Below are 72,089 nucleotides of genomic sequence, written 5' to 3'. Positions count from 1 at the left end.
CCAATCTGGCTTCAGAACATCCCACTCCACTGACACATGCCTTCTCTATTTAAACGACCACATCAAACAAGAGGTGGACGCGGCCAAATACTGCGGCATGGTCATGCTGGACCTACAAAAGGCCTTCGACACTGTCAATCACACCATTCTGATTGACAAACTAAAAGCAATTGGTTTTGATAGCTTATCAGTGAGCTGGATGCAATCCTACCTGGAGGGGAGAGAACAGATGGTGGAGGTAAACGGTACCCTATCCCCCCCCTCACAGTGAGCTGTGGTGTTCCACAAGGAAGCATACTAGGACCGCTACTGTTCCTAATTTATGCAAATTACATGTCGTCAGCTTGTGACTGCAACATGTTCCTGTTTGCGGACGACTCAGCCCTGCTGGTCTCTGACAAGAACAAGTTACAGGTTGAAAAAAACCCTCCGCTCAGAACTAGGCAAAATCTGCATATGGCTCGCTGATAACAAACTATCATTACACATGGGCAAAACAGAGTCCATTCTCTTCGGTTCAAATAACAAACTCAGTAAGACCGACGGCTTCTCAGTTACAGTGGGTGTTGTGAAGGATCAGATTAAACCGAATATATATATTTATTTATGGATATATATTTAATAGTATTTGTATATCGTTTGATATCCCTTGTATATTCCTTGTACATATACACTGAATATCCCTTTAGTCTACTAACAGCCCATAATAGTTTCATTCTCTCATTGGACAAGAACTTGGCGCCAGCAGCCAACCCCCTTGGTTCAAGTTCAATCGTGCCGACGAACATGTCGTTACTAGCCCGGTTCCGCGTAGGAATACGTCTACCGAAATACGAATGGTACTATTTGTTCACAGCGCATATATATATGGCGCAAGTAAAGTAGAACTTCCTCTTTTAGTCCATTAGTTCTTTACCCTCCAACCTAGTGGCAAGACGTTAAGCCTCACCCACGATCCACGTGTGGTGCAGTATGGTCAACTTGGCCTCAGAATGGCATTGAGACATCGTGTGGATTAATAGTTGAATTGTCATAGTTTGGCACTATACCGTCGAGTGGGACGTATTTCTATTAAGTTAATAATAGTCTATTATGTATGGTGCATCGTTCGGTTAGAGTTATACAGTGAGTAGTACCCCCATCGTTTTCCTCACGTTATCTAGAGTCTTAACCAGGCTGGGCAGACCACGTGTGGTGCTTTCATCCGAGGAGTTCTGGGCTAGGACGAGTGGACCTGCACATTGGATTACCTTACCCGGACGACGGCGAGCCCTACACGGCTTGGATTATCTACTTGCTTTGGGTGCTTTGATTTATGTCATGGATAACAGCCAACACTGGTGAGTGTTGGAACTACCCCCCGAGAGGAGTACAGGTGAGACGGCGCTCTACCCCGAGTGAGGTCGCCTCACGTCTCTTCGTTGTGGACCGGCAGCTACCGTCTACAAGAGGGCCCAACTGTATTCATCTGTGGACCAAGGTTCTGTGGGCACCGTGTTCAGCACTCTGAATTCTCCCAAGAAATCGTTGGCCAGATGGGATATCGCCGGCGGCTCTCCTAACCGCCCCCCCTACTGACTTACAACCAGCAGGACCCCCCTTTAGTATATCCAGTTATAATCATTAAGTACCATCGCTATAGTTCCCTAAAGAACCAGGTTGTATACTTGCTTCCTGCGTAACCAGAGATTGGACATTCAATGTTGATTTGCCTACGAATACTCATTTGCCTTACAAGTGCATTCAAATCATAAATGTCATTAAGTGAACGTTGTATATACCCTTTGCTATATATTAAATATTCGACTTATACATTTGTGTGGACTTGGTTTCATGGTGGGAAAGTGTTCATCATATCTATATCATGTACTGTGTGGCCAGTAGTTAAAGTACATAAAGCGGTAGTGGTTTAATGATACCATACTTATCAATACAGTCAGGGAATTGTACCCCTCAGTTACAATTGGTCCTTCGAGCCGGAGGGTAACTAGTGTAATATTAATATAGTGTTATTAATATTGAAATGGCCTATGATGAACACTCCACGAAACGGTCCTCCTAACGTAGAACGCCCGCGGCGCAGACGACAGACACCTCAGTACTTAGAGGATTACGCTGTCAGTCAACTACCTAGCCTTCGACAAACGGTAAACGCGGTAAAAGTAGAAAGTAAAATTATGTCTGACCTTAACGACCAGGTTACCCCGACCACAGAGGCCCTAGTGGGTTCTAATGTAACTGACCAAGCTCACGGTGGGGACCAGGAGGGAGCTGACATGCCTTTACCCCCCGCCAATACCGAAGAAGTAGTCCCCGACCAGCCCCGGGAGGAAGACAACCCTACAGAGAGAGAACTCTGCACGGAACAAGATGAGGAGAGCGCCGAGGAGATAGAGCTCCAGGACTCCCCAACGAGTACAGCCAGGAGCGGCTCACCTCTACAACCGTCTTCCCCCAGCGAAGCGGAGATGCTATCACAGGCGTTCCTCGTCAGCCTGACAGCCTCTACCGAACGCGATCGACTCCAGGGTGAACGCGATCGACTTCAGGGTGAACGCGATCGACTCCAGACACAGCAACGGAGCGAAGAAGAGCGCATACGCCTGGAGATGAGACGCCTTCAGACGGAAGAGAATATGGCAAGAGACCGAGCAGACACCCAGCGCGCCGCTGACGGTGCCCAAAGAGAGGCAGAGCGCGACCTCGCTCTCATCCAGCGCGAAACCGAGCGCGACAGACTACAGGGCGAGCGCGACAGACTACAAGCGCAGCTAATGGAGCAGCTGATCACCAAGGCAACACCCTCTCCCTCCGCCAGGGGTTCAAGGAACTCGTCGAGACAACAGTCAAGGGCAGCATCCCCTAACCGAGCAAGCGACCCTGAACTTGACCAACAGACCAAGCCTATACCCCCCGCAGACCCCCTTCCCCGACCGGTCCAAGCGAGACCCAGCTACAAGGAAGGAGCGGCATACACTGCGGAGAAGCTAAATAAACGACTACAGGATCTAGAGGACCTGATAGAAGAAGAAGAGGGAGAGGAGGAGAACCAAGCCCGACGACAGCACAGTACTCCACCGGACCAGGAGGTCCAGTACAGCCCAGGCTATACCCCCGCGGCGCTGCGCTACGCTACAGACCCCCGACTCTATTCACGGGTGAGCATGACGCACGACCAGCCCCGAGGAATAGCACCTGGACCAGCGGGCCATGGTACCCTGCCGGTACCAGCCCACAGAGAGGCGCAAGAGGAGACTCGCCTAGGAGGCCTCTCCCCCAACGCTCGCCGATTTATCAGCCATCCACGGCGTCATACATTGGCACACCGACGTTTCCAGACTTCACCTATGAGAATCGAGCACAGTACACGGAGCTCCGGATGTGCTTAGAGACAATGATGGTGGATGTCGCTGATGAACGCCACAAGTATGCAATATTACTGAAGCACCTGAAAGTACCCCGAGCGCACAATATAGCGCTAGCCTATGCCACCTCTACGACCCCATACACCGCGGCTCTAGCAGCGCTGGACCAGAGATATGGACGTATATGGGATTACGTAATCCAAGAGATAAGGCATATTGACCGCCTACCCCCAGCAACAGACAATCGCTCATTAGACGACCTGTCTATAAAAGTGCAGTCCCTGGTAGGGATGCTGGGAGCGCAACGAGAAAAGGGTATGCACGAGCTATACGCCAACTCTAACGTCGAGAGGATTTTAGAGAAGCTGCCACCCGCCAGACAAGAGCGCTTCAGGCGGCAGAGAGACCACCGTGATCCTAACGGTCCCGAACCATCCCTCCTCGATCTAGCCGACTTCCTGGCGAGAGAAGTCAGCAGCCTACGACTGGATACGTTTGTGCGGAGCACACCAAGCTCCAGAGAGGGACCCAGGAGAATAAACGATGGAAGAAGATCGGTGACTGTCATGCACCAATCAGAATCAGTACCGAGCAGTAAGAACCACAGTGCCCCCTCGAGAAAAGAGAAGTGGAAGATGGTGTGCCCGTACTGCGAGAAGGAACACTGGCTGTCACAATGTGACCTGTTCACAAAGATGAATGCAGAAGAAGTGAGTCAATGGATAAAGTCCAACAGGCGCTGTTACCGATGTGCGCGCAGTCACATGGCAGCCGAGTGCCGCCTAAAGAAGAGGTGCAGTCGGTGTGACGGAGCCCACCTAGATGTCCTACACGACAGTAACAGAAGAAAGCCTGCACCTGCACCATCGAGCAGCACAAAGGCAAGTGTCATGTACATTGACCCCGCCAGCAGCAGCGGCGCCCAAGTGCTCTTAAAGGTAGTCCGTGTAACATTGAGCTACCAAGATAAAGTCATGGACACTTACGCCGTCCTTGATGACGGGTCAGAGAAGACCCTTCTGCTCGCGTCCGCTGCGGCCCAGCTGGGACTGCGGGGGAGCGAGAACCAAATGACGATTCGGACAATAAGAAGAGATTTAAAGACGATAAAAGGCGAGAATGTCTCCTTCACTATCGCAGCAAGCGGGCAGCCAGAGAGACGGTATAGGATTACAAATGCTTTCACCAGCCAAGAAATAGGACTATCACAGTACACCTACCCCATCGCCAAGCTGATGGATAAATATGTGCACCTGCGTCAACTACCTATCCCGCTCATAGACGGCGCCACCCCGACCCTGCTGATAGGCTCCGACCATGCAGACCTCATAGTCCCGATAGACCGGGTCCATACAGGACCCAGAGGCTGTCCTGCAGCAGTCGAGACCCGCCTAGGATGGACACAAGGCCCCCTCGCTAAATCTCTCAACCGAACAGCAGCCACTAGCTGCCTCCACTCCAGAGTGACAGAAGAAGACACCACTCTCCTGCAGCATGTCGAGAGGCTATGGACACTAGAGACAATGCCCTTTAAGAACGAAAAGAAAGACATTCGTTCTAAAGAAGACATTTACGCCATAAACCTCCTCGAGCAAGGGACAAAGAGAGTCACAGTCGGCGGAGTGATGAGATACGCAACTCCACTCCTGAGGCGAGAGGGAATGCCCACCTTTCACGCCACGAAAGAAGCTACAGAGCGGTATCTATTGAACACAGAGCGGCGCCTAGCCAAAGACCCCGCTCAAGAGAGTGCGTACCGCGCTGAGATTGAGAAGCTAATCACAGCGAGACACGTAATGAAGATTGACATTAAAGAGGCCGATCAGACGACCGAATCATGGTACGTGCCGCACCACAAGGTCCACCACAACGGCAAGGATCGCATTGTGTTTAACTGCAGCTACCAGATCGGATCCCAGAATCTGAATAAAGAGCTCTTGCCCGGCCCCACACTCGGCCCCTCTCTACTAGGCGTGCTACTACGCTTCCGCCAGGACAAGGTGGCTATCAGCGGGGATATCAAAGGGATGTTCCTGCAGGTGAGACTAGTGGAGGAGGATAAGCCCCTGCTGCGGTTCCTATGGAGAGAGAGGATCGGAGATGAGCACCCAGCCATCTACCAGTGGGAAGTCCTCCCCTTCGGAACCACATGCAGCCCGTGCTGTGCTACATTTGCACTACAGAAACACGTCGCAGAGGACCCAGCAGCAGATGAAGAGGTCCGACACAGTGTGAAGAACAGTTTCTACGTGGACAACTGTTTACAAAGCGTTTCGACTCAAGAAGAAGCCGAGGCTCTCCTACTCAAGCTACGCGCCTCCCTGATCAAAGGCGGCTTTGATCTCAGGCAGTGGGCCAGCAGCGACCCGCACGTATTGCGCAGCCTCTCCCCCGCGGACAAGGCTGCCAGCAGCGAGACCTGGATGGCGACCATCCCAGGAGAAGCCCAAGAAATGACACTAGGATTAGTCTGGCGCTTCAAAACAGACTCGCTCCACTATAGACACAAACCCCTGACCACGGAGCAGGGAAGGTCGACGGCGATACCGACCACCAGGCGGAGTGTGTACAGAACACTCGCCAGACAATATGACCCGTTGGGATGTATTCTACCTTACACCACCAGGGCAAAGATGATTGTACGAGCACTATGGGACAAGGACCAGGGCTGGGACGACCCAATACCCGCACCCCTTGCCTCCACATGGAGAGAGTGGGAGACGGAACTCCGCTCACTCCCAGGCGTCAATATACGCCGCAGCTACTTCCCACCCACAGTGAGGCCAGAGACATGCAAGATGGATCTACACGTCTTCAGCGACGCCTCCGAAGTAGCCTATGGATCAGTGGCCTACTTGCGTGCCCAAGAGAAGGGAGGAGAGATACACACCGCTTTCATCCTGGCTCGCTCAAGAATAGCCCCACGAAAGCAACAATCTATCCCGCGTCTAGAGCTCTGCGCAGCCCTAGCAGGAGCGCATCTAGCCACGTTAATCCAACGTGAACTCACCATTCCGGTGCACAGAACAATCTTGTGGTCAGATTCCACGACAGTACTCACATGAATCAAGTCTGATTCATGCAGATACAAAGTCTTCGTGGGAGTCAGAGTCACCGAGATTCAAGAGTTAACAGAAACAGCGAGCTGGCGGTATGTGGACACCAAACACAACCCAGCTGACGTCATCACCCGGGGAATGTCCCTAGATGACCTCACCCGTCACAACATCTACAGTGACGGACCAGAGTTCCTCAAGCTCCCGGAAGAAGAGTGGCCTACGCCCACCCCACGGGAAGCGAGTAAAGAGGAGGCTGAGAACAAGAAACCTATGTTCTGTGGACTGAGCACAGTCGCCTCCACAGACCCCAACATAGATGATTGCATTACCCTACAGAGTGCGCAGCTAAAGACATTCCTGTGGCACCACCCAGAGATTCAGCCCACTGCCGACATTTCAATAATGGATTGGATTTATATAGCGCTCTTCTCTGACTGACTGTTGCTCTGACTCAGAGCGCTTCACAGAGTCCATTATTCGTTCATATACAGTCATACCGGTGGTGGTAAGCTACAATTGCAGCCAGAGCTGCCCTGAGGCAGACTCACGGAAGCGTGGCGAATAATCAACGCCTACGGCCCCTCCGACCACCACCAACATTCATTCACATGCATACACATTCATACGAGGCAAGTAGGTTAAGTGTCTTGCCCAAGGACACAACGGCAAGCAGCTCTTCTACTACAACGAGCCCAGAGAGACTCGTTCCCCGACGAGCTAGACTGTCTACAGGGAGGAAAGCCCGTCCCATCAGACAGCAGATTGCTCCACCTGGCACCCGAGAGCGACGCCCATAATCTCATCAGAGTGGGTGGTCGTCTGCGGAGGGCCCCCAATCTACCGGATGACGTTAAGTACCCGATAGTCTTGAACAGCCGACACAAGGTCACAGAGCTGATCATAAAGAAATACGACGAGGATGTGCATCACGCAGGAGCAGAGAGAGTCTTCGCGGAGATCAGACGTCGCTATTGGATACTTCAATCGAGAGAAGCAGTTAGACGCTTCCAGCGAACCTGTCTAGACTGCCGAAATTGGCGCGCGCATCCCTGCATACCCCGGATGGCTGACCTACCTCCCTGTCGCCTCCGACTCGGCGACAAGCCATTCCACTCCACAGGCATGGACTGTTTTGGCCCGTTGTATATAAAGAAAGGAAGAGGAACCGAGAAGCGGTGGGGTATTGTATTCAAATGCATGACCACCAGAGCGATACATATCGAACTCCTTCCAACCATGAGCACAGACTCATTCCTTATGGCCTTCCGAAGATTCACATCACGGAAAGGAAAACCGTCTACATTGTTGTCTGATCACGGGACAAACTTCAAAGGCGGAGAAAGAGAGCTGAGAGAGAGCTTCCAAGCTATGGGCCCAGAACTTAAGACCCACCTCGCTCCATCCCAGATTGACTTCCAGTTTAATCCCCCGAACGCACCCCACTTCGGTGGAACCTGGGAACGAGAAGTACGTTCTATAAAGACAGCCCTGTACGCCGTGCTTGGGGCCCAGACTGTAGCGGAAGAAGTCCTAATGACAGTCCTCACGGAGATCGAGGGAGTATTGAACTCCAAGCCCCTCGGCTACGTCTCCAGTGATATAGCAGATGTCGACCCAGTCACCCCCAACACACTCTTGATGGGGCGGCTGGACCCCGCGCTACCCCAGACAATGTACAGGCCTGAAGAAGCGAACGGCCGAAGAATGTGGAGGTACAGTCAAGTACTGGCCGACAAGTTTTGGAACAGCTTTCTACTCCACTACCTACCGTCTCTACAGACCCGCCAGAAGTGGGTAAAAGAGAGAGACAATTTGACAGAAGGAACAGTCGTCATGATTATCGACCAGTCACTACCCAGAGCTATGTGGCCGGCTGGCCGCGTAAGCAAAGTGATCACCGGTGCCGATGGAAAGGTCCGAGCAGCTGAAGTGCTCGTCCAAGGGCGAACTTACACACGACCCGTGGCGAGGCTGATAGAACTGCCTAGACTCCCAGACACTATCGATGACGACCATGACCCCATGACTTTGTGAGTTGACTGACCCTTACAGCGGACCTTGAGTGGTAGACAGTGCGGTTAATCTGTCTCTGCTTAGCTAATTAGGTGGGACAATTTGGGGGCGGCTGTTGTGATGGATCAGATTAAACCGAATATATATATTTATTTATGGATATATATTTAATAGTATTTGTATATCGTTTGATATCCCTTGTATATTCCTTGTACATATACACTGAATATCCCTTTAGTCTACTAACAGCCGATAATAGTTTTATTCTCTCATTGGACAAGAACTTGGCGCCAGCAGCCAACCCCCTTGGTTCAAGTTCAATCGTGCCGACGAACATGTCGTTACTAGCCCGGTTCCGCGTAGGAATACGTCTACCGAAATACGAATGGTACTATTTGTTCACAGCGCATATATATATGGCGCAAGTAAAGTAGAACTTCCTCTTTTAGTCCATTAGTTCTTTACCCTCCAACCTAGTGGCAAGACGTTAAGCCTCACCCACGATCCACGTGTGGTGCAGTATGGTCAACTTGGCCTCAGAATGGCATTGAGACATCGTGTGGATTAATAGTTGAATTGTCATAGTTTGGCACTATACCGTCGAGTGGGACGTATTTCTATTAAGTTAATAATAGTCTATTATGTATGGTGCATCGTTCGGTTAGAGTTATACAGTGAGTAGTACCCCCATCGTTTCCTCGCGTTATCTAGAGTCTTAACCAGGCTGGGCAGACCACGTGTGGTGCTTTCATCCGAGGAGTTCTGGGCTAGGACGAGTGGACCTGCACATTGGATTACCTTACCCGGACGACGGCGAGCCCTACACGGCTTGGATTATCTACTTGCTTTGGGTGCTTTGATTTATGTCATGGATAACAGCCAACACTGGTGAGTGTTGGAACTACCCCCCGAGAGGAGTCCAGGTGAGACGGCGCTCTACCCCGAGTGAGGTCGCCTCACGTCTCTTCGTTGTGGACCGGCAGCTACCGTCTACAAGAGGGCCCAACTGTATTCATCTGTGGACCAAGGTTCTGTGGGCACCGTGTTCAGCACTCTGAATTCTCCCAAGAAATCGTTGGCCAGATGGGATATCGCCGGCGGCTCTCCTAACCCCCCCCCCTACTGACTTACAACCAGCAGGACCCCCCTTTAGTATATCCAGCTATAATCATTAAGTACCATCGCTATAGTTCCCTAAAGAACCAGGTTGTATACTTGCTTCCTGCGTAACCAGAGATTGGACATTCAATGTTGATTTGCCTACGAATACTCATTTGCCTTACAAGTGCATTCAAATCATAAATGTCATTAAGTGAACGTTGTATATACCCTTTGCTATATATTAAATATTCGACTTATACATTTGTGTGGACTTGGTTTCATGGTGGGAAAGTGTTCATCATATCTATATCATGTACTGTGTGGCCAGTAGTTAAAGTACATAAAGCGGTAGTGGTTTAATGATACCATACTTATCAATACAGTCAGGGAATTGTACCCCTCAGTTACAGTGGGTGACAATATTGTCACAAGGAAAGAAGAAATTACCTACCTGGGTTCCATCCTAGAGGCAAATCTTTCCTGTGACAAAATGGCATCCAATGTAATAAAAAAAGTCAACCAACGAACTCAATTCTTGTACCGGATCTCCTCACTGGTAAACAAGAATACCCTGAAGACTCTGGCAGGGGCACTCATTCAAGGGTACTAAGACTATGCTTGCACCTCATGTACCAAATGGTAATGGTACCAAAGCACCTCAAAGGCGCTAAAAACAAAATTACAAACATCTCAAAACAAACTGGTCAGACTACTGCTTGACCTTACTCCTAGAACCCACCTCACCCCTGCCCACTTTGACAACCTAGGATGGCTTAGAGTAGACGACAGAGTACAGCAACTTGCAATGGGCCTGGTCTACAAGATACACTACACGACCAAGGTACCCATGTACATGTCAAAATACTTCCCAAAGGTCAGTGAATACCACGATCACAACACCAGAGGGAGCTCCACAAATCATGTTAAACCCAGATTCGGCTCAAACAAGGGACTAAACACGTTTAGCAATTATGCCACATCAATGTGGAACACCCTACCCAAAGCTGTAAAGGAATGTGAATCACTACCCACTTTCAAAAACACTCTCAAAGAACACCTACGGGAGACTGCAATTCGAAACTGGCCCCTGTAAATGTCCTAACCCAACCCCCTCCAATGTACAGTAAATGACCAAGTATGGTTGTCAATATTTCAATGTACAGTTTTGCTTGTACAGTTGTACAGTGTCCGCCACCCACCCACCCCTCCTACCCAACCCCCCCCCCCCCCCCCCCCCCCCCCCAACCACCTCCAATGTACAGTCCCCCCCACCCCCCCAACCCCACCCCACCTACCCAACCTCCTCCAATGTACAGTTTCTATGTCCAATGTATATACTCTCTTTTCTGGACTCTTTTTGTATCACAAACAGTACTGTATTTGCAAATCTGGTATGTCATAAATGTATAGATGTAGCGGTACTGTCTATCTGTATGTCGTGTATGTCATATATGTTATGATGAATTGAAAATGGGGGACCCTGATGTAAACAAGACGAAAGTCTTTCTCTGGTCTGCATCCCCTTAACAATTGTATGTAATTGAGCTGTACTGTACTGTACCCATTCTGCAATCTGTTAATAAAGTTTTCAATCAATCAATCAATCAATCAATCACACAGTCTATGTCAAACAGTCTGGAGGGACTGCAGTGTTGTTTACCCTCCCTCTCTGTTGATGGAATTGATCTGTCCGGGTCACTGATTGTCCCGTGAGAGTCTGGCGGCATCCTTTACCGAGAAGAATGAAAGGATGAAGGATGAAAACAAACAGATACTACAGAGACAAAGCATCCGATTTCACTGAGACTGGAAGGTTTGTAATGCAATCGTTTCCCACGACAGATGGAAATGGAGACTGCGGAGAATGCACATGTATTCATCTCACGGTGAAAAACAAAAACAAGCCACTGTAGAGTGATATGGCCTCAAACGACATTGCTTCTGCCCAATTCAACTTCGTCTCATGAGAAGATGGCCTTTGGGTTGTTTTCTTACCAGCTGGCAGAACTCCATCACCAGCAGAAACGGAATGTTCTCGCTGCACTGGCCTAAACACTGGAGGATGTTGGGGTGCTGGAGACTCCTGGACACACAGAGGTGGAAAACACAGAGAGAGAAATATATATATATAGAAAAAGAGAGACAACTTGATGAAATTGTTGTGTGTTTGCTTGTACAGTAAGTGAATACTGTGTGTGTGTGTGTGTGTGTGTGTGTGTGTGTGTGTGTGTGTGTGTGTGTGTGTGTGTGTGTGTGTGATGGCTTGTAAAACGAGTGGTCCTCACTCATGGAGGTGATGTGTGATTGGTGAAACTATCCCTCCCTTTATCCTGGGAGAACTGTTCTGAGATCTGATTTGGCTCAACATCTCCCCAACTGCAAAATCTGAAGATTCCTGGAAGGTCTGTCCCATATTGTCATGGTTCCTGCCTGGCTGTGCTCCTTCCTCTCTCTGTCTCTCTTCCCCCTTCTCCCGCTCTCATTATGATCAAGTAGGTGCAGGTGTGGTGTTCAGCAAGGCAGCTGATCAGAGGTCTGTGGGCATATTACATCATGGTATAACCCCGCCCCAGACGTGGAGAAGCTGTCGGATCGTAAACTCTCGTTACCAGTTAGTCGTGTTACTTTGCTCGTATTCTCTCTTCTGATGCTTCTAGTTGTTCGCCTGGATCTCATGTTCTTTGACCGTGTCTAACTTTGTACTCTCGTCGTCCTCTCTCCTCAGCCTGCTCGGCGAAGACCTGGAGACACTGGCCTGGCTCACAAGGAACTGCTCTGACACCTGCCAGGCTGACTATCCCTGTCCCTGCTCTGACCCCGTCTGTCTGACTCTCTTGCCCCCACGCACAGCCTGGACATTATGAGTATCACCCCTGTGTATCGACCCCTGCCTGGACATTGACCATTCTATTAAATATACCCATATTGGGTTTAAATTGGGTCTGCCGTTTCGCCTGGTCTGCAAATTGGGTTCCAAACACAACCGTGATACATATGTGTCTTCAGTACAGTATCTACACTGTACTTGTTACTAGGCAACAAGGACACTGCCAGCTGTTTTTGTAATTGACCTATCTCAACCCTATATCTCAAATAGACCAAAAAGGTGATCTATTGTAAACCCTATGCAATATTCATATATATTTGGATATTTGAAATCTGTCTGAAGTGAATAGTTAGAATCACAGCGCCACGGTGGTGCAGTGGTTAACACTGGTTAACACTGTTGCCTCGCAGCAAGAAGGTCCTGGGTTCGATTCCCACTTGGGGACCAGGTTGCTGGGTTGCCAGGTACCCAAGTGGGGTATCTCCCGGGCCTTTCTGTGTGGAGTTTGCATGTTCTCCCCGTGCTCGCAGGGGTTTCCCCTCCAGAAAAAGAGATAAACCAAATGGAAAAACATGCAGAACAGATCTGCAACGCTGTTGTGTCCCTGGCAAAGATGGACAGGAGCACTTGGATTGGTCCCCGGGTCTGCTCCTGGCTGCCCTTGGGGGGGAAGGACAACAGGATGGGTGAAGCGCAGAGAGGAAATTTAATCGTCAACCCCAAAAAATGCATGTGTGTGTTCCTATGTGTGTCTCCCATCTCGCATGTGTGTGTTCACTGCATGACAATGTAGCAATGTGTGCTGCAAATAAAGACATGAAGATGGAACTGATTGCATAAATAACTATGTATTTGCGGTTTTATTACCGTTTTTATCATTTTAATGTCTTATAATTTCCATCCTTAGTTATGGAGTGATTGTAATTATTTTCTTGTTTTCTTGTTATCCTTTTGTTTAGTTTTTTGTGTAAAGCACTTTGAGCTGCAATCTGTATGAATGGTGCTATATAAATAACATTATTATTTTACATTTATTTTAATTTAAATAAAAAAATACATATTTTAAGACTTCTAAAGAATGTCATGTTTTTAGACATAATATCTATATTATTCAAATGGGAGCTAAATATATTATACTTTATTATTATATTACATTATATCATACATATTATTTATATTATTCAAATTGAACTCAAATATGTTCCGTTGTGATGTCACAGTATGATGTCACAGTATGATGTTCCATTGTGATGTCACAGTATGATGTCATAATCAAACATTCTAGAACATTTGTGGTCTACAATTCAACAATTCTCTCAGAAGATCTCAGAACTCAGGTTGTTTCCGGCTACTTGTCTGTAAGCTTGAATATATACTGTAGATACAATTTTAAAATCCCCACATGGAAAAGGAAACAATGACCTGCGTCTGGAGGGAAGGTTCTGTGATGTGGTTATTAAAGTCAACAGCATTGAGTTTAACGCCCACAAGAACATCCTGTGTGGCTGCAGCGCCTATTTCAGGTATGTTTAGCTTGGTTCAGGTTAGCTTGGTTCAGGTTAACTTAGTTAGTAAAAAGATACTATACTGTACGTCTACTGTAAGAAGATACTATACATCTACTATAAAAAGATACTATACTGTATGTCTACTGTACAAATATACTATATGTCTACTGTAAAAAGATACTATACTGTACGTCTACTGTAAAAAGATACTATACTGTACGTATACTGTAAAAATATACTATACTGTACGTCTACTGTAAAAGATACTATACTGTACTTCTACTGTAAAAAGATACTATACTGTACTTCTACTGTGAAAATATATTATACTTCTACTGTGCTAAGACCCTATACTTCTACAGTGAATATATATTACTACACAGGACAGAATGTTGCTTACTGTTTACTCACTTTGAGCTGCAATCTGTATGAATGGTGCTATATAAATAACAATATTATAGGACAGAATGTTGCTTACTGTTTACTCACTTTGAGCTGCAATCTGTATGAATGGTGCTATATAAATAACAATATTATTTTACATTTATTTTAACTTAAATTTACAAAATATATTTTACGACTTCTAAAGAATGTCATGTTTTTAGACATAATATCTATATTATTCAAATGGGAGCTAAATATATTATACTTTATTATTATATTACATTATATTATAACATATAACATTACATTATATCATACATATTATTTATATTATTCAAATGGAACTCAAATTATGTTCCGTTATGACGTTACAGTATGATGTCACAGTATGATGTCACAGTATGATGTTCCGTTGTGATGTCACAGTATGATGTCATAATCAAACATTCTAGAACATTTGTGTATCTATTCAACAATTCTCTCATAAGATCTCAGATCTCAAGACAAGTGAAGATCTAACTTGTTGTTTCCAGCTACTATATACTGTAGATACAATTTTAAAATCCCCACATGGAAAAGGAAACAATGTCCTGTACAATCCTTAATGACCTGCGTCTGGAGGGAAGGTTCTGTGATGTGGTTATTAAAGTCAACAGCACTGAGTTTAACGCCCACAAGAACATCCTGTGTGGCTGCAGCACCTATTTCAGGTATGTTTAGCTTGGTTCAGGTTAGCTTGGTTCAGGTTAACTTGGTTAGTAAAAAGATACTATACTGTACGTCTACTGTAAAAAGATACTATACTGTACGTCTACTGTAAAAAATATACTATACTGTATATATACTGTAAAAATATACTATACTGTACGTCTACTGTAAAAAGATACTATACTGTATGTCTACTGTAAAAAGATACTATACTGTACTTCTACTGTGAAAATATATTATACTTCTACTGTGCTAAGACCCTATACTTCTACAGTGAAAATATATTACTACACAGGACAGAATGTTGCTTACAGTTTACTCACTTTGAGCTGCAATCTGTATGAATGGTGCTATATAAATAACGTTATTATTTTACATTTATTTTAACTTAAATTTAAAAGATATATTTTAAGACTTCTAAAGAATGTCATGTTTTTAGACATAATATCTATATTATTCAAATGGGAGCTAAATATATTATACTTTATTATTATATTACATTATATTATAACATATAACATTACATTATATTATATCATACATATTATTTATATTATTCAAATAGACTCAAATTATGTTCCATTGTGATGTTACAGTATGATGTCACAGTATGATGTTCCGTTGTGATGGCACAGTATGATGTCATAATCAAACATTCTAGAACATTTGTGTATCTATTTCAACAATTCTCCCAGAAGATCTCAGATCTCAGAAGGCAAGTGAAGATCTTAACTTGTTGTTTCCGGCTACTTGTCTGTAAGCTTGAATATATACTGTAGATACAATTTAAAAATCCCCACATGGAAAAGGAAACAATGTCCTCTACAATCCTTAATGACCTGCATCTGGAGGGAAGGTTCTGTGATGTGGTTATTAAAGTCAACAGCACTGAGTTTAATGCCCACAAGAACATCCTGTGTGGCTGCAGCGCCTATTTCAGGTATGTTTAGCTTGGTTCAGGTTAGCTTGGTTCAGGTTAACTTGGTTAGTAAAAAGATACTATACTGTAGGGATGGGACTTTCTAGCAAAAGTGATATTCGAAAATCGCTGGTTCTTAATATCGAATATAAAAATATATTGTTATTTTTTGTTTCAGTTTGAATTCAGTTAAAATGTTCAGTTTCAGTTAAATTCAGTTATTATTATTATTTTTTTGGTCCACTTTTTCTCCCATTTTCTATATTTTCTCCCATCCCAATTTCGTATCATCCAATTCAACCCTCCCCTGTCACGAACGCTGTTTCTTGCCTCCCACAAGCCGGCTGCAATGTGGACTAAGTCATACATAGCACAAGTCCCCTCCGGTACTTGAGGTAACAGCAGTCGCATCTTTTCACCTGCGCAGCTCGATCTCTCAGTGGCGAGGAGTAACGCATGGGAGGCTCACGCTGCCCCCGACACTTCCTGATTCTACTGCGCAGGCGCACCAACCGACCTGTAGGAGTCGCTGTCCACAACGCCCGATCCCCACCCATCAGTTTCCCACCCCCTAATACGGCCAATGTGTATTAGTATGAACGACCAGCTAAACTGAAAGCAATGTGGAGCGCTGGGCTCGAACAGGCAAGCCCAGCGTCTCCGTCATTCGTGGCGAGCGCCTTGCCCACTACGCCACGTAGCCGTCCAGTTAAATTCAGTTATTCTTTTTAATAGAATGGATAATTAAAATCAAAGGGTATTGCACATAAATAGGCACTTCTATCAACCGGTTTTAATAAACAAACAGAAACAGTAGCATGTGCATCTTTTAGATCAATTAGGCTATGAAAATTAGGCTGCCTCTAAATATAAAAAGGAATGAAATAAGAATGGTTTGCTTCAAAAAGAAAAGAAAAAAATGTAATCCCCCCCCCCCTTGAATATTCGGTCCCATCCCTATACTGTACGTCTACTGTAAAAAGATACTATACTGTACGTCTACTGTAAAAAGATACTATACTGTACTTCTACTGTAAAAAGATACTATACTGTACTTCTACAGTGAAAATATATTACTACACAGGACAGAATGTTGCTTACTGTTTACTCATCAGATATCTCTATACACTGCATCCCACAGAACCAACCAACTTCACTCACTGTAGCGACTCAGAGAAACCAGTCTACACTATCCCTGGGGTGTCCGCGGCTATGATGCAGCTCATCATAGAGTACGCCTACACATGCTTTGTGCCGGTGACAGCAGAGAACGTGGAAGAGCTTCTGGTGGCTGCAGATCAGCTTCTCGTCACTGGCATAATAGGAGCATGCTATGACTTCATAGAAGGCCAGCTGTCTCTGGAAAATTGTGTCGGCATCTGGAGGTTCACGGACATCTACTGCTGCCCTGACCTGAGGCGCAAGGCCCATCTCTTCATCGTGTGTCACTTTGAGGAGATGCTTGTGTCTCACAGGAGTTTGTGGAGCTGTCCCTGCAGCAACTGGTGGACATCATCGAGAGGGATGATCTAAACGTGGTACTAGGGAACGTAGGTTCCCTAGTACAGTGGTTCTCAAACATTTGGGTCCAAACTGTTCCCTAGCAACAGAATTCCAGTGAAACCGTCTACAACCGCTGTCTAAGTTGTACCCACTGTCTGCTTGTCTCTTCCCAGGTTTGCATGGGATTGATGAGGCCTGACTACTTCCATAACAACATGCAGAACAACCCTGTGGTGAGGGACAGCCACGACTGCAGGCCCGTCATCCTCAGCATCCTGAAACCCCCTGGCTCCGACAGGCTCCCAAACCCCCTGCCTGCCTGCCCCAGGAGGTCCTATTGGCCATCGGAGGCGTTGGTGGCGGCAGCATGGAGGCTTACGATATCCGAGCCGGTGGATGGATGGACGTGAGCGTTGAGGCGCAGAGTCCCCGGGCCTACCATGACAGCGCTTATCTCCACGGTCTGGTCTACTGCGTCTGCGGCAAAAACAGCGTAGAGTATTTCAGCAGTGTGCGCAGGTTCAACCCCATCACTCGTAGCTGGCTGCAGGCGGCTCCCATGCACTCACGCCGCTGTTACGTCAGCATGGTCGCGTTGGACGGCTGTATCTATGCCATGGGAGGGTTCGACAGACACGTGCGACTGAACACCGCAGAGCGCTACGAGCCTGAAACCAACCAGTGGACAGTGATTTCACCCATGCTGGAGCGCAGGAGCGATGCCGGCGCCGCAGAGCTCCACGGCAAGGTGGGTGGAACTGTGGTAGATGAACCCAAGGAACGTTCACATTAAAAACTAAGCGATTGGTATCATTCAGAATCAGAAATCATAAATGTCTTTATTGCCAAGTAAGCTTCCACATACAAGGAATTTGTCTTGGTCCTTTGGTGCATCAACATTAACAGACAATTAAAGTAGAATGAAAAAAATTTGAATATATAAACTAAATTAGAATATTCTTTCTTATTACAGGTTTACATCTGTGGTGGCTTCAACGGAGCGGAGTGTCTGCTCACAGCTGAGTGCTACAGCCCAGACACCAACCAGTGGACTCTGATCGCCCCCATGAGCAGCAGGCGTCAAGGAGTGGGAGTCGCTGCGTACGGAGGTCAAGTCTATGTGGTAGGTGCACATGGAGACAAATGCTTTATACTAGATATTTTTATAGATATGTATCATTTGACTTGCAATGCTGCTGTGATGCCCTCATTTCCCTAAGTGGATTAATAACGTGTCTGCCTGCCTGTCTACCTGAGACACACACTAAAACATTCCTCTCATGTGTCCTGTCCTCGGGTTGGAGGGTTGAACAGAGACAACCGCCTGGATAGCGAGGAGGCCTACAGCCCCTTGACTGACTCCTGGCGCGCCCTGCCCACCATGCTCACCCCCCGCAGCAACTTTGGCATTGGGGTGTTGGACGACCTGCTCTTCGTGGTCAGAGGCTTCAATGGCTTCAACACCACCTCCAACGTGGAGCGCTACGACCAGAGCAGCGACAGGTGGACTGTAGCTGAGGACATGAAGATCCAGCGCAGTGCCCTAACCTAAGCTGCTGCATAATGCATGGCCTGCCTAATATGAGCCAGTACGCCACTCCCCGTGGCACCCTGCAGTGACCCCTGGAGGAGGAGGAGGAGGAGGAGGCAGCAGGGGGATCCATCTAAGAACCGTAAACATTTATTAGACCAGTCCAAAAGAAATCCTAATAAATGAATAAATTACTATCAGCCAAAGGTGGTGACGTTTCTTTCTTCTAGTAATTCCGACAATATCTGTTTTTGGTTTGTGTAATGCACAAATATAAAATATGGGCACTTTTATCCATATGGTTGAGCCTGTTAGGAATTGCACCTCCAACCCAAGCAGATTGCAGATCACTCTCTCTATATGGAGGCTACCATCTCTCCTCACTGATACTGGACACCTGCCAAACACACACACACATACATGCAAGCACATGGTACAATAAGACAATGATTACATAGTAAACATCAATATACATATACACACATAAGCAAATACACAAAAGACGGCAAGCACACACACACACATGCAAGCGCACATGCATGCACATGAACATAGTTTGTGTAAATAATATGTACAGTATAAAATCCTCACTTCCGTATTCTTCATTTCTGTGAATAAATCACAATCAGTGTGTTGGTTTGATCAAATCAAGGTTTTCAAGGACAGTGGTTCTCAAAGTGTGGTCCGGGGACCTCCAGGGGTGGCCTATTAACTCTCAATGTGGGGTCTCAAGGAAAACTCCAACATTTTGGGAAATTAGCTTATTTAACATCTTCCCTGGAGTTAGACAAGAAGATACATACCTTTTTTGTCTATCTGCATGCATTAGGCTTAGGGAACGCCCGCACCGTTAGCGTAGCTTAGCTTCATCACTGGAAGTGGGTCATACTTTTACCCTGAAGTTCCCTACAGTCACGAAATACACTCCAAAACGTTCCTGTAAACATGTTGTGACCTGTGTATTTACCACATGGAGAAATAAAAAATAATTGAATTTGACATTTACGTTTTCTAAGCAAAAAACAATTTTTTGCCTAACCACTCCTCTCTGGGCGCAGTGATTTCACGCAACGCAGTGCTACTTTCTAACGCTAACGCCAGTGTTTGTTTACATTTTCATTTCATTCAAAGGATCTGAACCGATTGAAGTTTATGGATACCATGACTGTGGTAAGTTTTAAGGGGCTAGCGTTACACAATAAATTAGTTATAATAATAGCATGAGTGTGGATTCACTCGCCCAAACCCTGTGGCCGTGCATCGCAGTCAGGAAAGGGGCTAACTAGGTCGATAGTCCAGCAACGTTATGTCCTATTCATCAATCTCACAATATTCGCTAACGTTAGACAGATGGAATACAGCCTTCCATCTAAAAACATAAATTAAAACTTACCACAGTCATGGTATCCATAAACTTCAATCGGTTCGGATCCTTTGAATGAAATGAAAATGTAAACAAACACTGGCGTTAGCGTTAGAAAGTAGCACTGCGTTGCGTGAAATCACTGCGCCCAGAGAGGAGTGGTTAGGCAAAAAATTGTTTTTTGCTTAGAAAACGTAAATGTCAAATTCAATTATTTTTTATTTCTCCACGTGGTAAATACACAGGTCACAACATGTTTACAGGAACGTTTTGGAGTGTATTTCGTGAGAATCGTGACTGTAGGGAACTTCAGGGTAAAAGTATGACCCACTTCCAGTGATGAAGCTAAGCTACGCTAACGGTGCGGGCGTTCCCTAAGCCTAATGCATGCAGATAGACAAAAAGGTATGTATCTTCTTGTCTAACTCCAGGGAAGATGTTAAATAAGCTAATTTCCCAAAATGTTGGAGTTTTCCTTTAACATGAAAATGTTTGAGAACATGTACAGTAACATGTGAAGGGAATGTTAAGTGTGTGTCACCAGGCAGCAGTTATAACATGTACAGTAACATGTGAACGGAAAGTTAAGTGTGTGTCACCAGGCAGCAGTTATAACATGTACAGTAACATGTGAAGGGAATGTTAAGTGTGTGTCACCAGGCAGCAGTTATAACATGTACAGTAACATGTGTACAGTAACATGTGAAGGGAATGTTAAGTGTGTGTCACCAGGCAGCAGTTATAACATGTACAGTAACATGTGAAGGGAATGTTAAGTGTGTGTCACCAGGCGGCAGTTATGAATGGACTGCATTTATATAGCGCTTTTATCCAAAGTACTTTATAACCTTTTTTTTTTTATATATACACTTTTTCTCCCATTTTCTATATTTTCTCCCATCCCAATTTCGTATCATCCAATTCAACCCTCCCCTGTCACGGACGCTGTTTCTTGCCTCCCACAAGCCGGCTGCAATGTGGACTAAGTCATACATAGCACAAGTCCCCTCCGGTACTTGAGGTAACAGCAGTCGCATCTTTTCACCTGCGCAGCTCGATCTCTCAGTGGCGAGGAGTAACGCGTGGGAGGCTCACGCTGCCCCCGACACTTCCTGATTCTACTGCGCAGGCGCACCAACCGACCTGTAGGAGTCGCTGTCCACAACGCCCGATCCCCACCCATCAGTTTCCCACCCCCTAATACGGCCAATGTGTATTAGTACGGACAACCAGCTAAACTGAAAGCAACAAAGTACTTTATAACTTATGCCTCACATTCACCCATTCACTCATGTAAACACACACCGACAGCAGAGGTAACCATGCAAGGTGCAAACCTGCTCATCAGGAGCAGTTAGTTGTTAAGGGTCTTGCTCAAGGACACTTGTCTTTGACACGCTGCTGGGAGGAGCCAGAATCGGACTGGGAACCTTCCAATTACCAGACGAACACTCTGCCTCCTGATCCACTGTCGCCCCATGAAGTAATTGTCTCTCAGGTAGAGAGTGTGTGTGTGTGTGTGTGTGTGTGTGTGTGTGTGTGTGTGTGTGTGTGTGTGTGTGTGTGTGTGTGTGTGTGTGTGTGTGTGTGTGTGTGTGTGTGTGTGTGTGTGTGTGTGTGTGTGTGTGTGTGTGTGTGTGTGTGTGTGTGTGTGTGTGTGTGTGTGTGTGTGTGTGTGTGTGTGTGTGTGTGTGTGTGTGTGTGTGTGTGTGTGTGTGTGTGTGTGTGTGTGTGTGTGTGTGTGTGTGTGTGTGTGTGTGTGTGTGTGTGTGTGTGTGTGTGTGTGTGTGTGTGTGTGTGTGTGTGTGTGTGTGTGTGTGTGTGTGTGTGTGTGTGTGTGTGTGTGTGTGTGTGTGTGTGTGTGTGTGTGTGTGTGTGTGTGTGTGTGTGTGTGTGTGTGTGTGTGTGTGTGTGTGTGTGTGTGTGTGTGTGTGTGTGTGTGTGTGTGTGTGTGTGTGTGTGTGTGTGTGTGTGTGTGTGTGTGTGTGTGTGTGTGTGTGTGTGTGTGTGTGTGTGTGTGTGTGTGTGTGTGAGTGAGTGAGTGAGTGAGTGAGTGAGTGAGTGAGTGGCTGAGTGTGTTCAGTTGTGCCACAGAGGCAGTCATGAGCACCATGGGGAAAAGACCAGCACAAACAAAGACTACATGAGGTAAGAATGATTGGGTCTGAAGTACTATAGTCTGATATTTGTGTGTGTGTCTTTACTGACAAAAAGACAAACAATAAACAGATTAGGTTAAAGCCTAGCTGATTACACTTACTGGTGACAGGATTACAGTACTAACTAACACTAACAGGCAGGAAAGGGCATAGCAGGCAGACAATCAGACGAGGACTAACTGGGGCCAACAACATAAATAAATACACATGGGGGTGATGAGCAGATTATGACCAGCTGGTGAGGGACAGGGAGATAGAAATGGAACTGAGGACATCTACTGGGTCTGCAGGGGAAACCAGTCTATGGCCTGTGTGTGTGTGTGTGTGTGTGTGTGGGTGTGTGTAGGTGTGTGTGTGTGTGTGTGTGTGTGTGTGTGTGTGTGTGTGTGTGTGTGTGTGTGTGTGTGTGTGTGTGTGGAGAACCATAGTGTGATTCTAACTCTAAGTTGGTCAGTTCAGTGTTCACCCATCAGTATAACATTTTATCACAGTTTTTACCCGTAGTACCTTCATTACAGAACATATTTACATGTACATTTTAGATCTAATAGTTATCAAGCATATCAACTAGTGTTGATACAATCCAATCCAAACGTTTCATCATCTTCCTCTCATAGGACCCAAAGCGGTACGCTATGTGGCCCTCCCCCCCACCCCTCCACCCCTCCACCCGCCTCACCTGTACGGTTCAGACTCAGCCAAGAACTTCCTCTGCTCCAGAGGGCTGGCGCTCACCCGTAGCTCCTTCACCACAGCCTGGGAGGAGCTGCAGTCACACAGCACCTCTGCCAGGATCACCTTGGAGAGAGAGGGATGAATGAGGGCAAGAGGACGGGATGTAGAAACAGAGAGGGGGGGTGGGGGGAGAGATGAGAAGAGTGAGGCACAGAGATGAGGAGATTGGAAATAACGGGAATGCTTTAAGATGTTACGATGACTCATGCGATCTGGTGGGAAGCCAACGTTAAAATCTAGATGAACATGTTATATTGCGATGCTGGAGATACAACGCTGGAGTAACATTGATATTCTAAATAAAAACATGCGTTACGATGCGATACCTTTCCGAACCATCCATTTCCTATCTCCTGAAGGTAGTTGAGAGTGTGTCTTCTGAAGCACTGCAACTTGGAGTCTGTAGGAGCAAAGGAGGAAGATGAGATGACAGAGGAACAGATCAATGGTTGATCATTTTCACCAATCAACATTCCTGTCCCAATGGCGTACCAATGTCAGTAGGGGGTCAACTCCAGCTGGTTATATACTTTGTATGATATCCTTAATGGATCCATATGTTACACTGTTACAAGCTAAAAGGCAGAGTGGGAATTCAAAGACCATGTGCTGCTTGGTGCGTTTTGCTCTAGCGCCAACATATGCCTCTCGCACGCAGACAGTCTGCCTACGCTTCCAGTCTGCCTACGCTTCCAGTCTGTTTCAGGGGTTAAATACAGTCATCAGATGAATAACAAATCGTTTACTGTAGCAATAACAGCAATGAAAGCACAACACAGCATCATACACACAACTCAGTATACAGATGTTATATCTCTAAAAATAAACGTGTACAAAGCTGCGGGTGAGCCATGTCACCGTGACTGAGGGGTTCTTCTCACCTGCTCCATCCAGCAGGGCGGGGCAGGTGGGCCTGTCCCTGATGGGCAGGGTGTAGACCTCAGGGAGGGAGGGACAAGAGGACAGGCTGTCCTCCTGAACTGGGCTGGAACCAGCAGAGCACTCCTCCCCATCTGCATTATCAAACTCCTGATTGGATCGGGGACAGCACAGAAAGTGTAGAAGAGTCGCATTATATCAGGGTAAATAAAAAGCAAACCTATGATCGTTACACTTCACAAACCTCCACAGACATATATTTTAACAGTGGAGTGTCAAGGACTGGAGAGAATGAGGGCAGTCATTCTGAACTAATGACTAATGTCTGTTAGCTAAACTGCTGCATTGTCAGGTCAGAATCAAAGGGGTTATTCAATGTCAGAGAGAGAAGAGAGAAGACTCCCTATTTTCTAACTCATGAAATGACAATCACTGATTCATGTAGAGTTCAATTCATGGGGAGTCTGGCTGAATTGAATGCACCCCCTACAAACCAGATAAGGACATTCCAATCCCTTGGTGAATATTCTTGTGGATACAGAAAAGATTATAAGATATTATATAGATTATAACATAGTTTCTGCCTTCAGAATGCTTTATAAGAAACAAGTGGTTTCAGATACCATTACCTTACTCATTTTATATATACTTTTTATACTATTGTATGTTATATTGCTGCTTGTCCAGCCATACTATGGCAAATTCTCTAAATTCCTTCTAAGAATCCTATGTGTGGATTCATTCAAACCACATACAAATGGTGTAAGATTTGTATACAGTACGCCTTTTCCATATGGGTAACCTCTCCTTAGCCCTCTAGTTGGTCCACACATAATTATATGTAACACTACCATGCAATCATATATATATTATACACACACACACACACGATAGACACACAGTGCGACATGCAAGACAGGTGAATAAGTCTCTTACATGTTGAAGACTTACATTGAATCCCACCCCTCCTCTCTTACAGCACAGGCAGGTGAGAAGCAGAAGCACAAAGGAGACGAGCCCTGAGCAAGAGATGAGAATGACCACGTAGGGTGGAGGAGAGAGGGACGCAGCCCTGGATTGAGAGACTGAGAAGGAGGGAGAGAGAGAGAGAGAGAGAGAGAGAGAGAGAGAGAGAGAGAGAGAGACAAGGGAGGGGAAATAATTAGTGTTGCTATTTAAGCAACTAACATCTTCTAAGGGGACACACTGTTAGGTTTGAGTCGGTGAGAAGGTAAACAGAGAGACTTCAGTTCGTCAGGAAAGACCAAAGTCGCCTTACACAGGTTTTATTTAGCAGGTGGGAGACCGTTGGAACATTTTTTTATAAGAGGCAGGTTTGGAACACAGTGAGTGGAGGAACCCAATGTGCTACTTGCATTGGGGGGATTTGGGGGGAGGAAGCAGGAAGGAAAATCAAGTTTAGAGGGGAAAAAAACATTATAGTCTAAACCGATAAAAAAAGGGGGGGGGGGAAGAAAGAGAGATTGGAATTAAAACTTTTTTTTTTTTTGGTAATTGGGAGAAGTATACCATTCCAGTTAGGAAAGAGCAGGAGGAGAAGGGGAATATCAGAAATGGCATTCGGAAACACACAGCTTGAGAAGCAGGGGAGGGTGTTGTCGTTTTGGGTAAAGAGGAACGCTAATCGGGGAGGGGTTGGAAAACTGGAAAAGAACGACTGAAATCAGGAAGGTTGTTCTACTCAGGTGAGAGAGGGAGGGGTCGGGCGTTCTTTATTTGTACCTCAACTTGGTTGATTGTGAGGAACGAACCATCTGTAAAAGAAGAGAAGCGGTAGGGTAGGGTGGTTAAATACCCGTTGGTGATTATGTATAGGACACATGTAAAAAATCCTGAAGCCAAAAACCTTAAAATGACGATGTTACTCATGGATCACTTACGATCAATTTGAGATCAGTGTGATGATGACGTCATTGTGACAGTTGTGTCCATCTCTCACACTGGGGATGCTTAGCCTCCATGGCATTTCTCAATGACAGAGAACTACAAATCTACACATGGTTTGTGTGATGATAATATAATATTAATATTACAATATCACCTAACTGATCGACCGTTTCAAAGTTCATATTACCCCAAGACATTCTCCATCCTCTCAGGCCCAACTACACTACAGATGAAATATTACATTCCTTCACTGGGCTAATGTTTCCATTCAATAAATTGGCTAAATGTAAATCTGTTTTTAAATATAATTGATTGTAGCCTATAAGCATGCTATGGGAATAGGATCAGTATTCCACTATACATCTAACAAAAGACTGAGATGTTTGCCCTGTAAGATCAATGCATAGGACTAACTGATTAACACCTTGGCTAAGACACACTTCTCTCTCTCTTGGCAAAGCGTGCAATAAAACACACACGGATAAGAAAGATACTCATTTCACACAGAACTGGGAAGGTGGCCAGGTGAGGTGACCTCAACAAAGGTAAAGGGGGATGTGTTTTTAGCATATAAAAGCCACCTTCATAACCAAGTCATACCCACCCTTTGTTAGGGAACACTGTAGGTATGTACAGTATAGGCCCTATTCTAACAAAGTAGCCTGTGGCTGTTTTTACCCGGGAGAAATGTAGAACAGACAGAATCAGTTTGTGTGCTAATATCCGACTCCTTCTGATCTGCATGCTATGGAAACATTCTAATAATTTGCTGCTTGAGTATCATAGGGTACCAAATATATACACCAACACCTTCACTTAGACGCTTTAAGATTGATGCAATTACTGGGGCAATTCTTTCATCTTTCCCTAGACATATGTCCAGACAGACACTGCATATAAATAAGCACATAGGGCCTATTCCAGCGGCCCCGGTGCCAACAGCTCTCATCAAAACAACACACCAACAACACAATGACTGAACACATTACATATAGCAATGCCAAATTAGCAAATTTTGAAAAAAATGCCAACAGCCGTTACTATATGAATCGTTTCCCTTCTTCCTTGGCATATACAGGCTAATTATAAATATGATAGCTTGCACTGACTAACGATTTAGTCGTTATTAATCTGTGCTGCTTTTAAATACCATCGGAACGGCCTGAGGTCTAAATATTAGGCTACTCAACATGTCATTATTAAATAGCAATATTATGACCAAAATCCTATCATCCTGGGTCGCCCTGCTGAATATTTGAATTAACCCGTGCATTACAATATTTCGCATTATTTTGGCAGTGCGATCCAGTCATGTAATAGGCTAGTATTTCCCCGTGTAGGCCTGTTCATAACCTCATAAATCCCCCCCCTCCCACTTCCCCGCTCCTTTCTCCAGCATCACTGGAATAATTGCGTTCCACCGACACCACTCACCCTCTCTCTGCGGGGCTCCAAGGGCTCTCTCTGGGTTGAAGTACGACATCATCCCCGCCAGCACGATCACCCAGCAGTGTCGTCGCATCGTCGCGGTATCCACCACGGCACAACCATTCGAGCGATGCTTTTGGCCCTCTCCAGTCTACCGTCCCCCGCTATCTTCCACTACTCATAAAGAGCGTCTCCTTGTTGTTGTGGTCTCTGCGTCCCCTCCTCCGTTTGATCCCCCCCTAATCCGCAATTAAACACGGTGTGAGAGACGCTCCATTGTGCATCCCGTCTAAGCGATCCAACCCGGTGCTCATTGCGTTCCTGCTATATTTTGCGGTCTCCAGAGCTGTGATGAAAACAACACACAGGCCAGCTCCCCGCGATGTTAACGGTCCGTTATGTTTCTGTTTTCCCCCTGGCTCACTGTGGTGAAGGCTAGTCTATTTTCTCCCGTAAAAACCCAACTACGTCAGACACACACAGCATGCATTATCATGGTCCGCTTGTCATTATATCATGCGATAATTCGGGATTGTGCGCCTGTCTCGCCACTGTCTCGGGTGCTTTAAATTGCAAACTGCATGTTATAGCTATGATTGATTAAACAAAGGACTTTTCTTCACACTACGTATCGAGGCTATTGCATGTACTTCTTAGGTAAAAAAAAAAGGGCAATTAGTTTCAAGTTTCAGCAAATATCTGATTAAAAGAATAACCATTTGGGACATAGTATTTATTTCACAATAAAATAAACATTGAAACATGTATCAGTTTTATCGCCTTCCCTTTGGCCGCTTCCATAGCCGTACGAAAAGGTATCATCATGGTATTTCCATAATTATTTTTTTGGTTACTAGATGATGGCAGTGACCAAAATATGATGGAAAATACCATACCATCGATATCATGGTTTATACCATGGTATTATTTAATTAAAAAAGTGTATTGTTGTGGGAAATTGTCCCGTGAGCTTGATTTTTCTATAATATGGTACCATGGTGATATATAACTTTTACCATAGTACATTATTTATACAGTGGCCGGTATACCAGGATACAACTGAAATGACCATACTACCATGATACCTTTTCCATAAGGATATGTCAGATAACCATAGAGGCGCCTAAACCTTTGATTACCTCCACCGAAGCTAAGATTGTTCAATACATGTAGTCTTTGATAAATATAGCCTATACTATCTCAACTGAGTTTTCAAAACAAACCTGAAATGAATGTACTGTAGCATCAAGACTTTGACCATGTTCACATTATCACTACTAAGCTTTGCACAATACATGTCTAGCTATCCCTCTTCCATATTGAGGTATCAAGTGTTTGACAATAGGTTCACATCACACATCAATATAGTTCATATTTCCCATTTACATGCACAGTAGCAATACACTACCTACAGGGTACAGTTGCCACCTTATAACCTGTGGGAATTATGATTGCTTTGCCCCCCCCCCCCCCCCCCTCTCCAAAAAAAACATTCAAAGATTTTGAGCAGGGGTGCAGTCGTAATATGGGCGGAGGCCAAACGGTATCCTATTATTATGCAAAGTCTAGGCACTTATCACCTAGACTTTGCATAATAATAGGATGCGCGCACTTCGAAGCCCAAACGCCGTTTGACCGCGGTTGCCCAGCACTGCACCACTGATTTTGAGTATTCTTTTGATCTGTGTGGTGTTTTATAACATATCATTATCTTCCACATCTCAGGAGTTGAGTCTATTGCTGAAGATGGACTTCAACTTCAAGATCTCATCTCTCCAGCTCTCTTTAGTTCACAGTCTAATGCTATATAGACAGACTTCAGGACTTCAAGATCTCATCTCTCCAGCTATCCCGATCCTTCCTTTGACGCTTGCGGGCCAGTTCTGGAAAGTAGGCACTGTTATACGGCCGCTCCCTCTCCTCCGGTTCCCTCCCTTGATCACCATCCTTCTTCTTGCCGTTCTTCTGGTCCAGCAGAGCCTGCGCTCTCCTCTTCTCTTCCGCCTCTCTCTGTAAACGCTCTGCACGCAGCATCTCCATAGAGCTAGAAAAGACAGGATACAAATCTATGACCCAGCATGAGGAGGTTCACACATTGTTTACTGTTAAAGACAGTGCACCTATTGGCATGCACCTCACTTATATCCACTATATTTATTGATATTTCCATACCATACCATTTCCATAATGTAAAGCATTCAAAGATACTCAAACACTGTTTTTTTTTAATGACCGTGGTTCGATCATGTGCATTTCCTTACAGAGAATTTAACCCACTTGCCACTACAGAACATAATAGTAAAATACAGTAAGAAGGTTTTTTCAGATATTGATTGTAGAGGTGCGTTTTTAGTTGATGGCGGAAAATGTAGATAATAAAGGAGTGGATCTGAATCAACTCAAGTGTGTTCTTCTCACCTCTCTCCACTGCTCCTCTTGTCCCCTCTACCCCACCTCTCCTTCCTCTTGTGCTTGTGCTCCTTCCTGTCCTTTATAGCCAGTGCTTTCTTCATATCTTTCAAGGGGTCCAAAAGATCCTTTAGTCTGCGGTCTCTCTTCTCCTTCTCCTCCTCGCTTATTCCTTTCCTCTTCCCTCGGTCTCCTTCTTTCTCTTTCAACTCTCTCTCTTTCAACTCTTCCTTCTTCTCGTTGCCAGTCTTCAGGTACCACGGTGTTGGCTCGCCTGGCTGGGGACCCAGCGACACCAGCAAGCCAATGGCTCGCTCCTGCTTCTCCTGGAGACATGGAAAACACATTCAGTTACATTGAAGACACCATCACATCACCACGGTAAGTCAAATTGACTTTATTGGTGACCATTTTTGCCGGAAACCTATATTATTTCTATTATTATTAGTTCTTTATTTTTTTGTCTCCTTTTGTGTTTGTAACTATGTGTTTATTTTCATGCTGCTGCCCGTCTTGACCAGGTCTCCATTGGAAAAGAGATTATTAATGGGATTTTCCTAGTTAAATAAAAGATAAATACAAATAAATAAATAAAAACACCCCAATTTGGGAGGAATTAAAGAGACAAGTGATGACGGCACCGTCACCTTCTCGTCATTCTTCTCTTTGAGATACTCCTCATTCCCCTTCTTCTCCGACGCCTCCTCCAAAGGGAACAAATTGAGATGTTCCAACACTCCACTTCCACCGCTTCCACCGATCCCACCGCTTCCACCGATCCCACCGATCCCACCGCTTCCACCGATCCCACCGCTTCCACCGATCCCACCGGTCCCACCGCTTCCACCGATTCTCTCGTTGTCATCTCTCCTCTCTCCTGCCTGCTGGAGGGAAGCGCGGGACTTCTGTCTCAGATACTCTGTGCGTGCCTGCAATGGAGCAGAGAGCAAAGGTATTAGTGTAAAAAGAGACTATTATTAAGCCCTGAAACAAGTTTCCTTCCATCCCGTCTCAGGGCTACCTACAAACACACAGAGGCTGTCAATGTTATTATTCAATCAAGAAAGAGTGGATATAACAAGGCAGCACAAACAATATACAATGCATCTAGAAAGGTGTGTTCAGTGGAGCGCAAATCGCCACTGGGCAGCACGCCAGATACACAGACAGACAAATGCAAAAAAACACTGACCACTCTCCTTATATGCTAATGCTAACAATCACACAAACAAACACACTGACCACTCACCAATATAATTGGACCAATAGGAAGCCTAGGAAGGATGTTAGGAAGCATAGGAAGGGTGGTAGAAAGCATGTTAGGAAGCATGGGAAGGATGTTAGAATATAATAGAATATAAATACTTTAATCATCCTGAGGGAAGCATAGGGATGATGTTAGAAAGCATAAGAAGGGTTATAAGGAAGTATGGGAAGCATGTTAGGGAGCATAGGAAGCAGGGCCCAAAATTAACTTTTTGACTCACCGGCCAGTGGCGGGTAGATGGGAAAAATCTACCCGCCAAGCATATTTCTTACAGACAAAAAAAACACATTTGTGTGTCATATATATAAAAAAAAATGTCAGTACATTTAAGTAGATAAGGTATTACCTTTGAAGAATACACACTTAAATAAGAGGCCAAAGTAAAATTTTAAGCAAATTATTTTAATATATTGATTGACGATTGTTTAACTCTTTGAGTGCCGGAGGCCTAGAGCATCTTAGTTCCTACCACGCCAACGCTCTAAATGATAGGAATAAGTGGCGGTGTTTGCAGGGCTATATATATTCTATATTATAGCTATGGATACAATTCTATGGCCCATTTGACATCAAGTATCTATCGTTCAATATGTGAAAAAGAATGAATTTTTCCATCAATACGTTTGCGTGTTATACCGTGGTGAATGTAAGTATAGTTTTAGAGTGATCGTGTCTAATCCCAGAAAACGACGATATGCAGCAAAACGTGAATTTCACTAAAAGCGTTGCCATTTCTCGCCTGGACACGCTACTATTTCCAAATCAAATGTGTATGGGTCAATGACGTGACGCCTATTTTTTCTGTCCCACTGAATTTCTTACCTTAAAAAAAACATTAAAATTCATAAAAATATTACATGTATCTCTAATACCTTCCCCATATACAGACCCACTCTAACTCCTCCAAACATTTGAGTTATTGGTAATTTTTCTGCTATCTGAAGTGTCAAATGTCCATGTGGGGCGACCGTCCAGCATTGACTTCTATTTGGACAACCGGCTTAAAATCACTTTAAATCTATTTAAATATTTCCCTTGCCCTATTTGGCATAATTTCAAACATGTTTTGCATTCATTGACAAAATTATGAAGCATTTGCACATATACTTCCATCATAATATACAAACGAATGTTGTCCGCATATGTTAATTTTATGAAATATCATCTGGGGCGACCATCAAGAAAACACAATTGTGGGACTTTTATTTTGAAACCACCTCAAGGACAGGATGTTGCATCAGCCAGTCACATGTGAGGGACCCAGAGAAACAACTAGCAGGTTAGTATGAAGTCTCTTTCATATTGGCAAATAAATCTATTTTTTAACTGCTGTAATGTAGTTGCCACTTTTGGATGTCTTGTGGGACGACCGCCCCAAAACTGTGAATAATACGTTTTATCTGAAAATCTATATTTTGATGATGAATTTGATAGTGACATGTGGTAAGAGCTAGCTAGTTTGGTTTCTGTAGCTAATGGTTAGCCTGTAATATTTGACTGACCTTAAAAACATCATCTGGGCGACAGAGTATCATGTGGGGCAACCACTGCTGAGTGTTTTAGATGATAGATATATGTCCTGTATTTGTAGTTTCTGTATATTTATATTTTATTCATGATTTATATACATAAAGTTCTTTGTTTTAGCATAACTCTTTGTATACTTTAACATATATTTTTCAACATTTCTGTAATTTTTCATTCCTATTTAGGAATTAACGTTTCTTTTTTAGTATTGTACAATCTTACGAGATTTTTTTTTAAACGGTATAGCATGACATTCCATTTAGGTAATTGTACATGTATTAGTCATGTTTAACTAGTTTAACCTATTTTCTAGATGGCACAAACAAGCAAACAGAAGACTGCTCACTACAGACAGCGGGTCAATGCAGACCCTACAGCAAGAGCCGACTATCTTGCCAGGAAAAGAGAAGGTAAAAAAAACTATAGGTAGGTAACATGCAGTATATTTTTCTCTGGTGTATTTCAAACTGTCATGTTAGTAGGATTAGGAATGACCTTTTCTGTAATATCTTGAACTTAAGTTTGTATGTAATTTAACCCACCAGAATCAGTATCACATTATACACCATTGTTTCAGCTACCAGAGAAGAAAACAAGTTAAACAACAGGGCAAGATTCCATATGTGAAGTCAGATGAGCTATCGGAGAGGGAGAAGGCTGCATCCAGAGGTTACAGGGAGAAGGAAAAAGATGGAAAAGGCGATGCTGGACCTGACACCACCATCCATGAAGAACACTCCACCAGTTCTGGCTGGTGTAGAAGTAGAGAAGAGCAGCAGGGCAAGCTGTGGTGGATCCCCTACCTCTAAATGAGGATTTGAATCACTAACATTTACTTTGATTCTACAGTAGGTTTAACATCCCTTGAAACCATAGGTTATAATATCCAGCTCATGATCAACAGTGACATATTTCAACAATAAATGTTCAGTGGATTGCACTGTGCAACATCTCCATTATAATCTGATCAAAGTTTGTTTCGTGTTTGATATATCTTTGGGGAATGTTGACTGTAGGAGCCAAAGCTATATTGTATTGTATGAATGTTTATATGTTTATTTTTATAACCTTACATTGACACAGCATTAGGAATATTGATTGGATTTAGGCCCCGTTTAGACGGAAACGCTAGCAGGTGAATCCGCAAAAATATTTTTCCGGATGTGCCTTTCGTTTATACGGAAACTGCGTTTTTACGGGGTGAAACCGCAAAAAAGTGAGACTACATTCCAGGGTGGAATTCCTAGAAATGCTAAACCTTTGCGCTCTCATCTAAACTGTCAAACCGCATAAAACGATGACGAAAGGGTTGTCACGGCTCTCGTCACGCGTACTGCTTACATCACAGGCATGCGCCAGCGCCGCCAGTAGCCTAGAAGTGTAAACAAAGCATGTCTGATTCTATCCATGGCGATCACCTGAAGGCTACATTGGCAGTACTTTTAACCCTTTCACTGCCACACGACAGAAGGTTAACCCTTTACTATCACGCAACCGGCTGTCGTGTGGCAGTGAAAGGGTTAAATACACAAGAATCTGTCCCGCGGCGTGACTGGACCCAATGTCTGTCAGTGACTCTGCTTTTGTCCAATCACATTCCCCATCCACAGTCTGCGAATCAGAGGCAGAGTAGGGCGGGTCTTCACAGCACGTCATGTGACATATGCGCCAATCGTGTGACAGCGGGGCTCCGTCGTTACAGCCAAGTCTGCACGGAGAATTCCACCCCAAAACGCTCGTCTAAACGCAAAATTAAAAGTGAAACCGCAAGACGACTTTTGCGGTTTCTGTTCAGACTTCCATCCCAAAACGCTCGTCTAAACGTAGCCTTAGATAAAGTCATTGAACCGTCTTTTTGTCATAATAGCACATTCTAGAACATTTGTGATGTCACAGTATGATGTCATGACTGAACGTTCTAGAACATTTGTGACGTCACAGTATGATGTCATGATCGAACGTTCTGGAACATTTGTGATGTCACAGTATGATGTCATGACCGAACGTTCTAGAACATTCGTGATGTCACCCACCGTATGATGTCATAACCGAACATTAATCATTTAACTTTGTAAAAAATATCAGTCTTTTGTTTTTTGGTGTGCTTCTTATTCTAGGTGTTCAGGTTGCCTGATTTGTTAAAACATGCACATGTACCTCAATTTGAAATGCCTGCAGTTTACCATGAGATAATATAAAAGGAACTAGGGATGGCACCAATCCGATACTCAGTATCGGTATTGGTCCGATACTGGCCAAATTCACAAGATTGGAGATCCGATACAGGCCGTAAACTTTAAAGCATGCCATCACGTGAACAGTAGTAGCGTGACAACAACGTTAGCATTAACTAAGCGTAAGTCAACTTGTTAGCAGCACGCCGCGATCATGTCAGCTGTGTAGAGTTATTTTAAGCTCAAAGAAGAGAAAGGCAAAACAGCCTGTGGTGTTATGCTAATGTGTGTGCATTAATACGACAGAGTACAGGCCACCGTACTGGGGTCACAGACAGGTACACAGGGCAGAGTAGACTAAGAGCGGATAATAACGGACCTGTATGGTGGAGCTAACAGAATGAAGACACGCACAAACAAATACAGAGGACTCGCATGTATACTTGTGGAATAACACGACACAGCCAAGTGTAATATCTGCGACGCAAGTATTTCTAGGGGTGGCAGCAACACTGGAAACTTCAACACCACACAACACTTGCAGATTAATCATGGAAAGGGAGTATGCCGAGTTCATATGTGCAACGAATGCCAAGAGGAAAAGTTTTGTCGCAGCAGCTAACATAGCTGGAAACCATTCAGAAGCGAGAGAAACTCCCTGCAGACAGTAACAAAGCAAAGCTGAAGAAAACCGAGAAAATAACCACATTTATTGTGCTGGACGACCAGCCCCTTTCGGTTGTTGAAAATGTAGGTTTCCGACGCTTAGCCTCACTTCATGTTGCCAAACAGTCATTATCTCTGACACGGCTATCTCAAATAAGTACAATGTTGTGTTTCTTTTTCAAATGTCGCCAAGAGTAAAGACCCTAACCCTATCAAAACAGCAGTCAAAGTGTATATTTTCAGCACTATGTTTGTTTACCAATGATTGGAAACTCTCCACACATTGTACCGGTAAACAGACGTTTTAGACGTGAGGACAGGAAGCCGTCATGGAATCGCTGTAGTCTTATTAACGTATTAACTAAATAATTTGAACAAAATAAAAAGCAGCAGCACTATTGCATAACTGAGTCATGTGTGGTATGCATTTCTTCCTTTAGGGGAGTTTTTGATTTGGCTTTTTTTTTATAGATGGCTAGGTTAAACACATGTTTTTGTTTTTTAAGGGAGTATCGGATGGGTATCGGTATTGGCAGATACTCAAGGCTGTGATATCAGTATCGGACATGAATAAGTTGTATCGTGCCATCCCTAAAAGGAACTGATACAACTGTGTTGTAGTTGTTTAGCGTTGATTTCATCCATGCAACCATGTTGGTTGTTATTGTTTATTGACTATAGAACTGTGTTGGTGTTTAATTTTTATTCCATACATACAACTCTGTTTACCTTTTATTATTGACTTAAATTGTTAATCCCTGTCCAATGTGACTACCATCACAAAAGTGATGCTACTTAATCCACCTTCTCGCTCTCATACATTGACAAAACCAATGATGATATGACGACATGAAAATGGATATTTGTGAAATGTTCAAGTTCCTGAAGCATGTAATGTGTATTGCACTTTAACTTTTTGAATGTTTAATGTTTTTAACATTTGTGATATTTGAATGTTCCTGACGAAGCTTGTAACCTACCGTGCCAAATGATTGACGGAGCTAGAGCCCCGGGAGTCGGTGTTGTATTTGTACAACACTGTGTACTTCGGCGCACACCTCACATATCGGCATGTAACTCGAGAACTGCTGAACGGATTGTGTCACCTGAAATGGCTATCGACAGGCAACAAATAGGGCTTTAATTCGATATATATATTGTATTAAAATATATGCACACCCGAGCCGGTAGAGGTCGCCAAAGTGCAGGTGGGAAAATCTTCCTCAAGAGGGCCCACATGTGGGCCCTCGCATGTTAACATGTTTTACTTTTGTGATATTTGAAGGAATTGAAGAATATTTTTGTTGACCACTTGAAAAGATTGTAATAAAAACATTCTGTTTTCTTTTGTCTGAACTGCATTGTGTAACATTTTAAATAGACTTTTAACTACTCTCATCATTTGGGCGACCATTTGTCATGCGGGGTAACCAATGATTGTCAATAACTGTACTAAATTCAAAATAGAATATCCATCAGTTTTGGCTCAAATATTAATCACTGGTATACTATGCTTAAGTGGATACTATCTGTACACATTTTAAATCAGTTTTATGGGTTTTAGAAATTTAGAGCATATATGGGTATTGTAACTGCATTACGAGGGAGACACTGCCATTATAGAATAAACTTGTGAAATCATGGTTTACAAAAAATGTAAGGGCACACAAGCCTGTCTTTCTTAAGATGTATATTTAATTACTGATACCCGTTAAAATATTAGTAATGTTAAGGAAATATATTAATTTTGAGATAAATTACGGTCGCCCCAAATGACTTATTAAGGCCATGTCCTATTAACACTTTAATCGCCATGGGTTAAATTCATAATTTACCATCCCTCGCCAGCTCTATTTGTCTATGGAGAAGTTCCCCTTCTTTGCAGGGCTATAACTTTTTAAATTCTATTGCTACATTGCCATTATTATGGCCAACTTTTTCATTCACATATTCATACTAAAATATGGTCTAAAGTATAAGTACGTTTTTATCGTTTTCTGCAGCTTTCTTCAGAACGTGATTTATAGCCCTAAATGCATTATATTGATGATCAAATACAGTTTGGTAGGAATCTGTGCGAGATGAAAAATTTCAACTGGACGTACTTCTAGAATGATCTACGTATGATCTGATGATGACCGGATGGGCGGGGGATCGTTTATAATTCCGTGGGCAGCGTTAGATGATTCATCCAGAGTGGGTCATATGTTCATCATAGCAGTTTATATGGAATACGTTAGAAAATAACGCTGAATCTTACCGTATGTTCCTCGCGCCGTTGGACGATCAGCGTGGAGTAGACCGTTTTCGATTATGGGATGTTGATCCTGATGAACCATTTCCAGGTTGTATAATACTATATACGTCCAAATAACGTTGTTTATTGAGTTAGGGCGAGCGATTGATCATCCAGTGTGTTGAGATGGAGTCCGGCTACCGATCGCGAGTGCCCGGAGCACATATGGATGAGCACTTCCTGTTTGGCGCGCCCCTCCCTCTTGGCCGATCGGCCACCAGATGGCGCTCTCGAACCGTTAGACAGTTGAGTGGAGCTCACCAGTACATCTCAGGGCTCCGGAAAGGAAATATGATTTCGATGACAGATTTTTGAAATATTGACATCAAAGACGAGTTACGGCGTCTTCAGCAGAATGAGCATGGCTAGGAATGACGTCTTAACTCGTCCCCGGTGATCATAGTGTTAATTCAACTTTAAAAACATTAAAATCTCTTAATTTGTTTTTTTGCATAAATGCATGTATACACTACATTCCAAATGTTTGAAAAATGGCCAAATATATCCTTATTTTTTGTATTTTAAAATTGGCCTATTGAAAAGTCTTATCCGTCAATGACCCATAATAGGTATTATGTTTCATCATGAATGCATGAAAGGGGGGGGGGGGGGTCATTTTTTTATGCTTTGATCGTCACCAACGGCATACGTTGTGGAGTAACGTTACACACACACATGTTGCGATCGAGGTCAAATCATGGTTGAATCAAAGCAGGATTGATATAATTTAGTCCTTACCTTTACTAGGAGGTACCCCAAAAAGAATATTCCAATTGTCTGATTGCGAGTCCAAGTACCGGTGTCCATCGTGTCGCCAACATAATCCACCACAACAGATGCATCGGAGGCATTTGACGCTTCTCAATGCGATCGGGATACCCGCCCACCTTGCCCGACAAAGAAAAGTGCGCCCGGAGACATTTGATCGACGCACAGGCCAAGATATAATGTTTCGTTTGATCCACTTTTTTCTCCTCCTATTTTCTGTATTTTCCTCCCATCCCAATTTTAGTCGTTATGCCAATTCCCCCCTCCCCTTCCTGGTCGTTGCGCGCACGTGCCCCCCACTGGTCGGTCTAGGGAGCCCTGAAGTCTATGACATGCTTCCTCCGATACATAGGAGACAGCCAGCAGCCTCTTTTCACCTGGCAGCGAGGACTCTCATTGGTGAAATGTAACGCGTGGGAGGTCACACTACCTTCACCATTTCCCTCCCTCACTGTGCAGGCGCCCTGACCGACCTGTAGGAGTCGCTGTTTACAACGACCCGGACCCACCCTCGCCGGGTTTCCCACCCGCTAACACAGCCAATTGTGTTAGTATGGACGGTCGGCCAATCCGGAAGCACCACAGCTGGATTCGATCCCACTGTCTCTGTGGTGGTAGACAGACGCTTAGTCCGCTGCACTACCCGGCCGCCCTAAGATATAATGTTTCAAAGGGTGCTCGATACTGCCACCTGGGTGGATGCGGCCGGTATTGCACTTTGGCATTCTCAGGATGATTCCCCATGTTAACCCTGAGTCCGTGTGCCTGTAATGAATGGAAATATTAAATAAAAGAAATAACTATGAAAACCTGACTATACTCGGGTATGGCGCTGAACGGTCGGCGAGATAACCTGACTATCCTCGGATCTGGCGTCCAAAGAGTTAATCAATACATGTCAAGTCAATCTTAAGCTTAAATTGTAACCTAATGTTAAACATCAGACTCCTCACTCTACCCTCTTTGCAGGATTTAACAGAACATAATAAAATGTGAAGGTTTTGTAAACCTAACTTAAACCTCCTCAATCATGTCCCCATCAGAGTCCACAATCTCATTGATTTACTACCGATGACTGTGGTGTTATGTTAATGTATGTGCGTTATACGACAGAGTGTACAGGCCACCGTACTCGGGGTCAAGGGGCAGGTACGGTAGGGGCGAGAGAGATACACCTGTGTGATGTGGCTACAGAGTTAAGCTAATAAAGGATACTCACAACCACAGCAGAGGACTCACGTATTTGTACTGTGAAGTAACACGACAATGACAAACGTGTCGTTTCTGTTTTTCTTTTTGACATACTTGCGGCACACAGAACAAGTTAACAACTCATCACTACAGCCCCAGCATCAAACTGTAGCCAGTCTCTTGAAACACAGCCATCTTCAAACTTCCACTCCTCTCGAAACTTTCTTTTGTTAGGTTTTACACGACTATTTTGTTACCCGCCACGTGGCGGACAGACCTCTCGTCACTCGCCAAACCTAAAATCTGCGGGTGGCGGGCTCTAATTTCGGGCCCTGATAGGAAGCTTAGGAAGGATGTTAGAAAGGGTGATAGGAAGGATGTTAGGAAGCACGGGAAGGGTGATAGGAAGCATAAGAACTAGAGGTGTAACGATGCATCGAAATGTATCGATCCTAATGTGACGATTCAACTGCATCGATTTGAAAATGTTAGAATCGATTAGAATAGAAATATATATTTTTTGTATTGTTTCTATTGACCTATAGACCTATAGTCCATTCATGCTGAGTGAATCAGTTCCCCTAGCCCCTTTCGTGACTTTCGGTTTGCAAGCCTGGGGCTTTTGTGACCGCAGTCACTTATTTATACGGGGCGATCATCCAGGAATCAAACAACCAAGCGTGATCGCGGGGCTCGGGGTGGGTCAAAAATATATCAGATCTGAATTTCAAAACATACCCAGCGTACAATATGGGTTTAACACAGCTTCACGATGGGTTCTGGAAGCTCGGAGTTGCTCATAAACATTTTAAATCATTTTTATAAAACGAGTGTACTCACAGAGCGAACCTTGGCAAAATGGCTGGTGCGTCCGGCAATCACTGCGCTCCCTATCGGTCCCTGTTGGTCATTACAACAATACACAGGAGACGCGCTCAGCAGATTCTACCCTGTAATGGCCTATAGGTAATGACCAACAGGGACCGATAGGGAGCGCAGTGATTGCCGGACGCACCAGCCATTTTGCCAAGGTTCGCTCTGTGAGTACACTCGTTTTATAAAAATGATTTAAAATGTTTATGAGCAACTCCGAGCTTCCAGAACCCATCGTGAAGCTGTGTTAAACCCATATTGTACGCTGGGTATCTTTGAAATTCAGATCTGATATATTTTTGACCCACCCCGAGCCCCGCGATCACGCTTGGTTGTTTGATTCCTGGATGATCGCCCCGTATAAATAAGTGACTGCGGTCACAAAAGCCCCAGGCTTGCAAACCGAAAGTCACGAAAGGGGCTACAGTTCCCCCAGCCACATTTGTGTATTCAAATTTTTTGGGGAATTAACTGATAGAAAATGTATCGAATCGTGGTCAAATGAAGAGATTTCATGATGCATTGAATCATTGCCTGAAGAATAGTAATAGAATTTAAGCGTTGTGAGGTTGCATCGTTACACCCCTAATAAGAACCATGTTAGGAAGTGTGGGAAGAATGTTAGAAAGCTTAGGAATGGTGATAGGAAGCATAGGAAGGGTGATCGGAAGCATAGGGAGGATGTTATTTGTTCTTATTCTTCCTGGGGTCCTAACACACAACATACAACATTACAGTAACAAAAAAACAATTAAAAACATAAGAAACACCTTAGCCTAAGCACATTCTCAACATCTTCAAAATCTAAAATAAAAAAAAAAATAAAAAAAACACAAAGGATCCAACCACAAAATGGGGGACCCTGATGGAAACAAGACAAACGTCTTTCTCTGGTCTGCATCCCCTTAACAATTGTATGTATTGAGCCGTACTGTATTGTACCCATTCTGCAATCTGTTAAATAGTTTTCATTCATTCATTCAAATACAATACTAACTAACTAAACTAACAATACTATACATATGTCTCACCAGCAGATCAGACCCTTAGCTTTATTTTTATTTCATATTTATCTTGTTCTTTACCATATATTCTTATTTCTATTTCTATCTCCCCTGTGCTATGACACCTGCTGCATTTCCGCAAGAGGATTAATAAAGGAACAACTCATCTCTCAGGTCCCTGGCCTGCTGTTGTCAGCCTATGTGCATGTTTTATCCAGAGATATGCTGCACACACTCACACACAACAAACTGACAGACGCAACTGATCGCGTAATGCTGATGGATATTCTTAGAAGATCCTTAAGAACTTCTACTCATGTACAATAGAGAGCATCTTGACCGGCAACATCACCTCCTGGTTTGGGAATAGCACTGCAAAAGACCAAAGCAGACTACAAAGAGTGACACGTTCAGCCGAACGCACAATTGGAGGGGGGCTCGGGCCCACCCTCCAGAACATTTACTACAAGCGTTGCAAGGGCAAGGCTAAGAGAATCATTAAAGACTCCAGTCACCCGAACAACTGCCTCTTCGAACTGCTGCGGTCAGGCAAGCGATACAGGAGTCTCAAGGCGAGCACAGAAAGACTCAGAAGTAGCTTCTATCCCCAGGCCATCAGGCTGCTAAACGAACAATGAATGAACACTACACAACAACAACCACCAAACGCACATAGCACACACATCCACACGCACACACCCACTTTAAACAAACACACTGTAGCACCCACTCCACACACTTTATAGCACACACCCACTTTAAACAAACACACTGTAGCACCCACTCCCCACACTTTATATTTATGGCTGAAGGATTGCACTACAACTCGTACACCTTACTGTAAATTGTACCTAAAATTGTACCTCATCCCATTTCTGCTTTGCACTAGATAGTACTGTACATTAGTACACTGCATAGTATTGTGTATTGTATATTATATGGTAACTCAGAACATTGTACATATGTCTATACCGAACACTGTGACCTCATTTTCTTCTTCTAAATTCATGCTATATTATGTTATTATGTTATTTGATACTATCTTGTCTAGCACAGTCTCTGGAGCGTAACAGTAAGAAGCATTTTGTATGAAAGTATTCTGTACTTCTGTATGACAACTATTAAATAACTTGAACTTGCTGTGTAGGAGGAAATGCATCATTTTGAGTCATGGACACAGTGGCTGAATCACTGTAAACTGCGTTAGTATTATGATGAGTAACTCATAGGTGGCAACTAAATGTATCATTATCACACATTCACAGGAAACGTCTCCGATTCTAGCCACTCGCCTCTTGCTCCGCGCGCTCCACACGCCGCTTGGCCTCGCGCTCCTCCTCTGCCGCCTGCGCCTCGTCCTTCCGCACGCGCTCCACGTTATCCTTGTTCCGAACATGCCAGCTCTTTTTGGGAAGGATGTTCATTCTGTTGCACGACCCCTGAACCCAGCTAGTTAGTGGATTCGGCTAAAATGGTGATGAATATAGGATACACTTGTTATTTTACTTTGATTATTAATCTGTGGTCAGCTCGGCAGATAAATTAACCAAGATGTAATGTTAAAGAGAGAAAGAACAAATAGCTAAATGCAGTTAACTTCGTTAACGTTAGCTGTGACGTTAGCTACTATACTGTACCCCCCCCCCACACACTTTTCAACATAACGTTAGCTATCCTATGCCATGGTACAGCGAACAAACCTCTACGTTTATTCCATTGCCCAAGAAACCTATTTCACCGACCTAGCTAATACCACCGACAATATTTCAAGACGGATACCTAGAATAGCATGCTAACTTTCTGTAAATAGATGTTAGCTTGCTGGTTTCTTTCACAGGAAGACCCAAACCGGATGTAAACAGTAGACACAGCTGTTGTAACAACATCGTGGCACCAGAGGGCGCAACAGTATTTATCATTGTATTGGTTTGACTTCAGTTTCACCCACTGGACCAAATCTATGAATGAATGAAAACTTTATTCAACAGATTGCAGAATGGGTACAATACAGTCCGGCTCAATACATACAATTGTTAAGGGGATGCAGACCTGGGAAAGACGTTTGTCTTGTTTCCATCAGGGTCCCCCATTTTCAATTCATATAGACATTTATGACATACACAACATACATGACATTTATGGCATAGGGACATATAGGTATTTAGTACTGATACATTTGTGACATAAGCGGTATTCAAATATACAGTACTGTTACCCCTAGATCCTGACAGAGTATATACATATGATGGGGAGGGGACTGTACATTAGGAGGGGGTGGGTGGGTGGGAGGGAAATATACATACGGCGGGGAGGGAATATATACATGCGGTGGGGAGGAGACTGTCTATTAGGAGGTGGTGGGGGTTTTGGGCATTTACGGTGGCCAGTTTCGAATTGCAGCCTCCCGTAGGTGCTCTTTAAGAGCGGTTTTGAATGTGGGCAGGGATTCACATTCCTTTACAGCTTTGGGTAGGGCGTTCCACATTGTTGTGGCATAATTGCGAAACGTGTTTAGTCCCTTGTTTGAGCCGAATCTGGGTTTAACATGATTTGTTGAGCTTCCTCTGGTGTAGTGGTTGTGGTATTCACTGACCTTTGGGAAGTATTTTGACATGTACATGGGCACCCCGGTCGTATAGTGTATCTTGTAGACCAGGCCCATTGCAAGTTGCTGTACTCTGTCGTCTACTCTAAGCCATCCTAGGTTGGCAAAGTGGGCAGGGGTGAGGTGGTTTCTGGGGTTCAGGTCAAGTAGTAGTCTGACCAGTTTGCCTAGTTCTTACTTTGGTAAAGAACAGGGGTTCTATATCTCTTGGCCTGGATATTTTCATTCACGTAAAACTGAAAAATAAAGCTTGTATTTTATTCATTTTTGAACATGCTACGTAAATACAGTGAATATAGTTTTTGGAGATATAAAATGAGAAATGTATGATTTAGCCTAAAAGATCATTAAATATATAATTTAAATTAAACAAAAACATGTGTTCTCTTTTACTGTTTGGTAGGCTACCGTTACTTATGCATTTGTCTGGGTATGAGCATCTGCTAATAGGGACATGTAAGATAATTATATACACATTGTACAGTTTCCTTACATTTGCCCTTGTTTATGGTAACAAGGAAACTTTATAGTTTCCTTGATGGTAACAAGGAAGTGGGAGAAACAACACTGACTGAGTAAGAAAGACATTGCTTGTCTGAGGTGCTTCACATATAATAAAATACAGTTCCAGCAACTGAAAATATTCCCTTAAAGCTGAGCACAACTGGTGAATAAACTGCTGATTACACCGGTGAATAAACTGGTGTATGCTAGTACTAAATCAGGGGTTCAAACTTTCCCCAGGTCAAGGACCCCCATGTATTAATTAATGGATTAAGAGTCTAAACCATTAGTTAATTAGACCACAGACCCCTATTTGGTAGAAGTTTGTCCCCGGGACCCCTATCTGAGAGTCCTGAATATGCATGCAGTTATACATGATCTCATTGTGTTAACTTTGAGTGAATGAAATATATTCATTCATATCCAAATAAAATCAGAACTATGCAAAAATACACATAACATAGGGTTCTTTACTGTCACTTTACACAAGGTAATTGACCTACCTCAAGCCCCACCCTCTTTTCTTGATCCTCTAATCACAACTGTTGCTTCCCCACAGGTGTCTTTCTGCACATCCCTCCTAGATACACTTGATTTTCTACAGTCTATGATACACATACATGTAGTCCCATACACACATGCATTTCATTAAAGGTCCAAGCAAAGGGTTGCTGACAGTGCAGCGCCCCAGGAGCAGTTTGGGGGTTCAGTCAGTGTCTTGCTCAAAGGTGCTTTGGCAGAGATGGTGGGCAGCGTGCAATACCAGCCACCCTCCTGTTGATGCAGAGGATTGAACCAGTGACCTTTCAGTTACCGGTCTGCCTCTGTACTACTAGGTCACCCCCCCCCCCCAGAAAAACACAGGCAATACAAAATATGACCATATATTTCACAGACAATACAAAATATAATCATACGTATATTTGGGAGAGTTACTGATCAGTATGCTTTCCAGAATGTCAATGAAAATGTCAGGACTGGGTACATTAAGATGGCAGCCTATTGGATGAATGTAATTTACACTTTGAATGCCGTGTGTTGTCGTCTTATCAGACCCCCGTTGAGTGCCGACGACGTGTATTGTCGTTTGATTTTTTATTAGCGATCTGAATTCATATTTCATCAACCGAGTCTCCCGTTGGTACAGCAGACCCTCTCAGATGGGAAAATACCGCCCCCTATCGTCTATCCCTGTGTAACTGCAGGTCATTCGATTATACTGCTGGATCTGTGGAGGTGGCTCCACTGTGCTGGCAAGCCGTCTGATGAACATGGAAGTGATCGCGAGTTGGAATGCAGCGTGGAATATATATTTACAGCAGCCAATAATCAATCAATAAACGCGATCGATATTTGGAATGGCGATCAGGAATTGGAATAATCTTTTTGGAGAACATCTGATCTAAGGTAAGGAGTCTATGTTACCAGTCTTGGGGTAATCAGAGCTGTATTCACTGAGATATCAGCATGTGCCATGTGTGTGTGTGTGTGTGTGTGTGTGTGTGTGTGTGTGTGTGTGTGTGTGTGTGTGTGTGTGTGTGTGTGTGTGTGTGTATGTGATGTTGAGGAAATGAGAGAATAGATTTTTCAGCCCGCCTCTATAGCGTGCATAAGTACTATCGATAATCTAGCGTTTATTTGAAAACGATTCATAAATAAGCCGACAAATGACAACGTGTCTAGTGTATTTGAGAATATTCCAATAAATGGCGTTTATGGGGGAATCTTTCTATTTTCCCGGAAATTTTCGAGAGAACGATAGCTTTTCGAAATGCTATAAAAAAGATATGAACCGATTAAAAAACAATCCGTTTCGACAATGTTGACTGCAAACAAGTCATTGATAAGCGACGGGCAGATTAGACACATAGCCATAATTTAAAACATAGATTATGCGTTTTTAACGCTAACATTGAAGTGGATGATGGTATTCAAGGGGGTAAAAAGGTAAACAAGGCCAGCACTGATAGTGCTAACCAGCCCACAGTACAACATGCTCCCAGCGTTGGCTCTCAGAACTCTTTAAAACTCACATTTACACCTCAAACTGCGTACATTATAACTTAAGTTTACTCAACATAAAGTCATGTCACATTTAATGTTCTCCAAATATAATCTTGTTTAGTAAGTAACTTTTGTTTGTTGTTGCCGCCATCTTTACTTGGAAAGAAAAAAAATTTATACAGTGCAATGCATTGTGGGTCATATTTGGGGCTGAAGTGAACAGATTTGATCACTTGCTCCAGCCTGCTTCTTAGGGTTGAGGGTGTACTTGACCTGCATCATTTAGCCTATGGATGGACCGACACTTTGTGATGTGAGAAAAACAGCATCTGGTTTCGATGGGAATTCCCTGAGGGCTCAAGGGGACAAAGATTGCATGAATGGGATCCAACCAGTGAGTGTTTACAGCCCCCTTCAGTCCAATGTTCCACTCTGGTCCTTTGGAATGCCAAGTTTTCTACCCAGCTCCTCAATTTGCTTGACCAGGAACTGCTTGTCACGACCCTCCTGTTAACCAGAGACCCAAACTGCATTAGTAACAGCATGAAAGGAATTATGAGGCAACCAATTCGGCCTATTTAAGATTTTCTTTTTAATTTAAAGTAGAATAATAAACAGTGTAGCTAACCATCTTTACAGTACACTTAAGAAGTAACTAGGATAATAAACTATGTAGCTAACCATCTTTACAGTACTCTTAAGAAGTAACTAGGATAACAAACTGTGTAGCTAACCATCTTTACAGTACACTTAAGAAGTAACTAGGATAATAAACTGTGTAGCTAACCATCTTTACAGTACTCTTAAGAAGTAGCTAGGATAACAAACTGTGTAGCTAACCATCTTTACAGTACACTTAAGAAGTAACTAGGATAATAAACTATGTAGCTAACCATCTTTACAGTACACTTGAGCAAATGCTTGTAACTCACCAGTGTCAGTTGAGTTCTTAGCAGGGCAACACTTTTTCCATAAACTGCGGCCAAGGCTGTGAAATAACACAACACCACGCTGTTTGGGAGAGAGGAGTAGGGTTTACAGCACAAGATAAGAAAAGATATTCCTTTATTGATCCCCCTTGGGCAAATTCAGGCTCATAGCAGCATGGGGGAGGGGGGAGGGGAGGTACAGGTATGGGCATGGTAATAGTAGAAAGAGAAAGAATATAGGCAATAAAATGTTATCTGAATATAAAAGAGAAAAGAGAAACAGTAAGAATATGAGAAAAGTAAACAGTGTAATCAAGTGCAGATGAGGGTCCCTATCAGTTATATTATACGTTACAATAAATATGGGCAATAAATAATTAGAATCTGAATATTATACTATGAGTAAGAGTAAAAGTAAACAATATACACAGGTGCATGGGAGGTGCAGGTGCAATGTAGCCTGTAACTATATACTCATACTTCAATACAGAGAACACACTTAATCACTCACCAAGATACAGTGAACAGAGGAATGGAGAATGCTTGGGAGCCGATAAAGAAGAGAAACTCCTGTGTAGTTTGAGACAGACTATAGAAGGAGGCTGGAACGGTTGACCACATGGTGGAGGAGAAACGGAAGGGCCCACAGCTCATAGATGGATGCATCCTGAGTGAGGAGGACAGTTTGATACAACTTCAACTTCTACCATTACTAGTTCACACACCACAACTACAGTATATTGCGGAACACATAATCTGTAATGGTTGTTGTTGTTGTGTGATTTTGGGCAGTAGGCTATGTGGTGATTGATTGATTGATTGATTGAAAACTTTATTAACAGATTGCAGAATGGGTACAATACAGTACAGCTCAATACACACAATTGTTAAGGGGATGCAGACCAGAGAAAGACTTTCGTCTTGTTTACATCAGGGTCCCCCATTTTCAATTCATCAGGACATATATGACATACATGACATACAGATAGACAGTACTGCTACATCTATACATTTATGACATACCAGATTTGCAAATACAGTACTGTTTGTGATACAGAAGGAGTCAAGAAAAGGGAGTATATACATTTGACGTAGAAACTGTACATTGGAGGAGGTTGGGTGGGGGGGGTTGGGTACACTGGGATATTGACAACCATACTGGGTAATCTACATTGGAGGTGGTTGGGGGGGGGGGGGGGGGGGCACACTGTATAAACAAGTAATACTGTACATTGAGGGGGGGGGGGGGGGAGACACTGTACAATCAAACAAAATTGTACATTGGACTATTGACAAAACCATACTAGGTAAATGACTGTACATTGGAGGGGGTTGGGTTAGGATATTTACAGGGGCCAGTGTTGAATTGCAGTCTCCCGTAGGTGTCCCTTGAGAGAGGTTTTGAAAGTGGGTAGTGATCCACATTCCTTTACAGCTTTGGGTAGCAATGGACACTTGGTGGACACTCACCAAGCCATACTGTAGATCATAACAGCCAGAGCCAGGCCCCAGCCGAGCAGCAGCACCGCCAGGAAGACGATGGTGGAGGTGGTGGAGCGAAATGTCTTCATCGCAGGACGGCAGTTATGAAACAGTGTGATCTGAATGAATGAATGAATGAAAACGTTATTTAACAGATTGCAGAATGGGTCCAATACAGTACGGCTCAATACACACAATTGTTACGGGGATGCAGACCAGAGAAAGACGTTTGTCTTGTTTACATCAGGGTCCCCCATTTTCAATTCATAGTGATAGAAGAGGTACCAATAGTATAGTTTAGATACATTAAGAGTTAAAATTGTATATTGTAGGGTGGTGTATATAGGAACCAGTTTAGTTTCTCAGGAACTTAGCATGTCTTTTTTTTTTACCATGCATATCTTGTGTCTTACCTATTTTATTTTTTCTGTTTATTTCTTTCTATGCCTATTTTTATTATTGTATTTTGCACAATCAATGCATGCATGACCACCCACATTTCACTGTATGCCCTGGTATGTATGTGACAAATAAACCTCTTGATTCTTGAAGAGGAGGAAAAGTACAGTTAACAGTACAACGGCCAAATACATCCGAGGAGGACTGTCTTACACTGTGCAGAAACGTAGAATATACTGTATATCTTTACCTTCTTGCAGTAGAAGAGGATGACAAACTTGATGGTGTTGATGAAAGGCAGCAGAGGGCAGAAGAGTGCTCCGGTCCAAACAACAGTCTGGCCGTACACCAGGCCCAGCACGTTGGGGGGGACCAGGAATTCCTGGCGACCCACCCACTGAACCAGCTTATTGGAGAACCTGTCCACCACCATCCTGGCACAAAGTCACAACTGGACTATGAGTAGCAGATCTCAATGGGATCCATATTTAAATACACTACTTGCAACAGATTTGGTGCAGCCTTTTTTGTTACATGTTAAGTTAATGATGAGAAATTGGCCTCTGGTCATTTAGTAGAATATGGATGGTATACTGGAAAACCCCTCCCACCCCTCAATGCCAGGATGAGGAGCACGTTCAGCCATAGGCTTATCCCCCTGCGACACACCACACAAACCTTAGACTTATCCCCCCACGACACCAGACACCCCACAAACCACCTCGGCCAGTCTTTCATGCCAGTAGCCATCAGTCTCCACAACCGTGGGCATGGACTGCTGCCAATTGCTGGAGAGCTAATGGCTGGTGAACTTGAGAACTGTTAGGACTATCTGGCTCTTAATAATAAACACTGCATGGACATGGTTTGATTGATTGATTGATTGATTGATTGATTGATTGATTGATTGAAAACTTTATTAACAGATTGCAGAATGGGTACAATACAGTACGGCTCAATACACACAATTGTTAAGGGTATGCAGACCAGAGAAAGACTTTCGTCTTGTTTACATCAGGGTCCCCCATTTTCAATTCATCATCAACATTTATGACATACACGACATACAGATGTACAGTACTGTTACATCCAGACATTTATGACATACAAGATATACAAATATACAGTACTGTTTAAGAGACAGAGTTTCTAAAAGAGAATATATACATTTGAGGGGGAAGAAACTGTACATTGGAGGGGGTTGGGTGGGGGGGGGTTTGGACATTTACCAGGGCCAGTTTCGAATTGCAGCCTCCCGTAGGTACTCTTTGATGGTGCAGTGTGTTACTGCCCCCCCCCCCCCATGCTGCTATGACACTGCTGAATTTCCCCAAGGGCATTAATAAAAGAGCACACTTGACAAAAAGATAAATGAATACCCCTTTCTTTAACCTATTTGGTCATGTTGTACCTGCGTGGGAACTCCACCAGAATGAGAACAGCCAGGGTGATGAGGAGATCAAACAGGGCTAGCTTGTACATCTCCTGGCCAACACGTGTCTCCCAGCACTACACACACACACACACACACACACACACACACACACACACACACACACACACACACACACACACACATACACACACACACACACACACACACACACATACACACACACACACACACACACACACACACACACACATACACACACACGATAATGGGAAATAAGATAAAAAAAATATTCTTTCATCATCTCCTTCCTTGACCCTGATGATTTTCCTAGCAATTTTTTTTTAATTTTGATCTACTTTTTCTCCCCATTTTCTATTTGTCTCCCTTCCCCAATTTCGTATAGTCCAATTCTACCCTCCCCTGTCTCGAACGCTGTTAGGCCATGCCTCCCACAAGCCGGCTGCAATGTGGACGAAGCCTTGCATCACGTGTCCCCTCCGGTACTCGAGGAGGCAGCCGTCGCATCTTTTCACCTGCACAGCGCGATCTCTCAGCGGCGAGGGTCTGCGTGGGAGGGACACGCCGCCCTCGTCGCTTCCTGATTCTACTGCGCAGGCGCACCAACCGACCTGTAGGAGTCGCTGTCCACAACGTCCGATCCCCACCCACCAGCTTCCCACCAATTGTATTAGTATGAACGACCAACCAAGCTGGTAGCAACGCAGAGAGCTGGGCTCGAACCCAGCGTCTCCTGCGTTGGTGGCGAGCGCCTTGCCCACTGCGCCACCTAGCCGCCTAGCTACATTTTTTTATTGATTATATTATTATTATTATTATCATCATTATTTTATTATTATTATTATTATTATTATTATTATTATTATTATTATTATTATTATTATTATTATTATTATTATTATTATTATTATTATTATTATTATTATTATTATTATTATTATTATTATTATTATTATTATTATTATTATATAATAATAATAATAATAATAATAATAATTATTATTATTATTATTATTATTATTATTATTATTATTATTATTATTATTATTATTATTATTATTATTATTATTATTATTATTATTATTATTATTATTATTATTATTATTATTATTATTATTATTATTATTATTATTATTATTATTATTATTATTATTATTATTATTATTATTCTTTCACTGTATTTCTCTACCAAACTATTGCCTGGCCATCCCTCTTGGGGGGTTCTCTCATTGAATTACCCTTCTGAGGTTTCTTTCCTTTTTTCTTTCCCGCAGAGACATATAATATAATGTATATGTCTATATAAATAAACCTGACTTGACTTTACCTGACGATAAGACTTGGTGAACTTGTCTGACACACACCCTTCATCCCGTTTGAACCTATACTATACCATGTTTTAAAGATCAGTGCCAGAGAAGGGAAGGTGAAGAGAAGGGAACTGTTGTTAAGATAATTAAGGCATGCTTGGGGACAGCTAAATAATTACTGGATAGGCTTCATAGTTGTATTGGCACAAGCGACAGTCCCCAGGGCCTTCGGCGCCTCCTCCACAGGTGATCTGGCTCCACAGGGTGAAGAGGAGAACTCCCAAGCTGATCATACGCAGGAACACTGCCCTGAACATGACAGAAAAAGTATGGAATAATGAAGATGTTAATGCTGGGTCACCAAATTCTGATCCTAGATTACATTTACATTTTGTCATTTAGCTGACGCTTTTATCCAAAGCGACTTACAAGTGTTGTACAACAAGACAGCAGGAAGGGTACAACTCTATCAGCTGAGTAACAATGTTCATCAAAGTGTTGAGTGCTAGGCTAAGTGTAGGTTAGTATATTAAAAAACACTTTGGCGACCAAAGTCCCGCGGCGATTTATAGTCCAGAGGACCGAGCGTTGTCAACAAACCGATGTACTTTCTAACAGCTATATATATACTTTATAGTATTGCTATCTGTCCATTCTCATTGTCACTTGAGTGCATAAACCGTGCCTTCATAATGGCTTAAAGAAAATAAAAATCCATCGGTTGGTTGTCATTTTATAGCGCTGTGAATATAAGGTTTATCGCAGTTTTCGCCTCGTCTTTTTTCTGGGGAGCTAGATAATAGGCTAAAGGCTAGTCACGTTATATCAAACGCCATTTCTGCTGTATATATACGAATGAAATAAAACAAACTGCGTAGCATCCGGACTATTACAGAGCATCTATGGATGAAATGGGCGGCGGGGGGACGCCGATTACTATTATTGATTAGCAATACAGTGTGCGTTCAAGTAGCCATTTTCACTGATCGATCACGTTGCGTTTTAAAACAATGTCCAATCCAGCTGTAATTTGGGGGAATAGTATCCTACCGTCAGCCCATAAGATCGCCGGCAGCATTTCGTCATTAGTCATCGGAATCTGGTAGATCGATATGTCCATTGGCTGATCATAAATCCCATTATTCCAGGCTGAAATCTGCGTTCGGTAACGTGATCAAAGATGGAGTATGTTCGGCTGGGATCGAGGCTCATATGAAACGCCCACAGACAGTAAAACTTATTTTTTTCAATCGCCCTCAATGATACTGCAGTGGAGCGATGGCGCCCGTAAGCGGATCTGGCCGGTATTGCATGTTTCGAAAATCAAATATGCGGGTAGGTCCTGCAAGTCGATCTGGGACGTTAATAGCGTTATTAATATGGAATAAAACAATAACAACTTGCCACAAGTTAACTCGTGGCTCTGGTCCACAACGCATGGCACCGTAACACGTATAAACTCGTGGCTGGTCCTTAAAGTGCATGACAGTAAGGTTAGTTAGGGTTAGAGGTTTCTTTTTTTATTATATATATTTTTTTATTTCAGATGATTGAAGAAGTGCGTCTTTAGTCGATGGCAAAAGATTGGGCGGGTTTCGGCTGTCCTAACTGTGGTGGGAAGTTCGTTCCACCATTGTGGGGCTAGGACCGAGAATAGGAGACTTCTCTTTGATGACCCTCCCGGAGCTCGGATAGGAGTAGGTCTGAGGCGGCCAGAAGATGCAGAGCGTAGGGGTCTTGAGGGTGTGTAGTTAGAGACCATTGACCGGAGGTAGGCAGGAGCCATTCCCTTCACTGCACGATATGCCAGGTCGAGGGCCTTGAAGCGGATTCGTGCAGCAATGGGGAGCCAGTGCAGGTGCCTGAGAAGTGGGGTGACATGGGTTGACTTCCGTAGGTTTGAGATCAGGCGGGCCGCTTCGTTCTGAATGAGTTGAAGAGGCTTGGTGACAGTGGTCGGAAGGCCAGCAAGCAGTGCATTGCAGTAGTCGAGGCAGGAGATGACTGTTGATTGGACGAGGAGTTGGGTGACTCGAAAGTCATGGAAACATTTTTCTACGAACAGGTCGAAAAGTACCTAGCGGGAAAAAAAATCTAATCTACGAATTCCAATCTGGCTTCAGAACATCCCACTCCACTGACACATGCCTTCTCTATTTGAACAACCACATCAAACAAGAGGTGGACGCGGGCAAATACTGCGGCATGGTCATGCTGGACCTAGAAAAGGCCTTTGACACTGTCAATCACTACATTCTGATTGAGCTAAAAGCAATTGGTTTTGATAAGTCTATCAGTGAGCTGGATGCAATCCTACCTTGAGGGGAGAGAACAGATGGTGGAGGTAAACGGTACCCTATCCCCCCCCCCCTCACAGTGAGCTGTGGTGTTCCACAAGGAAGCATACTAGGACCGCTACTGTTCCTAATTTATGCAAATGACATGTCGTCAGCTTGTGACTGCAACTTGTTCTTGTTCGCGGACGACTCAGCCCTGCTGGTCTCTGACAAGAACAAGTTACAGGTTGAAAAAACCCTCAGCTCAGAACTCGGCAGAATCTGCACCTGGCTCGCTGATAACAAACTATCATTACACCTGGGTAAAACAGAGTCCATTCTCTTCGGATAAAATAACAAACTCAGCAAGACCGACGGCTTCTCAATTACAGTGGGTGACAATATTGTCACAAGGAAAGATGAAATTACATACCTAGGTTCCATCCTAGAGGCAAATCTTTCCTGTGACAAAATGGCATCCAATGTAATAAAAAAAAGTCAACCAACGAACTAGATTCTTGTACCGGATCTCCTCTCTGGTAAACAAGAATACCCTGAAGACTCTGGTAGGAGCACTCATTCAAGGGTACTACGACAATGCTTGCACCTCATGGTACCAAAGCACCTCAAAGGCGCTAAAAACAAGATTACAAATATCACAAAACAAACTGGTCAGACTACTACTTGACCTTACTCCTAGAACCACCTCACCCCTGCCCACTTTGACTACCTAGGATGGCTTAGAGTAGACGACAGAGTACAGCAACTTGCAATGGGCCTGGTCTACAAGATACACTACACGACTAAGGTACCCATGTACATGTCAAAATACTTCCCAAAGGTCAGTGAATACCACAACCACAACACCAGAGGGAGCTCCACAAATCATGTTAAACCCAGATTCGGCACAAACAAGGGACTAAACACGTTTCGTAATTATGCCACATCAATGTGGAACGCCCTACCCAAAGCTGTAAAGGAATGTGAATCACTACCCACTTTCAAAACCACTCTCAAAGAACACCTACGGGAGACTGCAATTCGAAACTGGCCCCTGTAAATGTCCTAACCCAACCCCCTCCAATGTACAGTAAATGTCCTAACCCAATAATACACGAGACCCTCTTCTTGGAACCAAGTATGGTTTCGTCGATATTCCAATGTACAGTTTTGCTTGTACAGTTGTACAGTTTCCCCCACCGCCTACCCACCCCCCCCCCCACCCAAACACCTCCAATGTACAGCCCCCCCCCCCACCCCACCTACCCAACCTCCTCCAATGTACAGTTTCTACGTCAAATGTATATACTCTCTTTTTTAGACTCTTTTTGTATCACAAACAGTACTGTATTTGTAAATCTGGTATGTCATAAATGTATAGATGTAGCAGTACTGTCTATCTGTATGTCGTGTATGTCATATATGTTATGATGAATTGAAAATGGGGGACCCTGATGTAAACAAGAACGTCTTTCTCTGGTCTGCATCCCCTTAACAATTGTGTGTATTGAGCTGTACTGTATTGTACCCATTCTTCAATCTGTTAATAAAGTTTTCAATCAATCAATCAATCAATCAATCAATCAAGCTTCTTTTGTCAGGAAGGGGCGGATCCTTCTGGCGTTGCTCAGGAGGAATCAGCAGGTTCTGGTTGTCGCTGCGATGTGAGCGGAGAAGTTCAACTGGTCGTCAAGGACAACACCAAGGTTCTTGGCGGTCGGGGACGCAGTCACAGTTGCATTCTCGACTGTGATGGAAAGGTCGGTCAGGGGGGAGGATTTGGTCGGCAGGTGAAGCAATTCTGTTTTGCTTAGGTTCAGTTTGAGGTGGTTGGTCATCATCCAGGCAGAGATGTCAAACAGACAGGCAGAGATCCGCTCAGAGACGTGGATATCTGAGGGAGGGAAGGAGAGGAAGCGTTGAGTATCATCGGCATAACAATGATACGAGAAGGCATGAGACGTGATAATGTTACCCAGAGATTTAGTGTAGAGGGAGAAGAGAATGGGCCAAGGACCGAGCCCTGGGGGACACCCGTCCGCAGGGGGCGGGTGGCAGACAGGGTCCCTCTCCATGACACTTGGTAGGAGCGGTCGTTGAGGTATGATGTCAGCCATGTCAGTGCAGAGCCAGCCACTCCCATTCCTGCGAGGGACGCGAGGAGGATCTGATGGTTGACTGTGTCGAAGGCTGCAGATAGGTCTAGGAGAATCAGGACAGAGGAGAGGCCTTTCACTTTTGCTAAGTGAAGGGCCTCTGTGACCGCAATGAGGGCTGTTTCTGTGGAGTGACCAGTCCTGAAGCCTGACTGATTAGGGTCTAGGAGGTCATTCTGTAAGAGATAATCAGTGAGTTGGTTGGATACAGCACGTTCAAGTGTTTTAGAAAGGAAGGAGAGAAGAGAGACAGGACGATAGTTGCCTATGACGGTGGGGTAACGGGTTCATGGTTGTTTTTTTTATGAGCGGTGTGACTTGTTTTAGGGAGGTGGGGACCACCCCAGAGTATATCACTCAAATAAACATACAAACCTTACCTAACACTTAACCCTTGTCCAATTGAGGACTGAATTGATCCCCATGTGCAACCGAGGACTGACAAAATTTCCACTCTTACTAATATTCCTATCCTTGTGGGGACATTTTCCCTCTCAACAGTTTAGGCCTCTCTCTCTCTCTCTCTCTCTCTCTCTCTCTCTCTCTCACACACACATACACCATACACTCACCCTCCCACACGCACACACACACACACACACACACACACACACACACACACACACACACACACACACACACACACACACACACACACACACACACACACACACACACACACACACACACACACACACACACACACACACACACACACACACACACACACACACACACACACACACACACACACACACCTCAACAGTGCTACTATGACAGTGGTGCTGGGAGTGTATCCCTCTAGCTGGGCGACCTGGTCACAGAGTGAAGGCACCAGGAAGTTCCCAGCGGTGATGACCATGGAAGGCAGGTACTCAAATATCAAACCCAGGAACCCCTCCACCTCATTCTTACTCTGTTCAGTAAAAATAGGATACAAAAGGTCAAGGTTCAGACAGAAAAGACCCCGAGACCTGAGGTCAACAGGTTAATGACAATTAACAAACCCAAAGGGATACAACCCCAGGTCACACATTTGATGTCAGGGACCCCCAAATAGATAGACATTAGGCAAGAATCTGAGAAGATTCTTATTGTTGGATATGATTGAGTACACACACTGTATGTACGCACACACTGTTGGTGGGGACATTACAGTGGAGAGTTAATCCCCTGATCAGAATAATCATCAATCGCAGTACATTCTCTTAGTGTGGTAACTAAACAATTTCATAATTTTGCTAGAACCTCCTCAAGGACCTCCGAGGGTCCCTCGACCTCAAATTGGGAACGATGGTCTAAGAACATAAAGAAAGGTCTTGGCTGACCTGGCTAAACTCACTGGTCTAAAGAACATAAAGAAAGGTCTTGGCTGACCTGGCTAAACTCACTGGTCTACGAACATAAAGAAAGGTCTTGGCTGATCTGGCTAAACTCACTGGTCTACGAACATAAAGAAAGGTCTTGGCTGACCTGGCTAAACTCACTGGTCTAAAGACCATAAAGAAAGGTCTTGGCTGACTTGGCTAAACTCACTGGTCTAAGAACATAAAGAAAGGTCTTGGCTGACCTGGCTAAACTCACTGGTCTAAAGACCATAAAGAAAGGTCTTGGCTGATCTGGCTAAACTCACTGGTCTACGAACATAAAGAAAGGTCTTGGCTGATCTGGCTAAACTCACTGGTCTAAAGAACATAAAGAAAGGTCTTGGCTGACCTGGCTAAACTCACTGGTCTACGAACATAAAGAAAGGTCTTGGCTGACCTGGCTAAACTCACTGGTCTAAAGAACATAAAGAAAGGTCTTGGCTGATCTGGCTAAACTCACTGGTCTAAAGAACATAAAGAAAGGTCTTGGCTGACCTGGCTAAACTCACTGGTCTAAAGAACATAAAGAAAGGTCTTGGCTGACCTGGCTAAACTCACTGGTCTAAAGAACATAAAGAAAGGTCTTGGCTGATCTGGCTAAACTCACTGGTCTAAAGAACATAAAGAAAGGTCTTGGCTGATCTGGCTAAACTCACTGGTCTAAAGAACATAAAGAAAGGTCTTGGCTGATCTGGCTAAACTCACTGGTCTAAAGAACATAAAGAAAGGTCTTGGCTGACCTGGCTGAACACTGTGGCCATGAAGATGCCGTAGAAGGCTGCTGTAATGAGACCCAAAGAGAAAAAAGCCAGAACTATACGAAGTGAGTATATGCCTATTTTCTGACACAAAGTCAGAGAGGCTGCCTTTTTCTTTATCCTCTCCTCCTCCAGGTCCACCTGACAAGTAGAGAGAGAGAGAGAGAGAGAGAGAGAGAGAGAGAGAGAGAGAGAGAGAGAGAGAGAGACACACACACACAGAGAGACAGAGCGACAGAGAGACAGAGAGACAGAGAGACAGAGAGACAGAGAGACAGAAAAACAGACAGAATAAGCAACCCTTTGTTTTTAGTGGCCACAAAGGTTGAGAACTGTTAACCTAGGACATCACAAACTGTAACAGTGGTGGCAGACACAACATCTGGCAGACATCGCTCTTCTCCACATCACAGTCCAACCTGCTAAGTAGGGCAGATCCCCTCTGACCTGTAGCTGGTAGCGGATGTTGTTCTGTTTCAGTTTGGTTGCTCTGTCTCCCCGGCAACCATAGTCCCAGCCAGTGAACACTATCTTGCTGTAACTGCCGACAGTACCGCCTCCCGTCGCCACAGCAACACAAACTGCAGTCCCCATGCTGTACAAGTATAACCAATCAGGGAGGAGGAAATACACACAACAGGTCAGTTGACTGAGTTCTTGGTTCAGAGGTGGTTTCAAAATGTCATCCTGTTAATGTCATGTATTGACCAGAGTATACATTGAAACAGCCCTTACAAAAAAGTATCATGGTATTCCACATTTTCTTTTATGGTATTTCCTTTTTTTTAATCCACTTGTTCTCCTTATTTTTCTTTTTCTCCCATCCCAATTTCGTATTGCCAATTCTCCCCTCCCCTGTCTTGAACGTTGCTAGACTATGCCTCCCACTGGTCGGCTGTAGTGAGGATAGAAGCCTTGCATCACGTGTCCCCTCCGGTACACGAGGAGGCAGCCTGTAGCATTTTTTCACCAGACAGCGTGGACTCTCAGTGGCGAGGAGTAACACGTGGGAGGCTCACGCTGCCCCCGATACTTCCTGTCTCTGCTGTGCAGGCGTCACCCAACCGACCTGTAGGAGTCGCTGTCCACAACGTCCAATCCCCACCCATCGACTTCCACCCGCTGACTCTGTCAATTGAGATAGTATGATGACTGGCCCAAGCCGCAGGCAACTCTGACACCGGGATTCGAGACCGGAGTCTCTTGCATTGGTGACGAGCGCAATCTCGGCTACGCCACCCAGCCGCCCTGTGTTATGGTATTTCCATAATTTTTCGGTCACTACAAAAATGGTAGTAATACCATGATATTACCATCAGTATCATGGTTTAAATTGGATAATACGATGGTATTATTTAAGTACAAAATGTATACCATGGTGATACATGACTTTTACCATGGCAGTACCATAGTAGATTATTTATACAACAGAATGGTAACCATGGTAAAACTGAAATTACCATCAAACTACCAACTTTTTCTGTAAGGGAGGGAACTAAACTGCAGGTGTCAAACTGTGCAGCTGTGACTCAGGTTGATACTGCATGTTTAAAAGTGTGTGAGTGTGTGTGTTTGTTCAGGAACTGACCGTGCAATGATACAGATGAAACAGAAGGCAACGTAGAATATTCCTGTGAAGAGGTAGGCCAGTGGGATGTTGTAGGAGAAGTCACTGCTGTCTATCATCGTGTTGTTGTAGTAGCCGTAGAAGAGGTAGGAATACTCCATGAAGCCCTGAGCACAGTGGAAGTCAACGTTCCATTCACAGATGTAGATACAATTAGATTAGATTCAAGCTAAACAAGTACAGTACAACGAAAAGAGCTTTGGCATCCAACCAGAGTGCAAATGTAGCAGTAAAGTGCAACAGTAATATACAATGTACAGGTGATTAAACTGGTTACAAAATATACAAATGAGTACTACTGAGTGTAGTGCTAATCAGATGTATGTACAGAGTTGTAGTATAATATGTACAGTGATACAGGTGTAAAGGCAGTATGGTAGTAAGTCATACTGTCCAGCAGCATAACTAGTAAGAGTAGGATATGTAGGCTACATATACTGTATATAGTATCTACATGTATGTAAAAGGACTATATGCAGGTAAATACAGACAGGTGTGGATAGATATATATATACGGTGAGAATGAATATATGGTATACGTATACAGCATTTTTACAAAGCTAATGGTTATTTGTAGGATGTGGTCTATAGGAAGTAAGTATATTGTTAGATTTTGATTAATCAGCCAGTATCACCTCTCATCTGTTGGCTTGCGTAGTTCTGCGTTGTGTTTATTTCTTTGACGTCTTCTCATACTGGCTGTACAATCTTTGTCATTCCCCTTTAATGCAATCCGTAAACCTAAGAATTCGACACTGGACGTCACAGCGTAGTACCTTTCTTGGAATCGTTGTTTATTACATAAACAAAAGCCTCAGATGTTACCCATTTCGTATTGTCCTTGAAAAGTCTTTGATGGAACACTAAATTCATTATTCTATCGTCCCTTCTGCTAGCTGCTTCTGTTAGTCCAATGGTGGTTGAGGCCTCGTCGTTGGCCAAAACCCTTCTTTGTTAGCCGAAGCTAGCCCCCTCCCACCACCCTCTAGTCTCTCTCTCCACGTCTGCTCGTATACGCTGTGTCCTGTTCTAACTCACACGCGGAAGAAAACTCACATTATAATAATCATCATCATCATCATTATCATCTCGGCATAGCAAATGACAGGCCCGCCCCTCTCCTCGTTCCTATGTGACGCGCTGTCTTTGACCACAGCTATTTGACCCAGATCACTATAGCAACGGCAATGTTGATACTAACTTACCCCAAACAAACGCTGTGGCTATCAGCTGGTGATGACAACAGCACAGCCTCATCTGCAGGTCGTTAATTAGCTCCTACCACACGCTAAACGTCCAAAGCCTGTCTGCACTTTCAACCCTTATCAAGATGAAGGTATGACCTTCAAGCCACTCACACCCTGCTCGCCGTGGAGACACACTGTCGGCTGACACACTCTCTCTCTCTGCTTCTGTGTTGCTCTCAGATGGCTATAAGCAGTGCTGTCATCCACCTACATTATGTACATTTTGTTTACATTATATACACTGAAAAACCTCGAGATCCTTCAATATAGAGGGGTTATATGCAGGTATATTGAGACAAATATGGATATATATATGTTGTAAATACAAGAATAAATATATATAAATGTAAATATGAATATGGGTATATACAGCACTGTCGTACATGCTATCATACAGAGTATATGGGTAGACTATAGTATGAGGTGGGTAGTTCAGGGTATTATGTACACAGGATACAGTTTCATTTACGTTATGTAAATCGTGAGCGACAGAGTATTGAGCGACGGCTCAGGGACATGATGTCGAACCCCGAGACTAAAGATGACAGGATCACAACATAAACCACGAGGAACGGAGGAACCAACGCCTGTATGTTTTTTTTGCGTACTCATGCTCTCTGCCTCAAATCTACAGCAGGTCAATTGCTGTCACTCACCCTTCCAGAGAGCAGATCGAGGAGGTAATTGTAGAACACCACCAATCCTTGAGGACTAGGATCATAAAACATACATTCCTCTGGACCTGAGAAGAATGACAGATCACACTTTAGATTCTCTACACATATACATCACTGCTTAATGCCCAGCAGGCAGCACATATAATTTATTTAGCTGTTTTCTCCCAATCTCTGAACTCGATGGACAGGTTGTTGTTTGGCTGCTAGCCACTAACACTGACGAAAGAGCTTTTGCTTCGAAACATGTTTGTTCAAGGCTGCGATTAAAACATTTTTGAATCTGAGAGCGCTGGTCCGGCTTCCTCCTGCTTTTTTCTATTTAATCTTCGGGATTTCAGCACCCAGTGTCAGATACCGAGAGCGCGGTCTATCTTGACTTTCAGGTTGTTGTTTATGAATGTTTTTTTTTATCAAATCTTTTTTATTTTCCTTTTTTACATGAAACAAAAAACAGCACATCACAGTCACCACAATAACAAACAAAACATCACCGGACAGACACAGCAACAATAATAATAATAATAATAATAATAATAATAATAATAATAATAATAATAATAATAATAATAATAATAATAATAATAATAATAATAATAATAATAATAATAATAATAATAATAATAATAATACAATAATGATAAAAAATACAAATACAAAAATGTAATACTGACAAGACACCTAATAATCCAATGAAAAAATAAAAAGGTTGTTTATGAATGTTATGACCTTTATAAACTATTCAAATCAGTAAGAATGACAGAGAATACAGTAGTCTCACAGATTGGCTGTGGCAAAAGCTGAATGCAAGGCTATGGCATGCACATGGTTCCAAAGGCAAGGGGTCCCTAACCAGTGGTGGAAAGTAACTAAGTATTTTTACTCAAGTACTGTACTTAAAGGAAAACTCCAACATTTTGGAAGGCAAGGGGTCCCTAACCAGTGGTGGAAAGTAACTAAGTATTTTTACTCAAGTACTGTACTTAAAGGAAAACTCCAACATTTTGGGAAATTAGCTTATTTAGCTTATTCCCTGGAGTTAGACAAGAAGATACATACCTTTTTCATCTCTCTGCATGCATTGGGCTTAGGGAACACCTGGACCGTTAGCCTAGCTTAGTTTCATCACTGGAAGTGGGGCAGACATCTAGCCTAGTTCACTACAGTCAGGAAATATACTCCAAATACAATCAAAATGCAACTCCCAAACGTTCCTGTAAACATGTTGTGACCTGTGTATTTACCACGTCTCCCAGTCACACAAGTCACACAAGGCTCCCAGTCACACAAGTCACACGAGTCTCCCAGTCACACAAGTCTCCCAGACACACAAGTCTCCCAGTCACATGAGTCTCCCAGTCACACAAGTCTCCCAGTCACACAAGTCTCCAAGTCACACAAGTCACACAAGTCTCCAATCACACAAGTCTCCCAGTCACACAAGTCTCCAAGTCACACAAGTCTCCCAGTCACATGAGTCCCAGTCACACAAGTCTCCAAGTCACACAAGTCTCCCAGTCACACAAGTCTCCCAGTCACACAAGTCTCCAAGTCACACAAGTCACACGAGTCTCCCAGTCACACAAGTCTCCCAGTCACACAAGTCTCCAAGTCACACAAGTCACACAAGTCTCCCAGTCACACAAGTCTCCCAGTCACACAAGTATTCAAGTCACACAAATCACACAAGTCTCCCAGTCACACAAGTCTCCCAGTCACACAAGTCTCCAAGTCACACAAGTCACATGAGTCTCCCAGTCACACAAGTCTCCAAGTCACACAAGTCACATGAGTCTCCCAGTCACACAAGTCTCCCAGTCACACAAGTCTCCAAGTCACACAAGTCACACGAGTCTCCCAGTCACACAAGTCACACGAGTCTCCCAGTCACACAAGTCTCCAAGTCACACAAGTCACACAAGTCTCCAAGTCACACAAGTCTCCCAGTCACACAAGTCTCCCAGTCACACAAGTCTCCGAGTCACACGAGTCTCCCAGTCACACAAGTCTCAGAGTCACACGAGTCTCCCAGTCACACAAGTCTCCCAGTCACACAAGTCTCCCAGTCACACAAGTCTCCGAGTCACACGAGTCTCCCCGTCACACAAGTCTCCCAGTCACACAAGTCTCCAAGTCACACGAGTCTCCCAGTCACACAAGTCTCCCAGTCACACAAGTCTCCCAGTCACACAAGTCTCCCAGTCACACAAGTCTCCAAGTCACACAAGTCACACAAGTCTCCCAGTCACACAAGTCTCCCAGTCACACAAGTCTCCCAGACACACAAGTCTCCAAGTCACATGAGTCTCCCAGTCACACAAGTCACATGAGTCTCCCAGTCACACAAGTGACTTGGACACTTGTGTGACTGGGAGATTTGTGTGACTGGGAGATTCATGTGCCTGGGAGACTTGTGTGTCTGGGAGACTTGTGTGACTGGGAGACTTGTGTGACTGGGACTCGTGTGACTTGGAGACTCGTGTGACTTGTGTGACTGGGAGATGTGGTAAATACACAGGTCACAACATGTTTACAGGAACGTTTGGGAGTTGTATTTGGAGTATATTTCCTGACTGTAGTGAACTAGGCTAAATGTCTGCCCCACTTCCAGTGATGAAGCTAAGCTAGGCTAACGGTCCAGGCGTTCCCTAAGCTCAATTCATGCAGAGAGACGAAAAAGGTATGTATCTTCTTGTCTAACTCCAGGGAAGATGTTAAATAAGCTAATTTCCCAAAATGTTGGAGTTTTCCTTTAAGTACAATTTCAAGCTACTTGTACTTTATGTGAGTATTTTCATTTTAGGGAATTTTATACTTTTACTCCACTACATTTCAAGGGGAATATTGTAATTTTTACTCCACTACATTTATCTGAACCCATCAGTTACTTACTAGTTACTTTGAAGAAAAGGATTTTGCATAGAAAACACAATAGACAAAATAAAAAAATTATAAAAAAAAAAGATATTATACTTTCACATTTGAAGCCTGTCAACTTCAAGATGACGTAATCAGAGCAGCATAACTGGACCATATACCACTTTAACATAACCTATAGAGGTCAATGGCTACACAAACGTCATATAGAATGTGTACTTTTACTTTAGATACTTAAGTACATTCAATAGCAAATACTTCTCTACTTTTACTTAAGTAAAATTTTAATGGAGGACTTTAACTTTTACCAGAGTTCTCATTTATCTGAGTATTTCTACTTTTATTTAAGTAAAGGAACTGTGTACTTCTTCCACCACTGTCCCTAACCCGGACGCGTGAATACTTTGGGCAGCCGAAGAGTGCTTCCGCGTTCGAGTTTTGCGCTCTGATTGGCCAGGTCATGTGACATGTGCGCCAATCGTGGGACAGCAAGTTCTGCGCCTATTTCCGGGTCTAACAGCCTGCAAACTACCTGGCATTCTATCGCCATGCTCTAAGACAAACTCTAACCATAACCAACTTCGAACAAGCGCCTAAGCTTAACCAGTGTAGAAACTTGCGGTCCCACGATTGGGCGTACATGTCACATGACCAGAAATGACCTGGCCAATCAGAGAGGCGGAAACACTCTTCAGCTGCCCAAAGTATTCAGGCAACCCGGACGCAATCCTTTGGGCAAAATCAGTCTCTGTTCTGCACCCTTGAACATTTCTAAAGGGAACACAGCTGCTACAACTCTTTTTTCTTTAAATTTTATTTCCCACTTATTCCAACCCCCACCCCCTCCTCCTAAGATAGACCTGTTGCTAGGATACTGTTGCAGGGGACAGTGAGAAAGCATGTATGAGTTATATCAAAGAGCACTGAGCAGAATTAATATCAGAATCGGCTGACATGGACTGGGATGCAGATTGAATATAGCTTTAGCATCACCATTTAGCAATTAAGCGCCAGCCAATCAAATACCATGAAAATATACCCCCCCCCCCCCCCCCCCCCCCCCCCCTCCACATTGAGTGAATACATATTTAACCTCACTTGTCTTATTGAAACATACTGTAGCCTGCATGTGTCTTCATTACCGGTAGTGTTGACAGGGCTGGTATGGACAGTTCTGAACACGATGCCGGGGATGAGGACAAAGCCGGCAATCAGCAGGAAGGACATCAAGTTGAGGATCACCAGGAACCGCAGGAACAGGAAGTAAGACTCCACACCACCTCCAAAGTTACCTGTTAAAATCAAGGACCATGGTTGAGGTGAAACGGTATAGCTGATTCAAACCATATTCGCAAAAAGATATTTAAATTCAGTGGATGATCGCTCGAGTTGAAACAGGGGTATCAGTTCTCCAGTAACATCAACTTGCATATTTAGAAGGATAATCTCAAATCATTATTTATTGACAGGGTTATTTATGCTTGGGGCATGTGAATAGAATCCGTATGCATGTGACTGTGAACATAAATAATATATCTACATAATGCACCAAAACGCCTCATCGGCGGCCCGTTGAGATAACTGGTACACACGACGGACACACACACCTCCAATCTTGTTCAAGGACCTTCTCCAAAGTGTAAAGAAGGCGAGGAGTCCTCTGGCGTTGCTTCTGAACCTGCCGAGGGATTTGGCCCGGCTCTTTCTCCAAGACTGCCAGCTGGTGGTCACCACAGGGACCTGCATCTGTTGCACCTGCCTGGAAGCCACAACAGAGGCCTGAGGGTTGCTTCCCAAAGAGGATGTCTATGGCATTTCTGCTCTATTAAATCATATACATTTTATAGAGAGAGAGACAGGGAAGGCATATTTCAGAGGCCAACAATTCCATCACAAGTCACAACTCACAAGTAGATATTCCTATTCAACGGAATAGGAAATAGGGCAACATTCTGAACTTACCCTTTAACGCCAGTGCACACCAGGACCAAAAGTACATTAACCTGCGAGATTTGTACTTTGTACTTTGTAGGTCTGCATTTTAAATGTAAGGAGTAAAAAGTATGTTTTTTTCTCTCTGAAATGTAATTGAGTAAAAGTACAAGTATAAAAAACCTAATAATACTTGAGTAAAGTACAAATCCCCAAAACTGTACTTAAGTATTGTAACGAAGTACAATTACTCAAGTACTTTACACCCCTGCTCGTACCATACAGCTTTTTTCAAGGCCATGTGCATAGGAAGGCTTCTGAGGTCACGGGGTCCGGACCCTTCATCCTCCTCCACAGGGGCTGAGTTCCAGTTGAACTGAGGGGCATTCTGATTGGACACGATGGATGGAACCCTTCGTAACCTCAGTGACTGCTGGGCACCGTGGCGGCTGTCGCCTTGGGAAATCAACACAATGAGTGACAGGGATCAGTCAACAACAAGTGTGTAAACTTAAGACAATACAGAACATTTCAGAAAACTGTTTCTGTGAGATTAAGGCAGAGGAGGAGAAAGTATACACACCAACGCCAGCTCAACAAACTAAATAGACATCGATTTGAACAAATATACCTCATAAATACATGTACGCGTGTAATTGCACAGGTAAGAAAACAGACCACACCCTCACTGCGAAGACACACAGCTTACCTGTCACAGCGGAGCCTTGGCTCGGTACCTCACTGGTCATCGCTCTGATACAATAGGATTCTGGCAACCTTCATAAGACTGTCCTGTGTTACCACAGCTTACACGACCACCTCCGAATTCACCCAGACTATGAGACAACAGACAACTTGTAATAAGGAAATGCTCCCTATCCAGGAAGCTCTCTCTCTCTCTTTCTCCTCTGCTCTCTCCCATGGACTTTAACCCCTATGGAAATTACCATGCAGATACTTCCTTGATCACTTGTCTTAACCCGTTATCATCACCTGCTGGTTTAGCATCCATTCACAACTCACACTGCAGTAACCAACACATGCTAAAATACTAGCTGGGTATAGCACACAAACTGTATGCAATGATTATAGTAATAGTTACTTTGATACGTGATGTTACAGTAAAGATTAATTTGGTGAACTTTGTCTACTTGGGGGGGGGGGGGGGGGAGTATTTTAATATGTGTTTAGTTAGCACAATTATTCACCAGCTGCTTAAGCTCTTTCGTGATAGAGTTATCATGTAACTGAGGTGAGTTAGTGATAGAGTCATCATGTAACTGAGGTGAGTTAGTGATAGAGTTATCATGTAACTGAGGTGAGTAAGTGATAGAGTTATCATGTAACTGAGGTGAGTTAGTGATAGAGTCATCATGTAACTGAGGTGAGTTAGTGATAGAGTCATCATGTAACTGGGATGAGTTAGTGATAGAGTTATCATGTAACTGAGGTGAGTAAGTGATAGAGTCATCATGTAACTGGGATGAGTTAGTGATAGAGTTATCATGTAACTGAGGAGGTGAGTTAGTGATAGAGTTATCATGTAACTGAGGAGGTGAGTTAGTGATAGAGTCATCATGTAACTGAGGTGAGTTAGTGATAGAGTCATCATGTAACTGAGGTGAGTTAGTGATAGAGTTATCATGTAACTGAGGTGAGTAAGTGATAGAGTTATCATGTAACTGGGATGAGTAAGTGATAGACTCATCATGTAACTGGGATGAGTTAGTGATAGAGTTATCATGTAACTGAGGTGAGTAAGTGATAGAGTCATCATGTAACTGGGATGAGTTAGTGATAGAGTTATCATGTAACTGAGGAGGTGAGTTAGTGATAGAGTTATCATGTAACTGAGGAGGTGAGTTAGTGATAGAGTCATCATGTAACTGAGGTGAGTTAGTGATAGAGTCATCATGTAACTGAGGTGAGTTAGTGATAGAGTTATCATGTAACTGAGGTGAGTAAGTGATAGAGTCATCATGTAACTGGGATGAGTTAGTGATAGAGTTATCATGTAACTGAGGAGGTGAGTTAGTGATAGAGTTATCATGTAACTGAGGAGGTGAGTTAGTGATAGAGTTATCATGTAACTGAGGTGAGTTAGTGATAGAGTCATCATGTAACTGAGGTGAGTTAGTGATAGAGTTATCATGTAACTGAGGTGAGTAAGTGATAGAGTTATCATGTAACTGGGATGAGTTAGTGATAGAGTTATCATGTAACTGAGGAGGTGAGTTAGTGATAGCGTGTTATATTACATCTGGCTCGTGTAGCGTGATGAATTCTGCGTTGTGTCTGGTGTGAGGTGGACGTAGACACTCAGACAATGGTACCCATTTGATGATGTTTATTGCCTGTTAAGCACAACAGCACGCACACAAGACACGACGGCGTTATTGGCCATTATCAGTGTGCACTCCACCTGATATTGTCAAACAGAATGCCGAGTTTAGTACACGAACGTACTGTTGCTGTTTTACCCAGGCGAATTAATGTCATTGCACAACAGGGTATTTCAATAGCAAAACAAGTTATACAAAGCATTTAAATCCCATATTAAGTAAACGAACGCTCATACCTCTGGCTCTCATGCTGCACATACACAAAGAGAGCGAGCACCTCCCACCGGCGTGTCTCTCGTCGACAAACCGGCGAAACCATTCTATACATTAGTTGAACGTATTTACAATACAACACTTGTTCAATGGAAAGATATCTTATCTTCTCTAAACCCATTATAAAGGACCCAAACAGTATTTCGTTTGTGGAATTGGTAACTCAATGTGAGGGAATTAATATACAGTAGTAAACCAGACACCCCTCCAAAACCTAGAATGGACTCGGTGCAGGTTGGTCCACGTTGATCCACTTTTGTTCCTTCAAAATAAGAGTGTTTCTGTTTTGACCCACATATTTAAGATCAAAGATACCAGTTTCTGTCCATGATACTAGCATAACCACTTCACTCTGCTACATACTCCCCCACTGACTTATGCCAGATCATGGACAGTGTTCCCTTCAATCAGCTCAACAGCGTAAGTATAAACCAAAGAAACAGAAAATTAAATAAAAAATTACAACAAGTCAACGTGTCACCTGTAACTCAATGTATTCCCTTCATTCCAGACCTAGAAAATAGGTCGACCAGCTCAAAAGCTATCCGATAAAGGATCAGGAAAAATAAAGGGTAGCTAATCCCTTATCCAACCACAGGCAAAAAAACATGCCATGTACATATTTATACCACGGAATACACCAAAATTACCAAATCATGTCTAGTGCAATAGACAACCGTAACCACCAGTATGACTCAAAGAAAATCAAACAGCAAAATCAATGAAAGAAAAGAAAAAAAAATTCCAGTAATAAAAATAATTACTCAAAAGAAAACAAAAAAAATTGTATCATCTTCTAGGATGACAGCAGAGCCCTGACTTGTACTGCCATCGTCTGAATGAGCCTGTTAACTGGCCTGATTAGTCTCCCCCGCCTAGTGTAAACCCCTTGAGGTGGCTCAACTACACTTGGTGTGACATCGACAATGGCTGATTCAGGTTCACTCACTGGTACCAATAAGGATGCATTACAAGGGGCCTCCTCCGAAGCAATCATGTCTCCAGTAAATGATTCCACAGTTGTCGTGTCTGACGACTGATCACTATCCTGATAAACAATTACAGAGTATGACTCCTCTGATTCAACATCTGCATCTGGTCCCTCCTCCCAAAAGTGGCGTGGTTTCTTCAGTTTACACTCCTGCTCCTCACCACTATGTGACTCAAGTGCAATATTATGATGTTCATCACTACTCATGCTCCCCACCTGCTCCTCTGCTGGCTCTGATACACCCATCCCTGTCGTGGTATCTACTACTCTCTCCACACTGGACTCGGGAAGATGAGCAACCCACCGGGCAGTTCTCAGCTCATCCTGATCAGAATCATCTGTCATTTCCTCACTCGGACCAGTGCCAGGAATAGACACCTCAATCTCTGGCTCGTCCCATGACGGCAGAGGCAGGAAATTGACGGGCATAATCAAGTTCCTATGAACAGTCTTAATCCTCCCTGTGACAGGATGACGGATACTGTATATGTTCAGCCCACTGTTTTTACACACTACAGTATAGACGGCACTCTCCCAGCGGTCAGCTAGCTTTCTCTTGCCTCGCTCCCCCTTATTTGCCAGTAAGACCCGATCCCCCTTCTCTACTGCATGTCCCTTCAACTGTCTGTTATACACCTCAGCCTGCCTGGTCTGTTGCTTCTCAGTATGTTTTTGAGCAAGCGTCATTGCTTCCCTTAGATCCTTTCCCAGTGACTGGACATACTTATCCACATCTACCGTATCTCCATCCAAAAGGACACTCTGAAACATGACATCGACAGGCAATCTTGGAGTGCGACCAAACATCAAAAAGAAGGGTGGGACCCCTGTGGTCTCATGCACTGTGCAATTATAAGCAAACGTCAGAGTGTTCAACATCTGAGGCCATTTCACCTTGGAACGAGGTGGCAAGGCACGTATCATACTACCTAAAGTGCGGTTTAGACGTTCTACCTGTCCATTTCCCATAGGATGGTATGGCGTGGTATGGGACTTTTCAACCCCTGCCATCTGAAGCATTTCTGCTATGAGTGCACTCTCAAAATTAGCTCCTCTGTCGCTATGAATGCAGGCTGCAAAGCCATAAACAGAAAAGAAATTATTCCAGAGCACTCTGGCCACCGTCTTTGCAGACTGATTGGGACACGGATAAGCACACGCTAGTTTGGTAAAATGGTCAGTTATAACAAGCACATCAATGGACTTATTATTGGCATCCTCAGCCGACCAAAAGTCAATACACACCAACTCCAGTGGTGCAGTGGTGACTATAGATACCAGCGGAGCCTTAGCCTCCGGCTCAGGTGCTTTGCTCAGTACACACCTCTTACAATGACTCACATATTCTTTGACATCC

At 43.7% G+C, this 72,089-nt stretch overlaps 3 protein-coding genes across 4 annotated transcripts; 1 reads left to right on the top strand and 2 right to left on the bottom strand.

The window, feature by feature from the left end:
* Positions 1–17,754: 17,754 nt before the first annotated feature.
* LOC311246596 (uncharacterized protein) lies at positions 17,755–18,697 on the top strand (the record flags this gene model as incomplete). Its single annotated transcript, XM_084336746.1, has 3 exons — positions 17,755–18,135; positions 18,361–18,510; positions 18,692–18,697. 3 exons carry the CDS (start codon positions 17,755–17,757, stop codon positions 18,695–18,697), a joined length of 537 nt encoding a protein of 178 aa, XP_084192872.1.
* Positions 18,698–28,905: 10,208 nt separating this feature from the next.
* On the bottom strand, positions 28,906–43,402 carry leng1 (leukocyte receptor cluster (LRC) member 1). 2 transcript variants are annotated; one of them, XM_084336186.1, is made up of 5 exons: positions 43,345–43,402; positions 42,858–43,004; positions 30,447–30,728; positions 29,809–30,125; positions 28,906–29,434 (listed from the first exon to the last, which is right to left on the bottom strand). In XM_084336186.1, the coding sequence occupies exons 2-5, from the start codon at positions 42,987–42,989 to the stop codon at positions 29,209–29,211; spliced, it is 957 nt and encodes a 318-aa protein (XP_084192312.1). In that variant the 5' UTR covers positions 42,990–43,004; positions 43,345–43,402; the 3' UTR covers positions 28,906–29,208. The 2 variants fall into 2 exon arrangements, with proteins under 2 accessions (XP_084192312.1, XP_084192311.1); XM_084336185.1 differs by having other exon boundaries at positions 42,858–43,031; positions 43,266–43,386.
* Positions 43,403–46,155: 2,753 nt separating this feature from the next.
* On the bottom strand, positions 46,156–67,973 carry tmc4 (transmembrane channel-like 4). Its single transcript, XM_084335670.1, has 16 exons — positions 67,836–67,973; positions 67,405–67,582; positions 66,802–66,953; positions 66,337–66,486; positions 62,300–62,385; positions 60,358–60,503; positions 59,217–59,364; positions 58,752–58,910; positions 57,403–57,560; positions 52,392–52,521; positions 50,900–50,997; positions 49,739–49,922; positions 49,078–49,208; positions 48,119–48,274; positions 47,611–47,689; positions 46,156–47,185 (listed from the first exon to the last, which is right to left on the bottom strand). The coding sequence occupies exons 1-16, from the start codon at positions 67,873–67,875 to the stop codon at positions 47,093–47,095; spliced, it is 2,088 nt and encodes a 695-aa protein (XP_084191796.1). The 5' UTR covers positions 67,876–67,973; the 3' UTR covers positions 46,156–47,092.
* Positions 67,974–72,089: the final 4,116 nt, after the last annotated feature.

Source organism: Notolepis coatsorum, assembly GCF_963971535.1.
Source record: "Notolepis coatsorum genome assembly, chromosome: 19".
NCBI classification, from domain to species: Eukaryota; Metazoa; Chordata; class Actinopteri; order Aulopiformes; family Paralepididae; genus Notolepis; species Notolepis coatsorum.
Note: the sequence above shows the minus strand (reverse complement) of the source record. Positions and strands in the feature narration are given on the sequence as shown.

Coding starts and splice junctions, on each gene's coding strand:
- tmc4 (XM_084335670.1), bottom strand. CDS start 67,875: ATGACCAGTGAGGTACCGAGCCAAGGCTCCGCTGTGACAG. Junction 52,522..57,402: donor GTCATAGTAGCACTGTTGAG/GTGTGTGTGTGT, acceptor TGTCATGTTCAG/GGCAGTGTTCCTGCGTATGA. Junction 49,923..50,899: donor CTGGTGGAGTTCCCACGCAG/GTACAACATGAC, acceptor ACTTTGTGCCAG/GATGGTGGTGGACAGGTTCT.
- leng1 (XM_084336186.1), bottom strand. CDS start 42,989: ATGAACATCCTTCCCAAAAAGAGCTGGCATGTTCGGAACAAGGATAAC. Junction 30,729..42,857: donor TGGAGCGCGCGGAGCAAGAG/GCGAGTGGCTAG, acceptor GCTCCATTGCAG/GCACGCACAGAGTATCTGAG. Junction 29,435..29,808: donor AAGAGGAGCAGTGGAGAGAG/GTGAGAAGAACA, acceptor TGTCTTTTCTAG/CTCTATGGAGATGCTGCGTG.